This window comes from Gobio gobio, assembly GCF_949357685.1.
Source record: "Gobio gobio genome assembly, chromosome: 12".
In the NCBI taxonomy this organism is placed as follows: Eukaryota; Metazoa; Chordata; class Actinopteri; order Cypriniformes; family Gobionidae; genus Gobio; species Gobio gobio.
Window position 1 is genome coordinate 33769631 of NC_137105.1, and position 72089 is coordinate 33841719.

The 72089-nt window shown below is 41.5% G+C and overlaps 1 protein-coding gene across 1 annotated transcript; it reads right to left on the reverse strand.

Annotated features, from left to right (window-relative positions):
- Positions 1-4340: 4340 nt before the first annotated feature.
- LOC307134907 (uncharacterized protein C14orf132) lies at positions 4341-51452 on the reverse strand. The gene is made up of 2 exons (XM_079830991.1): positions 51221-51452; positions 4341-7603 (listed from the first exon to the last, which is right to left on the reverse strand). The coding sequence occupies exons 1-2, from the start codon at positions 51245-51247 to the stop codon at positions 7373-7375; spliced, it is 258 nt and encodes an 85-aa protein (XP_079687117.1). The 5' UTR covers positions 51248-51452; the 3' UTR covers positions 4341-7372.
- Positions 51453-72089: the final 20637 nt, after the last annotated feature.

The window sequence follows — 72089 nt, forward strand, 5'->3', positions numbered from 1 at the left end:
CGGGACATAACTATAATAATAATACTAATAATAATTTGTTACATTTATAGAGCGTTTTTATAGGCACTCAAAGCGCTTTACATGGAAGGGGGGAATCTCCTCAACCACCACTAATGTGCAGCATCCACCTGGATGATGCGACGGCAGCCATATTTCGCCAGAACTCCCACCATACACCAGCTTATTGGTGGAGAGGAGACAGAGTGATGAAGCCAATCATATATATATATATATATATATGTCCATGATGGACAGGGGCCAATGGGCAAATTTGGCCAGTATGCCGGGGTTACACCCCTACTCGAAGGACATCCTGGGATTTTTAATGACCACAGAGAGTCAGGACCTCGGTTTAATGTCTCATCCAAAGGATAATAATTAACTATCAGCTCTCTAGCGGATATAAACATCCATTTATTAGCACGGTAACAAGATCAGCAGTTTAAGACATTAAAATCATAAGAATATAATCATAGACACTTCTAAATACAAATGAGACTTTGATTATTCCAACACATAAAAGTAATACCTAACACATAAACGCACACACACACATGTACACGAGTTGCAGACAGAAAGAAAATGAGTTTTAAGAATAGAATTATTAAAACCTATGTTTCTATCACTTCATAAAACCTGACCTTAACGAACCATCAATCCTTAATTTAACAATTCTATCATTTCCTAGGCAGGGTTTTTGCATTTTCTATCAATGCACCAGTTCAGCTAGAATCTGGAGGCGCTTACTTGCTTTTGTCGTTCGTGTCTTTGATGGGGATTACCTTCGTTGGCATCTTTGGATGGAAAGGGGGTTTCCCAGGTTCGTCGACTGGCTGGAGGTCTTTTCGTGTCTTGAGTGATGTCTTGGGAAGCCAATCACGTTGGTATATTTTGGCTGATGGATGGGAAGTCTCATGCTGAAGTTTGACATTTTAAGGCAAGCAAAAAGTTGTGGACTGCGGCTTTTGCGACCAAACTTAATTTAGAAACGAGACTCTCAACAGAAAATAAAATAACATAAAAAGTAAATGAGACGAGAGTAGTTAGATGCAGGAATGAAACTGCTCGGTTTTAACCCATTTTCATCTCCCAAATTTGTCTGATGCTTTAAGCTGAGTTTGTCCAACCCCTTTGAGAAATTCTGACCAATTAGACATTATCTTTAGTTAGGGGTGTGACTATAGGTGTGTTCGACATTGGCTGCTGCTGGATGTAACCAATCGGCAAGAGAGTTGCCGCGTGCAGGCGGGGAGGAGCTGCAAAAGGAGACGTGAAGTCAGACACGTTCTGCTTCCCGTAGTGATGCTTGCGCTGTGTTTGCATACTTCATCACAGATTAAGTGAAATAAATGCAATATAATGCACATATATTTCAGAGACATTGTCATGTAATACTTTATGTAGTGCTTAATACAGCGTGTGTTTGTACAAGAATAAAGTTCAACATGAGCGAACTATCAATGAAGTGGGGTCTACTTTTTTTATCAGTTTTATTTTGATTAACATAACACAATATAACATTGTTACTACATGAAAAGATGTTTTACTGTTATAAAATACAGATTTGTGGAACGGATGGGTTTAGAATAAATATGAAACACACATGGTCGCTGTCATGCGGTGAATCCTGCCAATCGTGAAACAGCTGTGCCGTCATCAGAGCTCGTGCAGTCGCTCTGGAGAAGCTGCTCAAAATGCACCAGCCGGCTGGTCTCGATTCGCTCTCGCGGTACTTTGATGGCATGCGTCACTGTCACGTGGCGTTGGAGCTGTCTCCAGTCGGGAAAAAATTCTAACCAGAATGCACTGCTTCAAGTCAACCGCCGATGGGTCTGTGGGCCGCTGTATGAAGTCAAACAAGCCTGATTTCTCCTCCACTCACAACAATGAAATGGTATCTGATTTAATCACATTGTCTCTTAACTTTCCCACTCTAGCAGAGTACAATTCAGCCATTATTTCTATATTAAGAATGTCATTAATTTTACACAGATTTGATTCGCACTACAATTAAAGAAATGCAAAGGATATTCACGCTGATATCAAACCCTCGATGCATAACCCATTCAATAGTTATAACAATTGCATGAATTATGTGTGATCTAAGCATTATAGTCACATATATCTACTCTCAAGCCACATCCACACAAAGCCAGAGCTTTCCCTATTCAATCTTTTTTTTCCTCGTCTCAAGAAATATCTGCGTATACACGAAACCACTGAAACCGCCTCAAAATGATGAAGTATACATGCCAGACCAGTATGTGGCGCTGTAATTTTGCCACAGAAATACACTAAAAACGGAGAAGAAGAGTTGTGGCTAGGGGTACAGCAACGGTCGGAAGTGAAGCAAAATCTCACAATAAAATGACAATAAATAAATAAATGTGCTACTTACCATATAGTATTTTATTAACGCCTACACCTACAACAACTCTAAACCTACCATTACAATAATGCAAATACAGTAATTAAATGATGCAATATTGATATGTGCTTGCCCAGTGGCCGTAGCTGTATCCCTTCTAGTCTTTACCGTGCGGGACGTGGTGTGATGACATCACCGCTTCACAAAATATACGGATTGGCTGTACACACGAAAACTCAAGGGTTGGTTTCAGATTTATCCACTCTGGAACCTGGTTTGAAAAAATATCTGTTTCAAGCTCCTAAAACGGTGGATCCGTCTGGACGAAACACTGATATGATAAAAATGTTTTACGTATATAGCTAAACGCGTCTCCGTGTGGACGGGGTCTTATTAGTCATATCATTCACCTGTGTCTTGTTAATCACATTGTTAATCATCTCATTTGCTCTGTGTATTTAAGCCTTCAGTTCTCCCTCAGTGTTTGTCTGTCTTGGTCTATGATACTATGTGTTTGATGGGAATTCTGTGAGTTTTGTTATTAAATATCCTGTTTCCTGTTCATCCTCGTCTTCGTGAGCTTTTATACCACACGTGACAGTTGTAGACATGATATAGAATTATGCAGTTGAAAGATGTTTGATTATAAGTTCGTCTAGCATTGTTTTGGAATGATCTGATGCATTTATGTAAAGGCAATATCTGTGGGTTTCTCTTGGGGGATTCAAGTCTTGGAAGATTCAAGAATCTCCAAACAAGTCTTGTTAAACTTAATGTATTAAGTATTCATTCTCTAGTTGGGAACCATAACTTACAAGCATTAGGGTCCGGAGAGTTGATTTGCTTTTTGATCAGTTTGAGTCATTGCAGTCTGATTTGCTCTTAGTTCCTACAAGATGGAAGGAGTACTGTGGATTATGTCTGTGAACTCCCCTGAATAGCTCTGCTTTCAGGGACTTTAGGCAGATGCCTGTCCTGTAGCTGGAGGCTATAGCTGACCTAATGCTGGTGTTCCTTCTTTCAGACAAGTATTTCAGTAGCGCATGGAAGCTTTGGTGTGTTCCCTGGCACCTAGGCATTAAGCTCTTCAAGGGAGTAAAGCTATTGTAATATGTCACCGAGGATGCATCCTAATTGGATGTTGATGCTCAATTTAACTATAGGCCTAGGTCTGTTGAGATTGTTCAGTGCTTAGGCTTGCTAAAATTGAGCTTGGTCTTTTTTCACAGCTTGATAGAGCAGGCATTTGTTCAGCATGGTGTACTGCGTATTAATGTTCCCATAGCATCAACACCATGATGCAAAATTAACCTCCCTTGAAAGGGAACGTCTTAGGGTTACATAGATGCTGCGTCACGTGCCTGTGTGACCTCCTTCAGACAATTTAAAATTGATGACGTGTAATGCAAGCACCCTTTTATACGGACAGTGCTTCATGTGACATCATAGGACTGCCGTCAGTCAATAAATTTGACATAATTTCACATGTGCGTCAGGCATTGATTATTGATTGTAAACATGGCCACTCACATGTTAATGCATTCTATTAATGATAACTAGATTTCAAAAGATGAAGACAAATGTCATTTTTTATTAAACAACCCCTTTAACTTCCCTCTGAGCCAAAATATCAAATTATCTATACAATTATTTGTAATTTACTACAAATTGCACTAAGTGGGTTTCACATATTTTTACTTTTATAGATATAATAAATACTGGACATCCACTAAACCAATTAACCTTATTGTCCATGTGATCTTTTTGGGAGATGTTTGCAAAATAAACAACACAATTTTTTGATAGTTAATAAATAAATTCAGTGTTTCAGTGGTGTTTATGCAGGGTTTTCAATCTGAAACAAATTCATGGGGTTTGTGGTACAGTAGTATTTCAAGTGACAACAACATATTGAGGTGAAAGTGTCAAGGTTTTGCTTAGTTCACTGTCAGAAAAGATGAGCAGATTTGTTATCATAAGTATATGACAGTCGCACATCTGGTGTTTATTGACTCGTTTAATTCAACAGTGGTTTTTCAATACAAAAAGAAACACGTTGCAGTGCAGGTGAAGCAGAATTTAGTTGAACACACCAGTGTTCATTTGCTACAATAGATATCAGGCCTCTGTATAAAGACCTCTCAACATCAACAGACAGGAATTTTACTAAGAATCTTAATATCTACATTGTTTTTGCTGAGCAGAAAATTGTTTGTTACTTTGCACCACACTTCTAAATGAAGGTTTACTGTGGTTTGGGGATTGTGAATTGAGCTGGTCTAAATAACAGATGCTACTCTATTAGGAAATGCAATGGTACCAGCAAAATGCAGTTTATTTCCTTAATAGAAAAGAGGCTTTGAAGGACATTTGAATTGTCTCTCAATTAGACATTATTATATACCATAATTAACAATCAGCTCTTCATAAAACTTCATTGTGGCAGTTACAGTTTATTTGCAAAGTATTTTACCTATGGACATGAGAACTTCCAGTCCATAAATCAAAGTCAATGATAAAGTGAAGGCCATTTTCCTGTTCAGCATATTGTATTCAACTCCTTCTCCTAGTGCAATTCATTGAAGAACAGATGATAGATGATCATCTTGGCTTGGTCCCATTACATTTCATCCCAGTGAACCGTAGCTAAAACCTGCTCATTTTGGTTAGCCTAATTAATAAGGTCCGACGTCTGTTGATTAGATCAATACTGTGACCGTCACAGTCTGAAAAGTGTGTGGTCAATAATGACTCAATTAGTAATTGTTCTTCAAGTTTTTAAGTGAAAATGCTGAAGATCTGACTGGTTTGTAAAATTCGACTGGTATGAAATAACTTTCTAAACCTTTATTTGGTCAGAGACCTTTAAGGACAACCTGAAGACTTAGTCTCGTAAAACAATTGGCAGTAGCATGATCAGAATTAAAATAGAACTGATTGATCTTAAAAAAAAAGAAAAGTGTATTTGCTATTCCCAAATGATAAGACTGACACTATCATATGGTGGGATGCTGGTGTCCCTGTCACTCTGCTGAACTAACTAACCTAAAACACAGTAGTCAGTTATCTGCCCTTGAAAGACCATGTTGATCAACTAGCCAGACCAGCACTAACCAGCATAAGCAAACCTAGAGCAGTTCATTAATGTATTTTCAGTAGGGATTGTTGCTCGAATCATATGTTTTATTAAGGCTTTGAAACACTCCAAAAAATACATTTAAAAAATAATAATTATGAGCTGTGGGAAAGTTGTTAACATAATTCTTCAAGAATACAATTTCTTCATTTGCGTGTTTGTTTTAGGGATGCGCTGATCCGATACTCGGTATCGGTATCAGCTCCGATACTGCCATTATTTGCCGGATTGGGTATCGGTCAGACAGGTGTTATTGTTAAGCCCCAGTGTCCCACAAGAGGCACAAAACATTATAAAGCATCATCAACGCTTCGTGCAATATATTAAGTGTTCTGAATCCATTCCATGGTACAGATGAATATTTATTTATTTATTTATTTAAGTCATTAAATTCAAGTTCATGTAAATGCATATATTTAGGCCTAGGCTACTTGTTTTGCATGAATGTATTTTACAAAAATGTGTAACATTTTACCAGATTTAGTGCTACATGTATTCACTTTTATTTGTTCCCCACTAAATGTTTTTTTTTTCCCACTAAATGTTTAGATTTTATACAATTATTTTGCACTCATGATTTTTCTAGAGTAACTTTTGCTGCTGAATTATCCACTAATCTAGTTTATCCACCATCTAGTTTATAGTAGTATTTTTGTCATAGATTGTGATTATATATGTTATTATTTGTTGTTTTTCGTTATAATGAAGTTGTCTGTATTTAGTAGATTATGTTTAACACACAAAAGAGTGATTTTCAGTTCAACACACTGAGGTATAGAAATTCTACATTGAATTATTAAACAAAACTGCACTGGTATCGGATCGGTATCAGCCGATACTCTGAATTTTTGGTATCGGATCGGTTCTGAACAAATGGTGTCGGTGCATCCCTAGTTTGTTTGGACAGTTGCTTTGTGCCAGCAGGCAGTAAAGATGTTTGCAGTTGTATGATGGTGGGATAAGAAGCCGCAGCCACTTTCTCCCAGACAGCATGAAACAGTCGCCATAGCAACCACCACCTTTTTTTATGCTGAGCTCATTAAAAGCAAAGCTTTGACCTCTACCAAATACAAGCTGCACTTGTCTTCCTCAACTAAGGGAATGGAATGATTTATCTGTATGAAATCATTGACTGGAATGCAGGCTTTAATTAAAAAAAAAATTATGAGGTGTGTTTCTAAAATGTCAAATTGAACCTTCCATAAACTACAATTTTTCGATTGTAGTATGTGGAGAATTAAGTGAAGAGATTGTCTCAAAAATGTATGTATCCTGGAGTCAAAAAAAAAAAAGCCCCACGAATGAAGAAAAGGTGCTTATTATCGGTTTCAGACCAAGGTTAAAATATTTTAATATTAAAAAAAGGTTTAGTTTCCTGTTGTGAGCACTTACATACTGCTCTTCCTACTTTTACATCATTTTATGGTTACTTTTCCAAATTAGGCTTGGGATTAATTTCAACTTCCTCAACACTGCTCTAAAATGGTCGCTGGATGACTTCCAGAGAGAAGCGTTTGCCCTCTAGACATTTAAAGCTTAATAAAGCATTTGTTATTACATACTAAAAGCAAAAACACGTACAAATTATTTGGCAAAAGTCTGGCAGTATAAGTCACTCAGAAAAATGAAATCAGCGTTTTTTTCCTCACATTACACTGTTTAGCATTAAACAATCTAGATAAAAAGTTTTCAACATGAAAATTACAAAATCATTTCTGGAGCTTCTAAATACTGTTCTGCATAAAAAATAAACAACTAACACGGTGTACATTTTTTTCTTTCTTAAATGATTGCACACACTGTTCATCTCATGAGGGCCCGGGCGCCCTATATTTATCTCCAAAGTTCCGTTGGTTTCATTCTATAGGTCAGAACGTGAAGGCATAAACAACGCCCACCACTATAATATTCCCGATGGTGGCAGTGATGGCGATCCAAAGCCATATGGCATCTCGGGACATGGACTGTTGCTCCTCCTGTTGGTTGTGAGCTGCCAGAGCAGCGGCGTGGACGCTAGCAGAGGAGTTGAATAGAGAGTGATCCGTGCTGTAGTCATCGTGAGGTGACGAGTCCATGAAGGCTCCTGTCATCACAGGGATCTGAAGATGGAGAACGGAAGAGGTCAGACGGATGACCACACAACCAAATGATTCCATCGTCCACATCAGTAACACTCTGATGTGCATCATGGTCTGGCTTAATATCTGCTAACACTTTATTTTAAAGCTCCCCCAACAAACATTCTACTGACTATAAGTAACTTTGCAACTACATGTCAACTACTAACCTTAGCCCTAACCTAACAGTCAACTAATACTCTAATGAGAGTTAGTTGAGATGTAGTTGCAAAGTTACAATCAAGAAGTGCACTTAGATGAGTTTATATAGCCTGGAGAGAGCAGGAATAATTGTAACACATTTAGCTAAATTGATAAATATTTAGCCTAAACGTTTTACCTTAAACATATTTGACATATTAATAATTAATATCAGAGTAAAACAAATCTATTGAGTCAAGTTTTCAGGATTCTTTGATAAAGTTCAAAAGAACAGCATTTATTTACTTCATCATGTCCCCTTTTTAGCAAATGCTAAATCTATACATTTTGATTTTATTAGATTGATTTTATGCAAATAAAAATGACACTAACACCAACATTTTAAATGTTACTTAACTTTTCAGAAAATGCAGACCTTATATGGCTACAGAAACATATTATTGATGATAAAATATAAACTGTATTACTGAAAATATATACATTGAATCGCTTTGATTAAAATGTTGTTGTTTTTTCATGCAATTTTAAGATTTGGGGCTTTTTGGCTTTTCATAAAGTGTCTTTTTTCAGACAAACATCCAAAATACACTTTAAGTGTATCTTGTAAAGCACTTTATCTATTTGTGTCTGCAAATTTCAATTACAGTACATATCTTTAAGGGCAGTTTTCTCAAAATGAGTTTTTCAGAAATCTCCACTTCAGTAGCACTTACATGAACCATGCTTTACAGTTTTATTCCTATCTATATTCTGATGGGTTTCACAATTTCACAGTTGGAGTAGTTTTATTGAAAGAAAGCAATTTTCTGAGATTTTCCTTGTTTACTATTGACTTATTTATTTATTTGAAATGTAATTGCAAAAGAATGTCTGCTACAGACATTCACATATTCAAGTGTGTAAGTTTACATGTGTCTCTTATTAACTATCAATGCACCCATTAATATCCACTGACAGATATTTGAAATTTTGGATGATTTATATAAATAGAAATAAAAAAAGTTTATTAAAAAAATATATAATAATCATGACTATAATAATAATATTCATAATAATAATTATTTATAAAGTGAGATTTTAAACCTAAAACTTTTTACATCAAAAGCAGAGAAACATACCTCTAGACCAGGGGTGGGGAATGTTGATCCAGAAGGGCCACTCTCTTGCAGAGTTTAGCTCCAACCCTAATCAAACACACCTGAAGCTAATCAAGGTCTTCAGGATTACTGATGTTACAGGCAGGTGAGTGTTTTTTTCCGGGTCGGTGCTAAACTCTGCAAGAGAGTGGCCCTTCTGGATCAACGTTCCCCACCCCTGCTCTAGACCAAGCTATATCTCCCTATGGATGACATATACAATCATCCCAGGGGCTTATTCATTAAGAAACTTTGAGTCACAAACTGTTACAAATGAACAGCATTTTAAATTTGACAAAACTTGACTGTCTACTTGCCCTTGGCCCTGAAAATGCTTCTTTTTAGTAATTCACAAAGCAGAGCTGTCATTTGCACAACCTTCACAACAAAGTGTTGAACAAGTTGCATGTTGACATTTAAAGCGAGAATCGAATAACAATTCTGGCTATTCCCAGAGAGGCATTTGTGCTGTTTTAAGACTGATCAAAAGCTGCATGGGGCAGTAAAGTGTCCGACAGCCTCCACTGAGCTAAGATGAAAAGACGCTCACAAAGAAGTAAACACATCACAAAGAACCCAGAGATGGCCAATTCCTCTCCTCTCTATTCAGCCTGACATGCACACCTGTCTGTGCTGCAGTTTGTGGGTGTGAACCCTTTCAAGCTGCACACTTCACACATACACAGATGGATCCTTGTTCTGCTTCACTATGGCAACTGGTGACAGAAGAGAAAAACGAATGATGGAGGCAGGGATGCGTTGGGGGTTCGTACGTATAATACGCCAATAATAATAATAATAATAATAATAATAATAATAATACGCCATAAAGTGCGTATCATATACACGCGAAAAACGGCATACCATATGCATGCCAATACTCATTTTGGCATATACATTCCACAAGATTGCACACTCGTATTATTTATACGCACTTTCGTGAGATCGGGCTCGGCTATCACCAGACCAAGCTCAATATTTTAAGATTGAACATTGGTCTGGGGAGTCTGCTATGTATTTTCTACAGCGCAAAAGGAACGAGCATAATTCAAATGACTCTGTATGCAATTGGATAGTCCTTCAACCAATCAGACCACAAGAGGCGTGATCAATGGGCATTGATCTATCGCTTCTCTATCTGTCATTGTGCTAAACCCGCCAATAGCGCGCCAGGTGGATAAGCCAGTCTGTGATTAATTCCTGCAAATGTGTAACAGAAGCAGGATAAATTAATGTACAGGTTTCCAGCCTGAGCTGCAGAGCGAAATCAAATCGCTGGCAGATCAGGCTGGTTTTACCCAGTCTAACTTGATGATGGATCTGGTCAAGAAGCTGTCAGCGATGAAAATTTTTATTTTGAAGACGTTGAAAATTAGTTTTGAGAATATGTGTGAGATCGCGAATATGAGCCAGATGCTGAATGTACTGGGAAATGAGCTCTGACGAGGACAGTGATGATGGTATAAAACATATGCTCAAACTGAACCCTTCCAAGCTCCAAAAGGTATACAAAATATGTTTTATTTTATTGTTCTGTAATTGTTACTCTAATATCAGGAGTTCCCTTTCAGTCGGTCACGTTCAACGTACGTCGGAACTGACCGACGAATTGGGATCTGTTTTCAGAGACCGACCTACTTTGAGTAATTAAAAACGAGCCAATAAACATTGGCATGCGATCACGCATTCCACGCACCGCCCCCGCGTTGCGGGTATAAATAAGGAAGTGGAAGTGCCGCATACCGCTTTCAACTTCGGAGCCGAGCATTCAGCATTCTGGTGTTCCTACGGAGAGTTTTTTCATCTTTACGAGCGGAGAGAACAAAAGTCCTACCTGTTCCGGTCCAGTGTCGGTGTGACGGTGCCTTGCAGCGGTGGTCGCGAGACTCCGAAGAAAACAAACAGCTGTTTCCACAGCTCGCTGGGCGTTTTCTCATTGAGTGCTCACAGCGGGCTTGCACCTTTGAACTGCTGTGAGCCGCGGCCATTTCCCCTGTGTGCCTCGGCACTGTCGGAGCGGTTTTTCTTCTCTCACTAAAAGAGCAACACGGTTTGACCCTGCGTCTTTTTCAAGATGTCATTCAAACCGTGTGTTTCTGGATGCCGTCGATTTCTGTCCCCAGTTGACGGACACGATCGCTGTCTCTCGTGTTTGGGCGTTCAGCACGCAGAGGCGGCTTTCGTGGATGACTCATGTTCGCACTGCGCGAACATGACCATCGCAGTGCTACGGTCTAGGCTCCAATACCTGAAAAGGGGTGGAGTCCCATTGCGTATCCCCCGATCTAGTGGTCCTCCCGCTGCAAAGCAGAGGGCTGCTACTTTGGCTGATGCCTTTGGTGGAGATCTGAGGGTGACGGTCAGGGCACCCCCGCCCAGTCAACAGGCTGCTCGGGCCCCTCCCCCCTCCGCTGCGCCGGCGTAGTTCCCGGAAGATCGCGGTGGTCCTTCCCATGGGGGGCCACCCGTTTCTTTCGGGGCTCCAACTGAGGATATGTTGTCGATAGCTGCATCGGGGGACGAGCTAATGGACTCTGGAGATGAGGATTCGGCTGCGTTGCCCCCTTCGGGTGTGGCACCGCTGCCCGAGTCTGATCCAGAGCTCACGGCTATGCTTTCCCGGGCCGCCGCGAGTGTCGGGCTCGAGTGGAACCCTCCACCGTGTCCCGAACCCTCGCGGTTGGACGATTGGTATCTCGGGACGGCCCGTGCTGGTTCTCAGCGCCCCAACCCAGTGCCTTTCTTTCCGGAAGTGCATCAGGAGCTCACGAAGTCGTGGACGGCGCCCTACAGCGCTCGTTCACGATCAGCGAGGTCCTCCGTCCTCACTACCCTCGATGGAGGCGCGGCTAAGGGTTACGTGGAGGTCCCTCCAGTGGAACGGTCGGTTGCGATGCAACTGTGTCCTAAGACCGGCTCCGACTGGCGGGGACATCCGCGTCTCCCCTCCCGGGCGTGTAGGTTCTCGTCCAGCCTAACGGGCAAGACCTACACAGCCTGTGGAGAAGCCGCGTCTTCTCTGCATGCCATGGCGCTCCTGCAGGTCTACCAGGCCAAGGCGCTCAAGGAATTGCACAAGGGTAGTTCCGACCCAGGGGTTATGCAGGAACTGCGTACCGCAACGGACCTAGCCCTCCGGGCGACGAAAGTTGCCGCACGCACCCTGGGTCGGGCGATGTCCACTCTGGTGGTCCAGGAACGCCACCTATGGCTGAACCTGGCAGATATGCGTGAGACCGACAAAGTGCGGTTCCTCAACGCCCCTGTCTGTCAGGCCGGCCTCTTCGGCGACGCCATCGAGAGCTTCGCCCAGCAGTTCTCGGTGGCACAGAAGCAGACGGAGGCCATCAAGAACATCCTACCCCGGCGACCTGCTGCTGCCTCCACCCAGTCGCCGGCTGCACCTCCGCCTGCTCGTCGCCGAGGGCGTCCCCCTGCGGCCGCCTCCGCCCCTGCTAAACCCAAGCAGCAGCCTCCACCATCGGGGAAGCAGGGTGCCGGCCGTCAGGGTGCCGCCCAACCCGTGTCGGGGCCCGCTATGTCGGCAGGCAAGGGCAAGGGCAAGCGGCCCTGACACGGGGAGCCCAGGGAGAAGAGGAGCTGCTCCAGGGGAGGTGGTGTCCGCACCCCTCCTCCCCCCGGAGGAGGACCGGGGGGAGAATGTCAAGACTGGTACCGGAAAAAACATCCTGCCGCTGGCCCTCCGGGGCCCAGCGGTACCCACATTCTCAATAAAAGAGCAGTTTCTTCCCTCCCTGAGCCCCGAGAGGGACAGGTTGGCAGTGCGCGACGCCCCCGGGCCTTGCCACTCCTTTCCTTCCCTCTCACCCCTCGCCAGGGGGCAGCAGAGTGGGCACCGAGGACGCCCCCGGGCCTTCTCACCCACTCTCTGCCCCACCTGGAGTATTTAGACAACACTCCGGGCCGCCTCCGGGCCTCCCGAGTCGGGTCTGAATACTCCACCTCGCTGCCTCACCCCGGGTACGTCTGTGGTGCCGTTGGTCCCGCTAGTTCGGTCTCTGGGGGCCTGGCTAGGTCTCCCCAGGCCGTCTCGCTGGCTCATCCGTACCATCAGACTCGGCTATGCGATTCAATTCGCACGCCGGCCTCCCAAGTACAGGGGCATCCTCTTCACCTCCGTGCGGAGCAGCGATGCCCATGTCTTGCGGTCCGAGATCGATGTCCTGCTGGCGAAGGGCGCGGTCGAGCCGGTTCCTCCTGCCGATATGAGGTCGGGGTTCTACAGCCCCTACTTCATTGTACCCAAGAAAGGGGGTGGGTTAAGACCAATCTTGGACCTGCGCATTCTGAATCGGGCCCTGCACAAGCTTCCGTTCAAAATGTTAACGCAGAAACGCATTTTCCAATGCATCCGTCCCCAAGATTGGTTCGCAGCGATCGACCTGAAGGACGCGTACTTTCATGTCTCTATCCTTCCTCGACACAGACCGTTCCTGCGCTTTGCGTTCGAGGGGAGGGCATATCAGTACAAAGTCTTGCCCTTCGGGCTGTCCCTGTCGCCTCGCGTCTTCATGAAGGTCGTCGAGGCAGCCATTGTTCCGCTCAGAGAACGCGGCGTTCGCTTACTCAACTATCTCGACGACTGGCTCATACTCGCCCAGTCTCGGGAGCAGTTGTGCGAACACAGGGACATGGTGCTCAGTCACCTCAGCCTGTTGGGACTTCGGGTCAACCGAGAGAAGAGCAAACTCTGCCCCGCGCAGAGGATCTCTTATCTCGGTATGGAGCTGGATTTGGTCAGCCGGACAGCGCGCCTCACTCCAGAGCGCGTCCGGTCAGTGTTGAACTGCTTGAATACGTTCAAAGGCAGGACAGCGGTCCCACTGAAATTCTTTCAGAGGCTCCTGGGGCATATGGCATCTGCAGCCGCGGTAACGCCGCTCGGATTGCTTCATATGAGACCGCTTCAACGCTGGTTGCACGACCGAGTCCCGAGATGGGCGTGGCAGAGCGGTCAGTACCGGGTCCTAGTTACTCCTTACTGTCGCCAAACCTTCAGTCCGTGGTCAGACCCCTCGTTTCTCCGGGCCGGAGTGTCCCTAGAACAGGTGTCGAGGCATGCTGTGGTCTTCACGGATGCCTCATCCACGGGCTGGGGGGCCACGTACAACGGGCACGCAGTTTCGGGTCTGTGGACGGGGCCCCAACTGCGTTGGCTTATCAATTGCCTAGAGTTACTGGCGGTACGTCTTGCCCTGGCCCGGTTCAAGAAACCGCTTCGGGGCAAGCACGTACTGGTCCATTCGGACAGCACTGCGGCCGTTGCGTACATCAACCGTCAGGGTGGTCTACGCTCCCGTTGCATGCTCCGGCTCGCCCGCCATCTCCTCCTGTGGAGTCAGAAGTTTGTGAGGTCACTTCGTGCCATTCACATCCCAGGTGCGCTGAACCAGACAGCCGACGAGCTCTCTTGCCAGTCGACACCTCCGGGCGAATGGCGACTCCACCCCCGGAGCGTCCAGCTGATATGGGACCACTTCGGAGTTGCACAGGTAGACCTGTTCGCTTCTCCGGACTCGACCCATTGCCAGTGGTACTACTCCCTGACCGGAGGTACCTTTGGCATAGATGCACTGGCGCACAGCTGGCCCCGGGACCTACGCAAGTATGCGTTCCCCCCAGTGAGCCTTCTCGCACAGACACTGTGCAAGGTCAGGGAGGACGAGGAGCAGGTCTTGTTAGTTGCGCCCTACTGGCCCAACCGGACCTGGTTCCCAGAACTCACACTCCTCGCGACAGCCCCTCCCTGGCCGATCCCCCTGAGGAAGGACCTGCTTTCTCTGGGGCGGGGCACTCTATGGCACCCGCGTCCAGACCTCTGGAATCTCCATGTCTGGTCCCTGGACGAGACGCGGAGGTTCTAGGTGGCCTACCACAAGCACAAGGCGCCTCTACTCTCTGAAGTGGAACCTGTTCGTCGAGTGGTGCTCTTCCCGCCCGGAAGACCCCCGAAAGTGTTCGATTAACGTTGTGCTTTCCTTCCTGCAAGATGGGTTGGATCGAAGGCTGTCTCCCTCCACCCTCAAAGTGTACGTCGCAGCAATAGCGGCGTATCATGATGCAGTAGACGGTAAATCCTTAGGTAAGCACGACTTAATCGTCAGGTTCCTCAGAGGTGCGAGGAGACTAAATCCTCCTCGTTCTACCTCGATCTCCCTCTTGGGACTTAGCCCTGGTGCTCAGAGCACTTCAGGGTCCCCCATTTGAGCCTTTGCAGTCTGTTGAGATAAAAATCCTGTCCATGAAGACAGTTCTCCTGATTGCATTGGCTTCAATCAAGAGGGTAGGGAACCTGCATGCACTCTCGGTCGACGAATCGTGCCTAGAATTCGGGCCGGCCAACTCTCACGTTGTCCTGAGACCCCGGCCTGGATACGTGCCCAAGGTTCCTACCACTCCCTTTCGGGACCAGGTGAACCTGCAAGCGCTGCCTTCGGAGGAGGCAGACCCAGCCCTAGCTTTGTTGTGTCCCGTCCGCGCTCTTCGCGCTTACGTTGACCGGACTCAGAGCTTCAGATCCTCACAGCAGCTCTTCATCTGTTACGGAGGCCAGCAGAAGGGAAAGGCTGTCTCCAAGCAGAGGTTGGCCCACTGGATAGTGGATGCCATTGTCTTGGCCCACCAGTCCCAAGACGTACCTTGCCCGTTCGGGTTGCGAGCACACTCAACAAGGAGTGTTGCTTCTTCCTGGGCGTTGGCTCAAGGCGCCTCGCTGACAGATATATGTAGAGCTGCGGGCTGGGCGACACCTAACACGTTCGCTAGATTTTATAGCCTCCGTGTAGAGCCGGTATCTTCCCGCATTCTCGCCCCCAGTGGCCAGCAGCGCTAAGTGCCCGTTCTAGTGTCGGCTTGCATACGCCACTCCCGCCCTCTGGGCCTGATACGTGCGTCTATTTTTGCTCCAGTCGTGTTCCCCGAAATTCAGCTAACCCTGTGAGTTCCTCCGTCACCCCTTCGGTGTCAGACGTGGCGGCCGTCTGATGCCAGGCCTGCACCCGTATGCTTGTGGAACGTGTGTGTAGGCTGGGTTCCATATGTTGCGCTCCCCTCTAGGCTACCCCATATGTGTATTTTCCACGGTACCAGCTACCCTACTCGGCTAGCCCCGTGTCTTTCCCTCGACAGAGCTTCCTCTGTCGTCTCTAGTTGTGTTCTTCCCCCCCTGGAACCAGGTTGGGTCCACTCTAGAGACTGCCATTTGTTGCACTACCCTGTTAGGTTAGTCCTTATGTGTATTCCACCTCTCCTTCCATTGAAGGATGTGGTCCGCAGCGTACCATCTTCCGAGACGGGCACGCTTTCCCAGCGTTATCCAATAGTCACGCTGAGTGGGTCTTGCAGGAACAGCAGTGACTGTCCTTCCCTGCCCGGAGCCCTGACTCCCACTCTAACATAGGAGTGGTCCAGCGAGCTCAGGCAGGACGCTGGAAGGGCCAGCCTCCTGGCATGTTGGTAGGGATCCCAATTCGTCGGTCAGTTCCGACGTACGTCGAACGTGACCGACTGAAAGGGAACCTCTCGGTTACGTATGTAACCCTCGTTCCCTGAAGGAGGGAACGGAGACGTACGTCCCGTCGCCAGGGGCTGTGCTTCAGCTGAAGGCCCGAGCCACTTATCTCGGCTCCTCAGTTGAAAACGGTATGCGGCACTTCCACTTCCTTATTTATACCCGCAACGCGGGGCGGTGCGTGGAATGCGTGATCGCATGCCAATGTTTATTGGCTCGTTTTTAATTACTCGAAGTAGGTCGGTCTCTGAAAACAGATCCCGTACGTCTCCGTTCCCTCCTTCAGGGAACGAGGGTTACATACGTAGCCGAGACGTTTTTTATATTATCGCAACAGGAAGGGATCTATCCATGTTAGTTATAGATTCGGGTCGCCAAAGACCAGAATATGTAAGCATGTTTGGAGAAACAGTCATGCATTTAAGGGTTAATGGCATCTTTTTATGAATGAAGGCCAGTATCACTGATAGTAATACTGCTACTGATCTCTCTCTCTCTCTCTCTCTCTCAATTTTTTTTTAAACATTACCTAATAATAGACATTCAAAATTACAGTATAATTGAAAGCTATCTATTTCAACATTTATTAGGCTTTAAAAAAAAAACACCAATTATTTTTAGTAAACTTAAAACAATATTCACATAAACTCATTTCAATAAATGTCATATTTATCTGTGGCCTTTTTACCAGTCTAACATGTAGGAAATATACAGAAATTGAATAAAGCTATCAAACAATTTATAGTCTTATTACAGGGTTTCTGCAGGTTTCATCAAATCTAATTTAATGCTTTTTAATGCCAATTTGTTTTATTTTTAATGCCATATATATGTCGCTAAATGTCGATAGATGACGTCATACGGCAATTCGAATATTTGCATTCACATTCTGCCAAGTGTCAGCCCTTTATATTTGTTTGCTTCTCTGCTGCTACCCTTTATGCTCCCATTATATATTTTAATACAGCCAAATCCACAATAAAATTGTTTCATCTATATATTTTTCAGTTTTTGTTGTCAGACAATATAAAATGGTGACTGAAACGCGGCCCATTAAGACTACATACAGGGCTCGACATTAAGCCTTGTCATTCACTTGTACGAGTAAAACAGTTGCTTGTCCGAAAAAAAGAGATTTTTTGTAGTGTAAAATTTCTGAAGCAATATCCTTTTAGAATATTGGAGCTTTAACATACTTGAATCTACATGTGTGATAGATTTGTGTCTGTTACCAATCAAACTAAATCATTTACAAATTTACAATAAAAAAATTACAACTGCATTAAATAATTTTATGGGATTGTAAGAAATGTTAAGAAATTAAAAGTAAACCACCAGTAGATGGCGTCAAGTAACTGTCTTAAGTGAGTCATTCATTCAAACGATTCATTCCAATGGCTGATTCATTCAAGAATGAGGCAGGTGTTTATAAATGGGTCATTGAATCTTTGACTCAACCGATTGGTCAAAACGCTGAATCATTCAGTAACGAAATCAAGACTGAGCCTGCGTCTCAATGTGCATTCTATCCATCCTAAAGACATTAGTAATATTCAATACTATACAGGGCGGATAGTATGCACATTGGGATTCAGGGTTGCTACACTATGGTTCTGCTGTGATCTTTGACTGTTTTTGTTCTATTTTAGCAGTGAAAATAATTTCAAACAATGTTCCTTCTAAAATGTAATTGACTTAATATTAACTATTTGTTAACTGGACTGTTGTATGAAATCAGTGTCACGTTTTTAACCGTGATGCTAGCCTGCTTAGGAAAACAGCATTCTAGGTCGTGTGATTTTGTATCTGATAACTGTATCAAGTTAAAAAAAACTCCACATTTTGATTTTTTACCGCAGTATGTTTAACTGAGTCTCCTTATGTGTGTGCGTCACTCATGTGTCCATTTCCCCTCGAGATGGTGCACAAGCCTAAACAGCTATTTTTTTAGGAGAGCCACACTGATAGGGCAAAATCAATAGCCACTTTTACTGCAAAGTTATCAAAAGTTACATCCAGTCATAAATAGCATGTCTGCTTATCAGTCATCCCTGAACATACAATATGCAAAGCAATAAATACAAAAGGTAGATAGATAGTGGGTATGCATAATATATTTTAATGTAAACTTTGTCAATTGAAATTTTTTTCTAGATTATTCACACATTTTTCTGTCTAAAACATGTTTTTAATATCTTTTATGATGTAATAATTCCACAGTAAATCACCAATGTAGAAAAAATAAAGACAGTATATATTAAATATTTGTTCAAAGTTAATTTAAGACGTTATTTAACTCATTTAAAACTCATTGTTCTGATGAGGATACTTCATAAAACGTACATTTAGGCATAATTCTGTGTGTTATTGTTTGTTAAAGAGCGAAAGAGAACTTGATTCTGGCACAACCCACACCACTAGGCTGCGTCAGAAATCACGTACTGGGTGAGTAGGTACTACATTTGAATTTGAACGAACTTCGTGACCGTTAAAAAAATATGTTCTATATAGTATGAATTAATGTAGTATAAATGTAATCCGGACGTACTACATCCGCCATGTTGTCATGATCATGTGACCTACCAGCGTCAGTTGCGTCCCTTCACCTCCATTCATAAATCGTCTTCCGTGGCCTCATGGAATAGTAAAGTGTCCATCGCATGCGCACTTCAGAATCTCGTAAGAATCTTACTATGAATTCGGACGTACTACTCTGTTGGCGTACTGTTTTTCGCACACTATATAGTAGAGAACTATTCGATTTCGGACGCAGCTCTAGTTTTTTTGTTCTCTGGCAGAGCGCACAGCCTCAACTGAATGCGCTGCTCCTCTCAGCCACTCAGCAGACGCAGAGAGAGGTGCGCCTGCGCAGTGGCAGGAAAGCAAGATCTCGCGCTCGTGCGGCAGTAGCGGGGGTTTCGGAAGCTAGATCAGGTTAATAAGTATATTCATCACATTGCGCTTTCTTATGAAGGCTATATTCAATATAAACTGGCTATCTAAAAAAATAATGCCTGTAAGAATACAATTTAATGCTTTTTAATGCCATTTAAGGCCTTAATTTTCGCAAAATCCATTTAATGACTTTTAATGCTTTTTAATGCCCCGCGGATACCCTGTATTAAAGCTATAATTTTCTCTGTTACCTTTGTTCTTCAATTAACTTTAAGATCTGCTGCTGCTGCTGAACATGACGCGGATCTGACGTACATCTAATTTTCCAAAAACTCTTTTAAGTTAATTTAAGACGTTATATAACTCATTTAAGACTGCTCTTATGAGAATACTCGACAAAGTGTGCATTTTGGCATAAGTCTGTGTGTTATTGTTCATTCATTCTGTGCGCGTGATACTGGCGCGCATTTTTCTGTGCCTTGTGTGTGTGTCAGGACATTCACATACAGTGTGTTCTCTTATGTCTTGTCACGCTTGAATGGTTTAAAAGCATTTGCATGAATAAGAGCATAGTTTTTTAATGTAACGCTAATTGCATAAAATATTTTTACCGCATGAAACTGGAAAAATTAATTGCATGCGTTAATGAGCTCATTTTGACAGCACGTTTTTAGTTGAAAATGTTTTCATGTCAACGGCCCCTTAAAATTAGGCCTACTTTGAGATTTTATGTTGATGTATGACTCAGAGGTCAGTGATTGGCTGATTACTGAAAACAGAGGCAACTGGGCAGTAATCAATACTGCACTGCGCCTGCTGCACCTCACTGACAGAACAACTACATCACTCTTTTAGGAGAGAAACCTTCTCCCAGCTTTTTGAAACATAAAATCCGACATACACATAAATAACAATACTAATAAATCAGGATGAGCAGAACGTTTTCCACTTCTGTCATCACGATAAAGATTGTACACTCATAGAAAAAAAGGTTTACTGGGGTTCTAAATAAAACATTTGAGTGCAAAGATTTGCCTTACACAATTCTCCTTTTTAAGTAATAATAATTTGTACACAAGGTAGCATATGAATCAATGCATGTGATTAAGAGTGGATGTTTAAATTCACATTCTGTACTAATAAGCACTGATTATAAAGGTACATTTCATCCAAACATAAAAAATGCTGCCATTATTTACTTTAATTATTTACTATTTCATATTCTGCATTATTTTTAATACAATGAAAGTGAAGAATCGCTGGAGCATTTGTATTTATTTATTTTTAAATCTATTAGTTAGATTTGTCTATTAGTTAGACTTCTGTAAAATACATTTAGTACTTTTCCTACACTCACATACACATACATATAGAGAGCCCAAATGATTAGCCATATAACAAGCCAAACTCCACAAGGATGTGACAAATGTAAACCTCTACTATCTTGTGTCTTTTGCTTGTTCAGTGTGCAGTGAAGCACACAGTAGTTTGTCGTAGCACTCATACACACATATATGCATGTGCACAAATGCACTGTATACAGTATGTATGCTCAAATATTGCACAATTGATGAACTGTACAGTTATTGAACTAAACTGAATCAACACTAGCTCTGAGGAGTTAGATATTGTTGCATTGATGCAAGAATCCTGAAAATGAGGAGCTGGCTGAGGTTGTGACTGGCGCTGTTGCCAGGTTAAACATGGACTGGCCAGCTGAGAAGCAGGATGTTTGTCCAAAAGTAAATTAGACAAACACTTCCTGCCTTTGCGGTCACAGCCTCCTCGTTGTGGCCTGCGTTTATTTTCCCAGTTTCCACCCCGAGATGACGAGATCGTGGAAGAAACCAGTCTCTTATGTGTGTATAGTTAACAGACTTCAAACTATTCATCCATAGTAGGCTACAAAGAGCATGGTTATGGGGCAATGCCTAAGGTGGAAGAGACACTAGCCAGCTATCTCTCCTCTGCATCAACCCTAAAGGCCCTGATGTTACCCACCAAGCTGTTCAGAAGAACGTCTGCATTGGTGGGTAAGGCTTATTTATCATCTGGTCAGGCTGCAGCGTGTTTTCACACAATGACTCTGCTGCAAGCCTACCAGGCTGTTTTGTTAGGAGACCTAGATGAGGGCAGGGGTATTGGCACGAATGCAGTGAGTGAACAGATCTTTCTCTCAGGGCCACCAAGGAGATAGCCAAATCCATCGGATTTGAGAAGGGTCCCAGAGGGACCAGTTCGGTTGTTCCCTGCCGGTTTGCAAGAGGAACAACTGGAAAAAACATTGCTGGAGAAGAGGTCCATAGAACGTATACCTCCCCCCGGTATTGTATCTTAACAAAGAAGAATGGGGGTTTGCGTTGCATTTTGGATCTGCATCATCTGAACCAGTCAGTCATGCAGCTAAAGTTCAAAATGTTAACCTACAGACAAATCGTGCAACAGATCCGAGGACTGGTTTGTCACAATAAATCTCAAGGACGTATATTTACATATCTCCATCCTTTCACAACACAGGAAGTTTCTGAGGTTCGCTTTTGGGGCGAAGTGTATCAATTTCGTGTCCTAGCTTTCAGTCTTACCAAATGTGTGGATGCAGCACTGGCGCCGTTACGACTTTAGAGCAACCACATTTTGAACTATATTGACAATTGGTTGATTTTAGCTCAGTCCCTTCAGTTGGTGGTTCAGCATTGAGATGTCATTCTCACCCAAATTAAAATGTGGGGTTAAGTTTAAACGCCAAGAAGAGTGTCCTTTCTCCAGCACAAAGGACCACTTAGGTGTGGTATGGGAATCGGTTACGATGCAAGAAAACCAGGAGGTTTTCCCTGAGGGTCAAAACATTTTGCATGATCAAGGTCACGCAGTGATGCCTACGTGCCTTAGCTATGTGGATGAAACCTTAGTTCCTATCCCAAGGTCCCATGTTGGAAGCTCCTTGTTGTCGCAAGATGCTAACGATGGATGCTTCAACTCACTTCGCTCAACTTAAGGTCTGTGGAGGGCTCATCAACTCTCTTGGCACATCAACTGCCTGGAGATGATGACAGTCTTTCTTGCTCTCAAGAATTACTTCCCAGACCCAGTGCTTGTCCTTACAGACAATTTATCAGTGGTTGCCTACACAAATTACCAGGGGGGTTTGCACTTGCGTCCACTTTGCAAACTGGCGGACCAAAATCATTATGTGGTCTCAAGGAGAGCTGCTTTCACTCAGGGCAGCTTACATCCCTGGGTGCCAAAACCAAGGAGCAGACATCCGGTTGAGGCAGTGGCTAAGGCCTGTGGAATGGAGGGTCCATCCCATGGTGGTGGAGCAGATATGGAGGGTGTTCGGCCAGGCAGAAGTGGATCTGTTTGCATCTCGAGAGACATCTCACTCTCCACTCTGGTGCTCCCTCACGCATACAGCTCCTCTGTAACTGGATGCCATGGTGCAGATGTGGCAGAGGCTATGTCTGTACGCTTTTCCCCTGAACGTTCTGGAGAGAGTTAGCTGGGACAAGGTCCATCTTTTCTTAATAGCCACACTGTGGCCGGGCAGGGTATGGTTGTCGGATCTCGTGTCTCTGCTCAACAACTCTGCTTAGGAGATTCTGGACAGGAGGTTCATAGATTCCAGTCTCTCAACTGAGGTTGTTGAGACCATTCTTCACTCCAGAGATCCTTCCACGAGGAAACTGTATGCCTTGAAGTGGAGAGATTTCACTTCTTGGTGCAGCAGTTGTCCGCTTGACCCAGTAACTGCCCTGTTGGTACAGTGCTTGAGTTCCTGCAAGAGCGATCCACTGCAGGGTTATCCCCATCCAGTTTAAAGGTCTATGTGGCGGCAATAGCTGCTTATCATATTCCTTTGGGTGGAATGTATTTAGGGAGAGACCAATTAATAACATGTTTCCTCCATCATACTTTGAGGCTGAGGCTTGCAGTGTGCACTAGGGTGCTGGCTTGGGATCTGTCCGTGGTTCTCCAAGGCCTGTCTCTGGTTCTCTTTGAGCATATTGAGGAGGTTTCAGTCAACTTTCTGACTCTTAAAGTTGTTCCTCCATGCTAACACGTCTCTTAAAAGAATAGGAGATTTGCAAGCCCTTTAGCCTGCCCCTTCATACTTGGAGTTTGTACCTGGTCTGGTGAAGGCATTTCTTTACCCGAGGCCGGCTTATATTCCAAGGGTCCCCACTAATGTGGCTAGATCAATTGTGCTACAGGCTTTCTGTCCTCCCCAATTTCAGGGTCCAGTCCAGGAAAAAAAAAACAATTGGCTTTGTCAAGTTTAGGCTTTAGATGCTTACGTCAACAGAACTGCCCTGCGGCATGAATCAGAACAACTGTTCATCTGTTTTGGATCACCCAGCAAGGAGTCCCCGGCATTTAAGCAGAGGATGAGCAAGTGGATAATTGAGGGATAATTGATCTCTTGCATATGAGTCGGCCAGACAACCTTCACCTATGTCAGTCCGAGCCCACTCTACCAGGAGTATGGATGACTCTAAAGCTCTTCTATCAGGAGTCTCACTTCAAGATGTTTGTGATGCGGGCGGGCTGGTAGCCTGGGAAAACCCAGACAACTTCCGGCAAATTTAGATTTGCTCTGCAAGTAGTCTGGCAAAGAGCCCATTCAAACCCATTTCTAATCCCTCGAAATCGAGGCACCAATCAGAAACGTTGGGGCGGGCTTTACATGATGACGATAGCGAAGCGACGGTGAATCAGATTCTGTACACTACAAAGATGGATGCAGCCGTAGAACATCACTCGTTCAAAATCAGCTATCGTGGCTGTTTTAAGCGATTTAAACTTTTCCTTTCCGTTAAAACCCGAGCAAAGAACAACACTCGAAGCCTTCATATCTAAAAAAGATGTTATCGCTGTCTTACCGACTGGATTCTGCAAAATTCTGATATACCAGCTTGCTTGTATTAGCGAGAGCCCTCTAGTAGTGTTAATGTTTCACAAAATATAGTTTTAAGTCCTTTTCAGGCGAGAATGTAGTTGTTTAAAGCTCAAATCTGTGGTTTATTTATAAAGAGAGTGCCTTTTTGAAAATTTGATCTGCCGTTTTCGGAGTTGTGAGCTCCAGTGGATCAGCGGCGCTCAATCGCTCAACCCCACCGAGAGGAGCCTTTCCTCGGCCAGTCCTTCTGCCGCCTGCCGTTGGCTCTGATGTGAAGATATGATTCGTCTTGTGTATATCTAACGGCTGATCTTTGCTCTCATTAATCTATAATTTGTTCCCTGACAGATCGTTTTATCTGAGGGCAAAGTGAAGTTTAATAACTTTATATTTGTAAGCTATTAAACTTTACCGTTGTAGTCTCCTAGCGATGACTTTCTTTGACTGAATTGCTTTATGTATTGTATAGCTTCTCATACCTTTTAAGTATACTTTTATAATGGATATTGATCACGCATTAAACCAACATTTAACAAAAAGAGACTGGGTTTTGTTTTATGTCATATCTCATTTTATTACAGTGATAATCATAGCCTATATTATGCACACATTTTACATGTTTTTATTTTTTAATGTAAACGAAAAGAGGCCGGGGTTTTTTTTTATATTTCGTTTTGTTATATACATGCATTGAAGATAATATGCATTGCCTGCACTACATTTGTGTGGCTATAATATGTTTAATATTTAAAATATCATTATTTTGTTTTATTGTAGCCTAAAATATACAAATATATACTGAGTGATACTGTCAAGAACGCTGCTTGTCCATTAGCAGAGTACCGGACTAGTGTCCTCCCGTCCTCGGGAGTTCGTTCTCCGGAGTCAAACTTGGTAAGTCACGGACGCAAGTCAGAAGTTCGCGTATGAAATATGTCATAAAACACCACTGCCTCATTTCATAAAAAAAAAAACTTAAACATATTAGTCACACAAATGTGGTTCAGGCAACGCGTAGTTAGGCCTACATTGATTATCTTACATATTTATAATAAAACGAAGTATAAAACACCCTGCCTCTTTTCGTTTACATTTAAAAAATAATTAAACATTAATATGTGGTTTAGGTAAGTTGACCAAATTTCTGAAATGGAAACCGGGGACATTTCCTATTTGAGAACACAAGTACAGGCAAGAACGCATATTGAGAGACGGCCAGAGTCTCAGATGTTTCTCATTCGCTCTGCATATACGTCAGCTCCTTCATCGCTCTGATTGGTTTTAGGTCAATCCAATTGCGCCCAGAGGCATTTGAGCGACGCCCGTTGGTGAAATGATTGGTCTATGAAGCTTTGCCAGACCATAACTCAGTTATTACTGAGAATGGTCTGGTTTTAACCAGGCTAGCGGGCTGGTCCACTCCACACACATTTATGAGGTTTTACAACCTGGACATAAACTCTACACCAGCTTCCCAGGTGCTCTTGTCTTAGTGCTTCTCTTCAACGTAATTTCAACACAGCGCAAATTCTCTTGAAAGGAAACGCCTCGGTTACGACTGTAACCTTGGTTCCCTGAAGAGGGAACGAGACTCTCCGTTACCCTGCCATACTTCCTTACTTCAGCCTATTAGAAGCTAGCGCTGCACTGATTGGGCATGCTTAATAGTTTCCTGATCATGACGTCATCTGCCTCTGATGTCCTGTCACACCATTGGACTGATTTCACACGTTTCATGATCCAATAAACGCTAGAGACGTTTTGAGCAGTCATGAATTATAGGTTTCAAATAAAGTAAATGAAGTAATAGCATTGTAAAAACATGGTAACATTCAAAATGTTAAAACTTTTGGGCATTTATTCATTAATGAGACGTTACTGATTAAATACAATATAGATTTGTTTAAAAATATTAAGATATGACTGTTTTATAAGCTTATGTCACACGGGTCCACTGGGAATGCAAAAGGTGTATACAGTTGTTTTAATGCATTAGGAGGGTTAATTTTCAATGAGAGTCACTGATGGATTTTATAAAAAATATGCAGAGAAAGAAATGCTACATGAACATTTGATATGAAGGCTTTCATACAATGCAACTGTCACATGAGCTCAGTATCTTGTCATTGCAATGGCAGTAGTTAAAATGAGTTGCCTGGGGCTTAATACTATCCAGAGAGCTGCATTAAGTCTTAATGATTCCCATGCTTCCTGTAGCCTCTGCTCTGAGCTCAAAAATGAAGGATTCAATGGACAACTGCTAAGAGCCCAGAGGCTCACAATAGTGAATAGGCACTCTGGACTGGAGCACCTAATAAAAATAAGATAACGAAGGCACACAAATGCACACACACTTAAACAGCATATGTATAGCAGTCTTACTCACAAACTCACATGCGGAAACAACAAACCATTCCTGTTCCCTGATATTCTGAATCTCAACTTTCTCAATTTTTTTTTTCTACTCTAACCTTCTAATCATTTCCCCCTTTTTTTGTGATGTGACCATATTTAGAAATTGAAAGATGCACCAGAAAGAAGTGCTAAGCTAAAGGTACAATTAATTCCATTAATAATTTTCAAAGAAATTCCAACTAATTATCTAAAACAATGTACCATGCATATTGGTGAATGTATAAATGACTTTGCTAAAGAATTTACCAAACATTTGAGCTCTTAGTCAGATGGTTCAGGGTAAGATGTAACTTATAGTGATAGTAAGTTATGCCTCCAAATGTAAACGAACAAACAAACAAATAAATAAATAAATAAACATCCTTCTAAAATTACAAATACTATTACAAAATGTTGATATCCAAATATTACTAATATACATAATTTAGAGCAAAATAACACTTTGTAATGGAATTGTGTTTATTATTTTTTATATATATATATTTTTTAATGTTCATATTATTTAAAATGTAAATCATTAACATATCCCTGAATGAGTTAAGTTAACCCTTGACAGTTTATCCTTACACTCAAACAATCATGACATAGCTAATTATTATCTATTTGCAAAATAATGAATTTATTCTAACAGCTTGATCAGAATAAATCTGTTTATTGAAAAAACAATTACATTTATTCAGTTAAAAAGTATAAGCAGTGTTAAAATGTGGCTAGCTTTGGAACAAGCAACATTCAGTATAAAACAAACTGTATTTATTTATTAATTGATCTTGTAATCTTAAATGTAGGCCTAAATATTGTTTGGCACCATTTGTTTCTGGACCAAATTTTCATGGATAAATCATATTTCTATTCGTATATCTGTGTGTATTTTCTTTCTTTTCTATCTCATTATCATCAGTGCCTGAAGGACAACTTAGTAGTAAAATGTGGCACAGCTTACCCCACTCTCTCTTAATTTATTATAGTGGTATTAAAATGTCAATGGATTGTTGTCAGTATGATGAAGCCTCATTTCTTCAGACAGGTGTTATCGCCTTGCCAAAGACAGTGCGCTCCCTGTACAGCAGGGCTCAAAGCTATTTTTTGCCCTCGTTCCATTCAAATGTCACAAATTTGAGACAAAATACTCTTTTCTGTTCACAGCCGCAACTCTTTGTTCTTGTTTCCTATCTTAGAAAACCCCTTTCAGCACCTTCTTTATGAACCTCTGGTTTATTATTGGTTGAGGTGCAGTCTGGGCTCCACTGGCACTTTGGCCTTCAAGGCACCCACAAATTAAAGAAAGAAAATAGTGTATCATCGGCTATAGCAGGAGACTATAGGGTCCAGGAAAAGATTTGACTTTATAAATCTCCAGAGCCAATGGCAGATTGTTTGTCATAGTTTTGGATTCACTGGTGATATATCTTCTGCAGTGCTTTTGCCTGCCAGTCACCATCAAGTTCAATTCCAAATTCCACCTCCAAATTCCACCTCTTCAATTTCTGGCAGTGTGAGATTTGATTAAGAGCGGCAATCCATCACTACAATGACTGTTTATTCTTGCAAATATGCATTCAAACTTTGAATGAAAGTTCAGAATGATGAAGCATCTGAAGGACGTTTTCCTTCAGCTTATGATAGAGTACATACATGGCAGGTGGTGTTTTAAAATGAGGAGTTACACACTGGTACTCCTTCTGTCTGCAGCTGAGCATTTTGTATTATGAAAGTATATAGCTTATTGGAATCTGTTCTCATCGTCTTCTTCAATCAGTGACAAAGGCAGTAACAATGTATTATTTGTGAACTAAAGTTCACCTTTTCTTTTAAATAGTCAACTTATTTTCGTCAGTCATCAAGCTTGTACTGGTCACAGACACGAATACGTACCTTTAAAGTAAGTACAGGCCTTCTAAATTACTACAACATTTTTGTCACAGGCGGTTGCAAATGAAGTTGAAACTGGATCTACACGCAGTAGTTTTCTAAATGTATTTTAACAAACCAATGTCCAACAGAGGAGTGCTGGGCCAGGGCGGAGGCAGAGGCGTAAGGGACCAGGGAGTAGATGAGGGCAGGAGCAGCCAAAAAGAAACCCCCAGCAGGACCACCAGGACATAAGCCCAAGGCAGAGTCGAGGGAGGGAGGAGCCAAGGGATAATCTTTAGGCAAAAACTAAGATCCTGGAGGGCAGGGTAGAGCCACAGTTACAAGCCAGGGCACCGGAGAATCGAGGCGGAGCGACCGAGGAGCCTGGTGGAGCTGAAGTGAAGGCAGAGCCAGATGAAGTCGAAGGGGTGTAAGAGGCTCAGAAGTCCGTAATGCAGGCAGTGCGACGTCTGACCAAGGTGGAGCCAGTGGATAGGAGGAAGCCCGGTGGAGTCGAAGTGATGAAGGTCTTGGGTAGAGCCGAGGGAGGGAGGAGCCAAGGTGAAGCCGATTGCTTGTCAGGTCGAGGGGGAGCTCAGGAGTCGACACCCCCTGGATGGACGGGCAAACTCGAAGCCCAAGACAAGACATCACAAGGAGAATCGAAGGGCTGAGAGGAGGCAGTGCAGGCAGTGCTGGAGGACTGGGCAGAGCAGACAGGCTTTACAGGAACACACAAGACAGGCATACAATACATGAGTGACCCTTTTGGAACAGGCAGGGAACTCTCATTAGAATTAGACAACATAGGCAGGGTGAGTGGGAGGCAGGCCAGGATGCACTCATTCTCAAAGTCAATAAGCAATACTTCCTTGGCCGCTGTTGGGGGGGTTGGGCTCCTGTTAATTCTGTAACAGGCGGTTGAACTGGATATAAACACAGCACTTTTTAAAATGTATTTAAATAAAGTTTTTTGGCTTTTAGTATGAATATGTTAGCCTTACTGTTATCTATAAGCTAGTGTGCTCCAAAACAATGACAACATTTACATTTAGAAGATAGGCATTCAAAACTTACAGTCTTTCACTTTTGCCAATATGGATCAATGGTTTTGATGACACCACTCTGCACTTCAGCATCTCATCAGATTTGTCGAGTCAAATGCTCTCTACAATTTTATAAAGTTTTAAATATGGATATTTTTCTTACACAAAAGCATCACTTAGTCATATATACCTAGGATGGCTTGAGGATGAGTAAATCATGCCGTAATTTTCATTTTTGGGTGAACTATCCCTTTATAAATAGACGCTGAAGCTGCGGCAAAAATTCACAAATGTACTATTTTCTACATGGTGAATCTAGAAGTTTAGTAAGTAGTTGTATGCTAATTTTGCAACCCCAATTTTGTCGATGAACTTTATGTTTATTAACAGAAAATAAACGCAAAGTATTCAGATGTGCTGCTGTCCCATGGGTGCAGCGGCGCAATGATATTACGCAGCGCATGAAAATAGTCCCCAGCACGCTCTCTGTGCAAGCAGGTTGTCACGTTGGTTATTTTGACGAAAGATAGTCTATTTTCAGGCGCTGCGTAATATCATTGCGCCTGCTGCATCCATGGTATGGCACAAAGTTCTTTGATCATTACGCAGGAATGAGAGAATAGTTCCTAGCCATATCGGTCTAGAAAATCGAAACTTTTCATTTTCCGTCGGTCTTAGTACACTATGTAACTATACACATCACAACATGTAAATAGGAAAATGTTGGCATTATTTTGTCACATTTTGTCTGGAGCAGTAGGCTAGATGGAGCCATTTACCTCCAGTCTTTGTGCTAAGCTAGGCTAACGGTGGGTGCATCAGACAGAGTTATGGCACGCACGGATATGAGAATGGAATGTATGGACTTATCTAACTCTGGGGGATACGGTGAATAAGCTAAAGTCCCAAAAAGTCGGCGTGTTCCTTTAACATTTGAGTTCAGTTTCTGTCTGAGCCAATATATCATACAGAAGGACAGAGTGTAATTCAGCCTTACGCTACTGTAGTGGCATATGCTAAAAGCTGTTTTACATTATGTGGTAAGACACAACACAGTCCTCGTCTATCCAAGCCAAGGCTTGTGCTCTCAAACCAAAGCTCTTCTTTCACAGAATAACAATTACTCTTCATCCTCCAGAGAGAGAGGGCTGCAGAAATGGAAAAGAGTTGGAGAAATTTGCAGAAGGTTTGGACCGATCTGACATTCAGCAAAATCTGGAAGGAAAAGGAAGCTTTTAAATTATGTAAATGAATGCTCTGAAACTTGAGGGAACATGGGCTAGAAATGACAGCTGAAGAGAACAGCCCAGCAATATAAAGAGAAATATGTAATATGAATATATTCCAATGAGCAATATTCATATCCACTGTTATAATCCACTAACTCTAAAAATGGAAAACAATAATCTAGTTGTTGAAGACAAAATGAAGTGTGACCACTTGACTTTCTGTCAATTTAAGCAGTTCAATTAGGAAGTTAAAGGAGATCAAAAACAGAAAGTCCTTCAGCTCTGCCAAGATAACGTGCATTGATGTTGACTTATAAGTGTCTGCATTCTAGAAATTAAATCTTTTCAGAGTCTGATAGCCCTCATGCTATGAAGAGATAAAGGCCTTTGCCACAAGTGGCTGTAACAAATTGCATGAATATATAAAATGAGAAAAGCAGAGATTAGAAAGTCTACTTTGCTAAAATGGAATTTGAACACAAATTATGATTCCTAATTCCTATTGTGGGATAATGTATTTAAGCCAGTGACTTCACCAGACTGAGTTATGCAACATAACTCAGTTTGTCTCTCGGAACTTGGTAGGAATTGAATAGCAGTGGGACGCATTCTCTCTCTCTCTCTCTCTCTCTCTCTCTCTCTCTCTCTCTCTCTCTCTCTCTCTCTCTCTCTCTCTCTCTCTCTCAAAAAAAAATAAAAAAATAAAAATATAACCAACGTGATCTCATGAGTATTTGTGTGTATTTTTACGTAAAGTGTGGTTCTACCACACAGATATTTACTTACGTTTTCATTCACACTGAAACTTACAATCTTAAATTATTGACAGCACTAAAACGTAAATGATTTACGTATTGCGTATACACAGATGTACAAATGTGTACAAATTCTTATTTATGAATATTAAAATTATGGGATTGATGTTTTGATTCTATTTGATTTAATTGTCATATAAATGACATAACGTTTTCAGTGGCATTTATTATGCAGTTTATAATATTAAATGATAACATTTCATTCTGTACTATTACTTCTGCTACAAACTCATTTTGAAGGATTCCATAATGTTAAACAAGACTACACAGTAAAACCTTAAAATGAATAACATTTCTGTAATACCCCTTTTTTCAAGATGTAATATAAGTCTCAGGTGTCCGCAGAATGTGTTCCATTTCTGATCCATTTTTGAGAATCAACTTTTTTTGCAAATCATGAGTTTTACTGACCCTCATTTGCAAAGCACTCCGGTGTGAAATGATTCACACAAACATATCCGAATTTAGCTATCCTGAGTGGTTCAGATGCCAGGAGTCTATGGAGACTCGTATGTTCATAATTACAGCCAACAACAGAGCAGTTACAACCTTTACGTAGCTGAGACATTGTATCACTAGTTGCTCTACCGAGGATATAAACATGGCAGACTGTATACAGCTCACTCAGGACAGGGTCTATGCTAATAGGACAGAGTCCATCAGCAGTCGTGGACAGAGCCTAGGCATTTTGTAAAGTCACTAAAGGTAGAATCTACATAATTCTGTGTAGATAATAATCGTCTACATAATCTACATAATTCTGCAAACAGATTGTGTTCAAACACCATGAAAAAGTGAATTTTGCATAATAGGTACCCTTTAATGTCTACGTATTACCAATGAGAACAGGCTGAAATAACAGACTTATTTTGCTTTAGAATGTCTAAATATCAACCCTTTTTAAATATGTCTATCAGATGTTTGTAGACAACAGATGCTTTCCAGATGAAGCTCTCTTTCTTGAGTACTGTGACAAAAATGCTAAAAAAGTTAGGGTTAGGGTTAGGGTTAGGCATATATCAGGGAAATATTAATTTGAGGGCTGGTGGTTTTAGAAGTACTGAGTGATGTTATAATTCTGATATGATAAAGATTAAATAAAATGAAATGATACATTTGTTCAGAATGTAGAGAATTAGCAAACAACAGTCTGATTTGCTAAGATTGATTTTTAATTTTGTAGATGAAAAAAGGATCAAATCCTTTGAGCGCCACTGCTGATGAATTTCAGAGTCGAAATGGTGCTATTTTTAAACTTGATGACAGGCCAACATGTTTTGTCCCATTTGCCAAGAAACAGTGAACAGCAAGTATTTGCCTCATAACAAATCCTTTTCACCTAACCATAATTTGCATGCCACTGTTTGAATATGAATTGGTAAAAAACGTGGTAGTAAACTAATTTCAGTGGGGCTCTACATTAAAAGGGACCTTTTATTACAAGGTGTAATATACGTCTCAGGTATCCCAAGAATGTGTCTGTGATGTTTCAGCTTAAAATACCACACAGATCATTTATTTTACCATGTTGTAAATGCCTTTGTTGTAAACATGCTTTGTTTGTGCATGTATCTTTAAATGCAAATGAGCTGCTGCTCCACAGCCTGCTTTCCAGAAGAGTGCTCTACCTCTACAGCTTGTGCCTCGAATAATCTGTCAAAAAGTAAAAAATCTGTTTATTTTTGATTATCATCTCTATTGCGGTCACACTTGCGTGACATTGCAGTTTCATGAAAGTTTATTACCTGCATGCAGCATAAAAGTTTCTGATATATAGTTTTCTGAGTGCACACATACGAAGCACGCAGTGGCGCACAAAAACTGGATGACAGACAGAGCGTCTCGTGAGTATTAAAGTTCTCTTTCACGTCTTATTGCGCTTAAACTGTGAAATACACACATGTAAAAGTTACACAAAGTTCACAAACACAGTTGGTTATGTATGTGAACGTAACCAGAAGGGAAATAAATTGCATATGTATATTAGATTGTGTATTAAAGGGATAGTTCACCCAAAAAAGGAAATTTGATGTTTATCTACTTACCCCCAGGGCATCCAAGATATAGGTGATTTTTTTACTTCAGTAGAACACAAATTAAGATTTTTAACTCCAACCGTTGCAGTCTGTCAGTCGTATAATGCATGTGAATGGTAACAAAATCTGTGAGTAAAAAAACCTTCCGGTGCGTGAGGTCTGTACACGATCTGGCGTAGTTTCGTGATCAGATCGTGTACAGACCTCACTCACCATGTGATCGCGCACTCAAGGCTGTTGGGATATAGTGGTGTATTAGAGGTAAAAAATTATCTAGATACAGTTTCTCGCACAAACCGATCGTTTCGTGTCATAAGACATCAGTGTGTCGTCACGAGCCGCAGGGTTTAATTTGGGTTTGTCTGTGCATGTTTTTTTTTACTCTCATAGATTTTGTAAAAGAGAATTGTGCATAATAGGTCCCTTTTAACGTAACCTTTAATGTTTAATGAATGTCCAATAGTCCAACACACGTTCTGTAAAGATATTTCCTCTCATTTCCAACAAAAGGAAATATATCAGTGGACAATTAAACACAGATTAATTCACTAAACATTAAAATAATTTACTAAACATTACAATTTACTTAATTTTAATGAATACGTTATTTTTATTAATAACCAAAGCAATCATTCCTTTGAATAAAGGAAAATTCCATTTTAGAAGACATGGAGTGTCTTTCCATTTTTACAACGATGATACCCAGATCTATTTACTGATCAAGAGAAATTATCCTTCAGCATTTACATCTCTATTAAAGGGTTAGTTCACCCAAAAATGAAAATTCTGTCAGTAATTACTCACCCTCATGTTGTTCCAACCATGTAAGACCTTCGTTCATCTTCGGAACATAATTTTGTATATTTTTGATGAAATCTGAGAGCTGTCTCACTCCTCCATAGGCTTTCAGAGGGAATGAAACTTGATGGCCCAGAATAGTAAGTAAAAACGTAATTTAAGGAGTCCAAATGACTACAGTGGCTCTGTATTAAGTCTATCATGCGACGAAAATACTTTTTGAGCGGAAAAACAACAAAAATAACGACTTTATCACACTATTATTGTTGTTCAATTTGAGCCTCTGACGAGAGTTTGCGGGAGTGCCACGACGCATGCCCGAGAACTGAGATTAACCCTACTCCGAAAGAGTGAGCAGCCAGTAACAAGTAGTAGTAGAAGAAGAACGCCGTAATCTCAGTTCTCGCGCATGCGTCGTGGCACTCCCGCGAACTCTCGTCAGAGGCTCAAAGAGGCTTAGATATCAAGCACCTCAGTCCTAATTTAAGTGGAGTGTAGTACTAAATATTAAGTGTCAGTCTTAGAGAGGATCCACAAACGGGATTTTGGATGACGACATAGATCACTGAATAGATTTCCTTATTTAAGAATATTCTCAGATAAATTCATATTGAATGGTGAAATTTCTAAGAGGAGTTTACATTCAACACATACTTGACAATAAATAATTTTCAAGATAATACATTATGATATGCACAATGGGAATTAAAGATAAACACATTTTCCACCTCGTCTTAATTGAAAATGTTAAACGGGTGTGCTGTTAACTGACATGCCTATCCATAGCCTAGATAACTAGCGCTGACAAAGATGAAGCCTGCTCTGTATAAATTATATACACTCTAAAAAAAAAAGGTTCTATATGGCACCAAAAATGGTTCTTCGTCGTAATCATAGAGGAACCATTTTTGGTGCTATATAGCACCATATCTTAACATGTTCTGTCTATAGTAGCGGTGCTCTGAAGAGCCACTGGAGAACCACTGAAGCACCAAAATTGGCACTATATAGCACTTAAAAAGGTTCCTCTATGATTACGAGCCAAGAACCATTTTTGGTGCCATATAGAACCTTTTCTTTTTAGAGTGTATAATGAAATGATCAAACATAATAAAAAAAAAATCTTCCTTTGCGCACGTCTCTGTCTCCTCAGTGCCATCACAAGCCCCAACTGGCAACTCCTAACCACTTAAGAAACCTCTCTGTCTTAAATAACTGGGAGAGTAAGAGTGACTCTTAGCTTTAAGCAATTTGATAACTTGCTGCTATACTTAAGTTTGAAAGTAGTACATTTCATGAATTCTCAGCACTTAAGACTAAAATGGCACTTTGAGAAGCTTGATAAATACGGGCCCTGAACCTTCTTCTAGTCCCTCACTCCAGACTGAAACGTAGAGGGGATCAAGCATTTTCTGTGGTTGGGCCATGGTTATGGAATAACCTGCCTTTAGAGATTATGGGCCAGATTTACTAAAGAGGGCAAATTAGCATGAAAGCGCAATTCTAAAAAAGCGCAGATGGTAGTGGAAAGTTCTGCATGTGATCTACTGACAACGTGCAAATTAAAGAAAACAGACGCAGCTGGATCATTTCCATAATGACCAACTCAATCTACCAAGAGCAGTGCAAATTAGCATCTCCTCCCATAAGTTTTGTGTTTGAAAGGGAAACTCCTATGCATATGCAATAAGGTCAGCCGCAAAAATTACCCTGTCCATGCCTTTTCAGCACAAATTTTTCACTGCGTCTTTATTAAATTCTGACAGTAGTTTTTTTTTTACGCCAAAAGAGGGTTTTCGCTGACGCAAGCTGTTAGTAAATCTGGCCCTAGATTGGCACCAATTCCCTGACTATCTTTAAGTTTCTTTTCACGAGTTTGTGTGCCCATATAATCTTAGTGAAAGTGGTAAACAGATTTGGCTTGCTGTCTGCTATAGAGGGGCTCGGAGAGGATATTATACCCGAGCTCTGATTGCCCCCCTATAACAGGCAAAATTGTACAAAAAGGAGGAGCAGGGGAGGAGGAGGGATGCTGCAAGAACTAGCAACGGGAAGAGGTAAGTTGCTGTTTTTATACCTTGGTATTAATTGGAAGATTAGATGGGTGTACTCCTCCAGAAATTACGTTTAATAACTTCTCTTAAAAAAAACGTATCTATTCTCCTTGGCTTATTAACATCTCTTTTTATTATTTTATTGTGGTTTTCTGTCAGTACTCTGTCTTTAAGTGTTTATATTTTGATTTTATGTGATCTTTTTGTACAGCACTTTGGTCAGTCGTGTGACTATTTTTAAATGAGTTGGAATTAGAAAATTGTAATTTATGCATGAAAACATATCTCCATAGCATCAAAGAGTACGAGACAATGCCAATTAAAAAAAATAAAACCTCTCTTATCTTATGGCATAACCAATGTGTGTTTGGAATATTTTAACCTTTTGGCCTCACATAAACTGTCATGCATCCAGCACACCTCCAGTTAAATACATTAGATTTCTCCATCTGGCCTTGAATCAAATACATTCATAAATGTGAGGGCTTACATAAGAGTATCACCACATGCCGGAGAACAGCTCTCAAAACACAAGAGATGCAGATGGGAGAAAAACACCTTATGTGAGCCATTAGCTTGTGCCTTTGAGAGAAGGAATCCTCTGGCTAGAGCAAATGAATCAGTGTGCAATGAACTCCAAAGCATTATCTACAGTGAAGTGCCATTTCAATTCACAGCAGTGCTGAACAAGCTTCCGGCCCCCCTCCTGCTGCCTTCATCGACCTTAAGGGCCCACATTTACCCATCCAGGCATCACTGTCCTCAGCTATCAGGGAGACACAGGGAATGACACTCGGGTCTCAGATGAGGAGGTTTGAGATTGGTGATGTGGCATTTGTTCAGCTGGCTAAACCGGCCGAGAACTCCCTCATCAGCAGTTTGCAAATTTGTCTTGGCTCACAATTTTAGTGTCACAGACTGAATATGTTAAATAACCTGAATTAACCTTAATTAAAAGATTATCACTTCCAGCATTGTGCAGTAGCTTTGCATCAGACAACAAATTTACATTTCTCAGTGGTGCGGTGGCAGTTTCTTTGTTTATAAAACTATGTAGTAGGGCTGTGCGATTAATCGTAATTGATTTTTTGACTTCGATTTTGGCTTCCAACGATTATGAGAACAAGATAATCAAGGTAAATTGTGCAGCTGCCACATTCAGCAGTGTGCTTTTGTTCCCCCCAAAGCCAAACCTATCATCTAAATAAGCCGAATAAGTGAGTGTTGTAAAATGCAGTCTACTGTTGCTAAACTGCCAGATATTAAACAGTGTCATTAAAAGAGGATCAAGCTTAGGGGGCTTTTTTGATCTTTTACTTAACTATATTAGTTGACCTAGTATTAATTTTTTCGAAACCCATCGATAATTGTGAATTTTACTGATATCTAAAATTACTCATATCATGAAATAAGACTTTGATCCTATCAACACAATAACTGTGTTACATAATCGTGATTTCAATATTGACCAGAATAATCGTGATTATGATTTCTGCCATGATCGAGCAGCCCTACCATGTAGCTTTTCAGTAGATAACTGTTTTATTGATTAAGTAGCAGGGTATAGCATTGACACAAGTTTGTTTTGTTTTCGCTAACAATATATGATATACCATATGAATATATATTCTGTCAGCTTCTTAGAATCACAACTATAGCGAAACCCAATTCATGAATGAATCAATGTTTTGTATCAACTCTATTCAAAAGAATAGATTAACAAATCTGCCTGAATCGTTCTGATAGATCAGTCACACAATGAATCATTTGGAGTGCTTTCTAACTTTGTAAATGTCAGAAAACACAGACTCATAGATATACTGTGAAACACAAATGTGGTTTATTGATGAACAAACATGCACACGGTGAGTAAAGGCTTTTGCAGACAACACCGCAGAGGATGATATAGCAAACAGTCCAGGTAAGTTGCACACACACACTTTGAGATGATTGTCACTGAATAGTTTGAATGACAGTCTTATACTTTCCTTTACAGGTCTCTGGAGATTAACACTGGAGGAATTAGAGAAAGGAGATAATACCTGGACATAGTGGAGATGAAGAAACAACACACAGGTAGGAAACTACAGGTAAGTAGTCTAAACAATGTTTGATGGAGTCCTATTCGTAGGCCAGACTGTGTGTGTGTGGAGCAGACTTAAATGGAGTGGAGCTGATGAAGGTGAATGATGGCAGTTATGAATGATTGTGTGCCGGAGTGTGTGCAGGTGGGAGCCTGGAGGGATCATGGGAAATGTAGTGTGAAGGTGACAGATGATGGTGAGGTGACTGGACATAGTGACAGCACTCCCCTCTCCTGTAACACGCTTCTTTGCGCCAAACTGAGTCCTCCCCAGGGAGGGAGGCTGGGCACTCTTGAGTTGGAAGAGTGACAGGTAGAGGGCAGGTGACCAGGGCAATGCCGGCAGGATTTGGCGACACTGGTGATACTGGAGACCAGGGTGGCAAAGCTGAGAATTTTGGAGGCCTCCAGGGAGGCGCCGCCAGTACAGGAAGCCATGGAGGAGATAAATATATTTTGGAGGCCACCAGGGAGGCGCCAGCAGCACAGATGGAATCGAGAACAACTGAGAGACGGACATCTGTAATGTCACTAAACGTGATGACCTCTGGTGGACCAGCAGACTTGATTACCTCTGGCACACTGGCAGACTCGATAACCCTTCGGCGGGTCGGCTGAGGTCATCTGAAGGACTCGTAACTGAGCTCTGGGACTTGAGCGGACTCGTGGGCTGAAGTTGATTCTAGAGCGGGCTCTGAAACAGCTTCCTCTGAAGCAGGCACTGAAACAGCTTCCTCCGATTAGGGCTCTAAAACAGCTTCCTCTGAAACAGGCTGAACAGCTTACTTTGAATTTGAATTTCAGTCTTTAGAATGGACTGGGGAATTTCTGTTTCTGGAATGGACTCTGGAACTTCAGTCTCTGGAACAGACTCAGGAATTTCAGCATCTAGAATCCATCCTGGAACCCACACTGAACTGTGCTCAGGGGCTGGAAACACCACACTGGGCTCTGCTTAGGGGCAGGACATGCAGAGGACCATTTATTCTTCCTCAGCCTCCTCCTTTGGGCTGGGGTTAATACAGATATTTATCTGAGCTCAGTGGCTTAAACACTAAGTCTTACACTTTCCTTTACATGTCTTTGGAGATTACCACTGGAGAAATTGGAGACAGGAGATAATACCCAGTGGTAGCGGAGATGAAGAAACAACGCACAGGTATATAACTAGTAGTAGGTAGTCCATGTTTGACGGGGTCCTAGTTGTAGACCAGACCCCGATGAGTGTGTGGAGCAGGTTTAAATGGAGTGGAGCTGATGAAGGTGAATGATGGCAGGTGTGAATAATTGAGGAGTGTGTGCAGGTGGGAGCCAGGATGGATCATGGCAAATGTAGAACAAAGGTGATGGTGAGGTGACTGAAGATCATGACAGAAAAACACTGACATGATATTGTATTACTTTCAACACCAGCAGCTTGTGAACAGCTCTCTAATGCAGGTGAAGACATTTCCTGCTCTGTAATGCAGGTGAAGACATTTTCTGACTAAAACAGTTTGCAAAAACAGTAGTAGTACCAAAAAAGTGTCATGGAATCTTCATGGCTTCTACATGTACTATTGTAATACCTTGGTATTCTTTAAAGTACCCTGGAGTACCATGTAAATATCATGGTACATGAATAAGGTAATAATTTAGTAACAAGAAATAGCAAAATACTACGGTATATCATCACTGTATCATAACTACTGCCACAGAATGATACTAAAGGGAATTTGGAAGATGTCCAACACAACTATTTTATGTTTTTGCGAATTGGTCGTGAATTTGTGTGATCTCATTTTTGCATTTTTGGTACAATCTGCCTATGCTGCTGGGTCCACTGAAGGGTAGGTTTAAAGGTGGATCGTCATGCTTACTTTTTTCTATTTTACATTCAAAATGTAAAATAGTCCCCCCTCCATTGGATTACATTGGGATGACACACAAAACAACAATAATGGCTACTAAAATATGAAAATGTATTAAATCGAATTGCAGCTAGCTGTTTTAAATAGGCTATTCCATCATTATAACATTATGACGTAGGCTATCTTTAATTTAGCAAGCCGCTAAATTAAGCAAGTTGCATGTAACTTGTAGAGTAATTACTTTCTCTAAAGGATTTAGCTTTCATCTTTGCCTAGCTAATTTTCTTGTTGACTAGTTACTTAGCTACTCAGCTTAGCTAGGGGGGTAGCCCATTCAAACTCTTGGGTAAACTATTACTTTAATGTGAAACTACGATAGAAAGTAAAGTTTGTTCGGACAAACTTTTTATGTTGGCGTGACAAAGCTGAAAGTTTTATAAGCTTTGTCGCATGTTGCTAACATGTCTTAGCATGTATCTAGCATGAATTTACATTTTATTAGAATGTTTGTAGCAGATTTTAATACATTGCTCTCATGAATTAGCATGTTTCTAGCATATAGAGGGTATGTGCGTGACGTCACCATTGGCTGGGCGTGACTGCGTTTACTACACTACAAATGGCTGTCCCCTCAAATAGTGCCCTATTTAAGGGTATAGGGGGCAATTCCGGATTGCCCAGGGGAGGTGCAAAAAAATTAAAAATACTGAAGTAACTGCTCGCTTAAATGATCTTGCTCGCCTCAATCTGCTCAATCCTGGTGATGTCAGTGCCCTGTTAACAATGTTATAATGTATTATTTCACATCCAGAGATGAAGTATCGGATGATGAAGAAGTTTCTGAAGAGGAGAAGTCAGTTTAATTATGCTATAAGGTGCACTGTGTTTGCTATTCTAAATGTAAGCTACAAAGTACACTTCACTAGTTGTGCTATTTAAACATACAAGGGATTAGAGCTGCACGATTAATCGTTAAAAGATCGCAATCTCAATTCAAACACCCATGCTATATTATTCCTAAATGACCACGATTCTGCTGTGTCTTTTATGTCTGTTTCACATCGCAAGCATCAGCGGAGTGTGAACAGCACGTGTTTTGCTGCCCATGTTAATGAATGAAGGGTGTCCACTGGCGCCAAGCAAGCGGAGCAGAGCGATTAGGCCTATTTCCAATTTATTCCTATGAACTTCCATAGGAATGAATTAAAAACACTCTGTTCCGCGCCAAAGGCACAGCACTGTGAGAGGGTCGGACGCCACACTTCCAATGTCAACGCTCTCATTTATTGATATGGGCAGTGACAAAACATGTACTGCTCGCACTCCTCTGACGCTTGTGATGTGGAACTGTTTAAAACTAAGACTTTGGTTTACCTTTGAAAGTAGGATCATCACACTGAAACATTCAAATCTGCGTTTGTGCTGCCTGTGATCCAGAGAGAGCAGATGCCATGTATGAAGCAGCTTCACAAAAAAACTGTCTTTTCAATTCATTATTCATGTTTTACAAACATTTAAATAACAGGGGATACAGGTTTATAGTTTGGGTATAAACACGTTATTGATTAAAATTTGAGTAAATCATCTTTTTAAAAAGTATTTTGACACTTCTATGTATTGTATTGCTTATTGTTATGCCAGAGGGTGGCTGGCAACAAGTGAGTGTTTAAAAAGTGTTTGTCATTGAATCATTGAAATCAAACGCTGATTCATCCAATAACGAAACAAGTCATGATGAATGAGACATTGAGTTGTGAGTCTCACTTAATTATTTTTGAAAAGGGACACATAAACCATCTTAAACCCATATAGCCTATATATAACCACTTGAGAAATACATAAACATATATATATATATATATATATATATATATATCATAACCCATGTACTGTATGTGTGTGCTTGTGCATGTATTTTTTGTTAGATTAGTTATGTGTTTGTGATTTAGTTAATAAAACTTGTGCACAATATATATTTGGTTCTGACTCCCTGCCTGCAGATAAATTGTCACTTAAATTATTGATTTTTTCATACAAGCTCTAAGCGCTGTAAATGCTAAAGGATAATTATTTGTCTGTGGTCATGAAAAATACCCTTCTCTTAGAATTAATTAATAATCAATAATGAGTGTACACAGGATCAACTGATTGATTGTAATTTTAATGTAGCTACATCAAGTTAATCTCATTAACTGATTCAAATATTCATAATTAATCATAATGAATAATCATTATGAGTTATGAATAATTATTCATATTTCCCCTTTGAGCTAACTCGCTACATAGGGATGAACACACACACACACACTCACAAAAGAAAAATTGGTAGAAGAAACCTATTTGAGTTCAAAATATTACACCCAGTCAATGCTTTGAAAAAAAAAAGGTCTGGAAATGTTTTAAATATAAAGGAAAAAATTATAGATTCGCCATTTGTGATGCAGCAGTGAGCTATAATGCACGTTATTTTTGTGTTTATTAGAGGTTGAATTCAAACTCAAATACTGCCAAACTGTAGCCTAGAAATCTAGACGCACCCTAGCGGCAGAAAATTAATTTTGCCGCGAGTGTAGTCTAGCAACCTGAGAGCTGGAAAAACCAAACTCTGGTCAGGCCAATCACAGCGTGTGTAGAGTCGGTGGGCGGGCTTAATATAATGACGGCATGTCACGGCAGAGATGCGGAGGTTCCGCGTGCTACTCGTAAACAAAGCTGACAAACAGCGCTCTTTTGAATCGGCTTTGGCCGCGACTCTGGAAGACTTGGAGATCAGGAGGCCATCAGACTCCTGAACTCAGTCACGTGACTCACTTCACCCCCGCACACGCATAAACATACGGTCTTTCAACATTAACATCCACATACTGCAATTGCACTGCACTTTACTCTACGTCCCTATTGTTACTGCGTAACAACCTGTAATAAACCTTGCACATTATACTTCTTTATATATACATATTATATATTTTATGTTAACCACTTATTTTTAAGTCTACAGTTTATCTCACTTATCATCCACATATTTTTTATATTTTTATTTTTATCTTATTTCCTATTTTTATCTTTTACTTGATTTATTTATAATTCTACTTATGTTAATACTTTTTATTCTAACTTTATTCTATTTCTATTTAATTTCTTGTAACTGTTATTTGCACTGTCCATGGAGCGGACCTGTTTACATTTCACTGCCAGTTGTATATTGTGTATATAACTGTGTATGTGACAAATAAAACTCTTGAATCTTGAATCTTGAATCTTGAAAGACTTGGAGTTAAGCTTTTCTTTGAGAAAAGAACAAAGAACGGCACTGAAGTCATTCTTAAGAAAACAAGATATGTTCGAAGTTTTGCCTACCGGATACGGCGAAAGTCTATCAACTAACGTTAGCTCGGCTTCACCTTCTTCTTCGCTCTGGTTGGTTGTGGTGCTCATGGCGCAATCCAATTGCGTGCAGAGGGAATTTGAAAGACAACCGTTTATCCCGCCCCTCGGATTGAGCCCTGTCAATGGTGAGTTTCCAGACCCAACATCTTGATGTGGGTCTGGCTTGTCAGGCTAGCCAAACTGCCCATACTATGTCTGATATACTGATGTCAACTTCATAAAATGTATGAAACGTATGGAAATATATCGTTCAGATCTCTCAAACGATATGGAAATGGAGGTGCCCTTATATGGTCAGTAACGGAGCTTGGATGTCATCTAGTGAAAAAGTTTGGTACTGCACCCAAAACCAAATCTTACTGAAAGCTAATTTTTTGATACATCACCCTAGATTTTGAAACACAACTTTGATTTTCCAGTAGTTTTAGAGTAAAACATGTTTTATAAAATACATATTATTATAAAATATGAACAATTATATTTTTACACTTTATATTCTCATAATCTTAAACTTTTATAACTTTTTTCTATTTTACTTTCATCTTACGTTTACCTTCTACAATAATCTGCCACAGGTCTTCTTTAAAACGAGACCAACCTTAGGTCTGTATTCCAAAGCATTCTTGAATTACAACCATTTCAGTTTGGATAGTGCATTTTCATGTCTATGCGGAAAAAAAGGGGGCGATGGGTGGTTATTTAAACCTGTTTTTATCAAAATTCCGTTCCTGAAAATCATAGCGACCAGCCGACATCAGATAACCATAACTTTTTTTTCCAGACAAACTATGAAAGCCAGCTTACATATGGTGCCAAAACCTTTAAGAGGTAAAATTTCACCATGTGGTGGGTTTTTCGTAGATCACATCACATTGTTGTTAACATGATTTAGCATGTTGCTAACATGAATAATTGAATAATGATAATTATAGCATGTGTACTAGGCCTGATAGATTTAACATGTGTAATAGGTCTGTGAAGACAACAGTTAATGTTAAGTTTGGCTACCTAGCAAATGCAACAACAAAAATGGTCACTGTTTTAATTAATAATTATTATATATATGTATGTATATACATTTTGTCATCTTTTTTTAAATGGATGTCTGCATAACAGTAAGATCGTAATCACTGTTTATTAAATGGCTGCTAGATCATTTTATATTTTTGGAATTATATATATGAAGAGTTCAGCTGCAAAAGCCTCTAAAAGCCACTTCGGTCAAAAATGTAATAACAATACTGAGTAAATGCTCTCCGCATGTAGTATACTTTCATAAAATACGTTCACTTCAAACCCACTAAATCCCAGCCTCAGTCCATTTAGAAGTACCAGTACTTAGGTAGAAACCTATACATAGAAGCCTGACAAAAATGCTTATTTTAAAGAAGAGGTTTTTGCATCTGAAGTCTTCATATATATATATATATGAAGTTCAAGGTTCAAGGGCCAGGTGAAAAAGCCAAAGCATTTATTATTACTGTGGAGTTTTACTAGTACAGAGTAAAAAGTTGTCCCAAAGAAGAACTGCCCACAAACGTGTAGCATGCATTAGGGATTCAATGACTGTCAGAGACTCTACAGATAGACCCAAGGCTAAATCTCTGCAAAGCCATCACACAAATAAGACAGAGTAAAGAATAAAAAAGCATCCATGAGCCTATAGGGAAATAAAATGAAGCTGATATGCACGTGGTGAGGTTCAAAGGCTGATGAAAATGTGCACAGGCAAAATGAGGATATTCTTTTCTTTTGCTGGACACAAAGCATGCATCAGGGAAAGCATTCAATGTGGACTGTTGAAAATAACAAACAAGCACAGGTTTCCAAAGTCTGTAAAGAAACAACAAATGGATGTTGCACATTAAAGGGACTTGAAGTGTGTTGAGACCAATAATGTTTTTTTGCAGGCAGATGGTGGGTTTATGGCATTTCCAAAAGGGACTAACTGGACTGTGATGAGACAGCCAAACTTAAGTCATGAAGTCATAAAGACTAAGAATTCTGGTCATGACATCTACTCTGGTAGTATGAAGAAATTGTGTGCACCAACACAAAAAAGTAATCTGAGGTCACATTACTTGAGTAAAATAATTACCAATCTAAAGGGCTCAACGGCTATATGCCAAAGACTCATAACTATAACCAAAAGTGATCAGACAATATAGAGCTAAAAGAATCAGCCACTTTCGCTATAATATCTGACCTTTATATGAGGTGGCGAAAGAGGTGCTGGAAAGCATAGAGGACAGCTCAAGAACAGTGCGTAGAGAGCTTCATGGAATGGCTGAGCAGCTGCATCCAAGCCTTACATCACCAAGTGCAATGCAAAGTGTCAGATGCAGGGGTGTAAAGCACGCCGGCACTGGGCTCTAGAGCAGTGGAGATGTGTTCTGTGGAGGGACGAATCACGTTTCTGGCAATCCGATGGACGAGTCTGGGTTTGGCGGTTGCCAGAAAACGGTACTTGCCTGACTGCATTGTGCCAAGTGTAACGTTTGGTGGAGGGGGGGTTATGGTATGGGGTTGTTTCTCAGGGGTTGGGGTTGGCCCTTTAGTTCCAGTGAATGGGACTCTTGATGCTTCAGCATACCAAGACATTTTGGACAATTGTATGCTGCCAACTTTGTGAGAAAAGTTTGGGGATGGCCCCTTCCTGTTCCAACATGACTGCACACCAGTGCACAAAGCAATGTCCATAAAGACATGGATGAGAGAGTTTGGTGTGGAGGAACTTGACTGGTCTGGCCTGACCTCAACCCGAAAGAACACCTTTGGGATGAATTAGAGCTGAGACTGCGAGTCAGGCCTTCTAGTCCAACATCAGTACCTGACCTCAAAACTGCACGTCTAGAAGAATGGTCTGAAAATTCCCATAAACACACTCCTAAACCTCGTGGAAAACCTTCCCAGAAGAGTTGAAGCTGTTATAGTTGCAAAGGGTGGGCCAACTCCATTACTCCATTAAACACTATGGACAACCCGTTCTCACTCCCAAGGCGTCAAATTCCGACGCATGGTCAAGTGCTTTCCGCGTCACAATAAAGACGCTAAAGGCACCCCTAGGCGTCACTATATTGACGCGCCGAGTGCTCCATTAATTTCAATGAGAAATCTTTGGCGTCAGAAACAGACGCGTTGGGCATGGGAAAGTTATCGTCATGATGATCATATATTGGGTTATGATTTTGCCATTATGACATGTTGGACTGTGATTCTCAATTTAATCAGCCAGCATCATTTTATTTACGCTATCTAGACACGTTTTAACATGTAACCCAACCCCATTCCATCCCTAAACCTACCCATTTGTGTGGTATAAAACGCAGATATAACAGGCAGAGTCAACTGCATGCACAATTTATTCAAAAAATACAAATATTCCGAGGCCAAGCGATTGATTTGTGTGAAGGAAATCCCCAAAAGCGATCAGCGTCTCCATCCGCAGAAGATCACGAACACATAAAATTTCAAATATTGCCGCCCGTTACGTCAGTTTTCATAGTGAAATTGCATTGGCTCTAGTATGTCTCGTGACCAATTGCGTCATTACGTCAGCTTTGATTGTAAAATGTAATTGGTTCTCGTGTGTCTTGTGACCGAATGCGTCATACTAAAGAGGCGTGTGTATTATTTGAATGAGATATGAATGAGTGCGTTCACGGAGCGGCGGGATCATCATCTCAGCAATTAAAACATTAAGATCAACTCTGTTATTTACATGAAGACATCGTGTGACTTCAGAAGACTTGGAATGCAACATGAGTTAATACTTTTATACTGTTTTTAGTCAGTTTTTGCAATAAATAGATGTGACTGTACTTCTATTTGCCTGTTATGTGTTTCTATATTGTTTAGGAGTGGGTAGGTTTAGGGTAGGAGTTGGGTTAGCTGCTCCAAAATATAAAAGTAACCTTTAAATATGAATAAACTATTAATAAAATCATGTATACTTTTACAAATTTAAAGAATAAAATGCGTCTTGATCTGACGCATTGGGTAAACAACTGAAATCAATGGAGCACTCAGCGCGTCAATATAGTGACGCCTAGGGGTGACTTTGGCGTCTTTATTGTGACGCTGAAAGCACTTGACCATGCTTCGGATTTTGATGCCTTGGGAGTGAGAATGGGTTGCTATGGATTAAGAATGGGATGTCATTACATTTCATGTGCATGTAAAGGCAGGCATCCTAAAACTTTTGCCAACATAGTGTAGTTTAGATTGTTTCTACCAACAAAAAAAAAACCTCATTGTTCCACACCATCTGAGCAAAATTAAGCAATTCAATTAAAGGCAGAGATCCAACACTATCAGAGATAAATGAGGGAAGTTGGACAATTAGTAGAAATCTCGCTAGCAATCAGGTCCATTGTAAGAAACCACAGCCATCTTTTATCACTTGTCAAAACACATAAAGCCAAAGATTAATTTGCATCAAGGGCACAAATGAGGGATGAAACCAAACTGAAAAATCATTTAGCCTTGAAATGCTGCATATTATGATTTGGCCCAACTCTAAAACTCTCCACTGAGAGTCATATAGTATATAGAAACTATAGAAACTAAAGACTTCAATCCATTTTGTACAGTTACATGGACTGTTCTGAAATAAACCAGACTTGGCATCAGAAATCAGTCAGAACCAAAACGTACCTATTAGATGTGACTTTATAAGGGTAATGTATATTCTTGGTGCATAGTACTGTTCTGGCAGGCTAATTTGGACCTTAGCATGGCTCTAAGTTAGTCTCAGACATTAATATTAAAGCTTCTGCCTCTTGGCTGTCAAGAGCAATGACACTGAGAGAAGACACAACACGAATGGAGGGATCACTCTTTGATGCCCTGCAACCCATCTCTGTCTGGCCTTGGATCAAATCCATATACAGCACAATCTAGTCTGTGATACACACCAAGTTATTCCCATAGTCCATCCAGTAAGAGGGAAAGGGTAGTTTAGTTGCTCCCCTTGGCTGATGTTGCAATGATGTTCACTTCGCTTAGATACATCCTTTTAAATGACCCTGTCAGTGCAATTTTCTGATGTGGCTCCAAGCAGAACTCATCTCGCTTGTTTGCCTACAAGAAAGTCTTCATCCAAAATAAGCACTGTGAAATAACAGAGTATTGACTGATAAAACTCTATTGGTAACACTTTACAACAAGGTTTCATTAGTTAATAACAGAGTATTGGCTTATAAAACACTGTTGGTAACACTTTACAATAAGGTTTCATTAGTTAATGTATTAACTAACATGAACTAACCATGAGCCGTTCATTTGTTACTGTATTTGTTCATCTTTGTTAACGTTAGTTAATAAAAAAATACAGCTGTTCATGGTTTGTTCGTGTTAGTTAACAGTGCATTAACTAATGTTAACAAGATTTTAATAATGAATTAGTAAAGGTTGAAATTAACTCTTTCCCTGCCAAACAAAGAATTTTCTGTTATTTGTGAGAAAACGCTTCCCTGACAAACAGAATTTTCCGGGTTTCCCAAGTTTTCACAGTTATACGCTATTACGCATCTTCTGAATGAGTACAGAATCTCCTGATCAGAACACAGGCGAGGAGGAAGATGCAAAGCTATCGATCGTATGTAAGCAGACGCATATGTAAAATAACGTGATCATCAACATTAAACATCAAATAAATCAAACTGCCTAATGTTAATGAATGAAATGTCGACCCAGGACGAGCTATAGGACTATGCAAGCATTAGGGGTGTTGATGGACTCAATCTACTCCATCTGTCTGTGGATGTAGTCTTCGACAAAAACGTGATTTTCTCAGCTTTTTGTTCAAAATGTTGCTTTTTTATGAAACTTATCCATATTTAAGGGTTGATAAAAAAGGAATGCATGAAGCTAGAATAAAACGTTTTTGTTGTTGTTGTTTAAAAGCAGAGGGTCTGCTTTTTCTTTTGATATATTGCATGCTCAGACATTAATACAACAAAATATTCTATCGGCCATTACATTTTTGTGAAAATGATCAAAAACCCTGGCGGTGGCTGGCAACTTTTTTTTAAAACGCTGGCAGGGAATTAACAAAGATAAATAAATGCTTTATAAGTGCAATTCATTATTAGTTCATTTTTACTAATGTAGTTAATTAATGTTAACTAATGAACCTTATTGTAAAGTGTTACCACACATTTCATTAGGAGTTTTCTTTTCGAAAACTTTCCTCTGCTGCAGTATTTTAAAAGACAATACTTTGCCTTAAGATTTTTTTTCTGCCAAGTTAATGAAACACAAGGAAATAAACATGACTATAAAGCTTGAGCATTGCTGTTCTCTCCCATTACCCTTTCACCAATAATTGCTTTACAGCTCATTACAAAAGCTGCAGTTGTTCCTATCATTTCTTAATTTTATTGCTCTCTGAATCATGCACACTGCACTCACAATCTCATGGTCTAATAAATGCAATAATTATTGATCAAATCTATTAAAATTGCATATATGCATGTTTAGGACTGATTTAATTGCAATAAATTAAAATGAGTGGATGAAGCAATAAACAAAGGGTAATTTTATAAATGCATGTATGCTTTTTGCTTATGCCTTTATCTGTCTGTCATTTTGTCATCTTTTTTATGAATTTCTGCATAACAGTAAGATCGTAATCACTGTTTATTAAATGGCTGCTAGATCGTTTGATATTTTTGGAATTGTATATATATATATATATATATATATATATATATATATATATATATATATATATATATATATATATATATATATATATATATATATATATATATATATATATATATATACAATCAGTCAGTAACTATATATATATATATATATATATATATATATATATATATATATATATATATATATATATATATATATATATATATATATATATATATAGTTACTGACTGCCACAGTGACAATAAGTGCACCTGCCTTTTAAAATATTGATGAAGTAGGCTAATCACATGGATACAGGTTGAATTTTTAAAGTGCGTCAATATGAAGAATGAGTATTTGGCTTGTCATGAACTCCACAAGTTGCAGAAATTGATGATCCATGTTACCCAGCATTATTTGAGAATGTTACAAAGGTCTTGTGCTTCATGGGGGGAAAAAAACGTGACATTTTGAGAAAAGCAGTTCACATACTTAGTATCACAAAATGTAGCCTATATTAAATAACGTTTATTCCTGAAAATCCTGAAACTCTATGTTTATTGTGTACAAAACGTATTTTAAATCTCAAATAATGTTGTCTTGGAGTTTTGGACCCCACAGTATAGACAATACAAATCGAAGAAATTAGTTTTGCTGATATGATAAGCTGAAGTTTGTAATGAGTTCCACATGAAGTTCAAGTTGACTTTACGACTGTGTCTTTCTGATGGCTCGAAGAAAGAGTGAAAGGTCTTACCTGCGCGGCCATAAATGACAGATCCATGATGTTTTGCTTTTCAGAACACAATAACTAAAGCTTCAGGAAGGTTAGGTAATCTAGCTTTCTGTGTCGTCTCTGTCCACGGGGTAACCTATTTACATCCAAATGACATCGTCGAGGTATAACATCCAGGTACATGAATCCTGAACATCTGATGTGCGTCTGCGATCATTTTAGAGACGGATCAACAGCGAGACGAGGTTGAGACAGAGCATAGGAGAAGAAACAACAGAGAGAGAGAGAGAGAGAGAGAGAGAGAGAGAGAGAGAGAGAGAGAGAGAGAGAGAGAGAGAGAGAGAGAGAGAGAGAGAGAGAGAGAGAGAGAGAGAGAGAGAGAGCTCTTATTCGTATTCATGTTTTTGTGACGCTAAACACAGCACGTCTCGAAAAGATTTAGACAACGCTTTTGACAATGCGCCACATGTATGAGCTCAACACACGTATGAGCCAATTATATTCGATTTATCAACACCAAAAATATGACTATGATATATTTCTACAGCCTTAAATGATAGTCCCCCAAAAAACGTTATTTAACTTATGGATTTCCTATCTGTAAATAAATTAGTTAGTCAAATCTATGTCGGAAAACATATTTTGATAAAGGTAAACGTTGGCTTTTGGCTTGCTGTGTGGAGTTCTCAGGAACGAGACAAGATTTGAATAATATGAAGCCAAATGCAGTAAAACCTTTTATAATTAATAAGGCAGTCAGAACGTGTGAAATATTTAATGTATCCGGATCCATATTGTTATGAACTATACCATAAAAATAGAATGTGCTAAAAATGGGTGGCAAATCAGCAAGAAGTGAGATTATGGAGAACTGTTGCTATTAATGATGTTGGAACCTTAATGGTAGCCTAAATAAAAGCAATATGGGTTCAAAATAAGGTTGTTTTAAAAATGGATCCTGGCTCAACATATTGGAATAATCATCATCATTATCTAAGATTATGTCACAAACACGTTTGAGAAGCTGATGATGTTGAGGTGAAACAGAGTAGCCTATACTTGTTGACAAACGTATCCACAATCTGTTAATGGAAGATTATTGAAATGCCACACTCTCTCTTTTGTGCATGACAAAAATCTGAATTGCAAATGCGAGTCTAGTCTGTGAGCACGAATATGCCACCCTCTTGGCAGCTTAATGGGGTTTGGAGGACAGAATCGCTGTACTCTTGGTGAACTCTTGCACATTTGACCACAGCATTCAGAATACACTTAGCATGCCTTATGACAATGCATTGATGTGTGATGAAGAAACAAACATTAGATGTGCTGCCTAGTGAAAAAGAAGTGCACTTCATTGTACTGAATAAGCACATGAAGTCTACTTCAAACTATTTTTTTTAAAGGGGTGGTAAAACACATTCTTTTGAAGGCTTGACTGTGTTTGTGGGGTGCACTGTAACATGTGTTCATGCTTCGTTTTTTCATATATTTGACCTTTATTCTACACTGCTCTGTCCCTCCTTGTAAAACGGTTTGATGCTTTCCGGGTTGTATGAAGCCAGTCCCTCAAAAATACGCGATGGGCTCAGATTGGTTAGCTGGCCCAGTGTGTTGTGATTCGCTAACCACAGTGCACGTTTGTCGGAAACGTCACGCCCCTTACCTTTACCGGAGGCTGTGCTTTGGTCAGTATTAGAAACAACGGCGTCAATAAAACCATATGAGCCCGAATCAGACCCAGAACATTTGAGTGAAGATGATCGAGCAGAACCTGTTCAGTCCTCAAGAGTAAAGACTGCGGATCTATAGTGATCGCTACTGAATGGCACTTTAACTTTTGTATTTTTAGAACGATTATAGCCAAATATCTGTCGCAAGAACTAACCCAAAACGAACACTAAGCACTGGCTTTAACTAGTAAGTTAGCCAAATCAAACACAGAACCATGTTTAGCATGCCTGTAGATAAACAATACATAAAAGCTCTAATCAAAGAATCATTTACACTAATGCCAGGTTCGCTGTTGAGATTTTAACGTTTGTGTTTGTAAGTATTAATGAGCATTTAACAGACTGGTTTGCAGAACAGCGCTGTCATCTGTTTACTTCCTTGCTACAACCTATTACAGGAAAACACATCGATGAAATATAAATCAGACTTACAGGTTGTGGCCCGTAAACAGCTTCTGTTTGTAAATCCAGCTTTCAGGACAAGCCGTTGCACATATCCTGCATTGAACTCTTAAAGTTTGTGGAAGTTGTCCTCCGTGAAATGTCCAGCGCGCGCGTCGTGCATCCACGCACCGGCAGTGTTTTTTTCACGCCTGTTCCCCGTCTCAAACACACGTGCGTATAACATGCTGTATGTTAAACGCTCTGCAACGCACCCCCGTCCCAAGGAAGGCTGAACAGAGCAAGTACCCCAGACCTGCAATCCGGATGAAAATAACAGCGTTTCCTTGGCATCGCGGCAACAACACTCCAGCCTAACTATACCACAACAGCGCCGCGATACAAAATGGCCTCACCCCCCCTTATTTAATATTCTCGGAGGAGGGGTTTATGTAAATATTGAGCCTGTTGATGTCACCAACCCTTGAGGAATGTGTGTAGTCGCCTACTGGCCGTTTGCTGTAGTTCTTAGAAACTGATTTCTTTAAAAGCAAATATCTCCCTTTGCTTTAAACTTTGAACGTTGTAACTTTGCAGATGTTGTTTATGCTCAAGCAGCAACATTACACGCTAGCTAAAGTTAGAATAGTGAAATCGTGGTTTACCACCGCTTTAACTGTTCATGCAGATAATGTAATATTATTTAAATAAATGGCCACTTAAGAGTACTTTTGATTTTTTGATTTGATATCTTTATTTCGAACATGAGAGAAGAAAAAAAATAAAATTCAATAATGTTCAAACATTTTAAAAGAAAAAAAAGTAAAGAACAAATATAAATTTTAAAAGAAAACAGCAAAGTATCTTACTTTCCTGTATAAACATGCTTCTAGTAGGAAGAAGTAAAACTTATGTACTCCTACCCCTTTAATTCTTGCTTTCCTTTAAATAACACATATGCCTACACCTACGTATATACATATACACATCTACATATATATACACATACACATATATACATCTATAAATATATACTTAAAGGGGTACTTCACTGCTGGCAAAATGGGCTTTAAATAAAACTTGGCTGCCTAAATCTGCAAAATAAGAAGGAAAGCACTCATAATGCACTGGGCATGTTGCCGTCCAAGGCCACTGCCTTCCACAGTCTGCTATGGATACGCTTACCAGGGTCAAATATCGCTTCATTGCTTCAGTAGGAAATACTTCTTAGCAAACGTTTAGTCATAATGTGACTCTGATTGAGAATATTCACACATTGACAGACAAACTCACACACGCATTGACGGTGCTTTTGGTTAGACCTACATTTTATTTACACAGGCATGGTGGATGTTGAGTGTTTATTAAGCCAATTTTTTTTCAATAAACGTTTTTTATTTATTTATCGTATTTCATTGTATTTCAATTATTTTGTGTAATTGTTACAACTTACCCCATCATGTGTTTCAACCTAACTCGGCAGTGGGGTAGATTGTAACAAAGGCATTTGCATGCATTTGACTTCAACTTATAAAAGCTGGTTTGGTGCTAATTGTAGTAAACAAATGTGGGTACTTTTTATGCAGGTTTGAGCACTAGCTCAAAAATTCAATGAGTTAGAGATGCTGAAAAAAGTACAAAAGATGAAAAATTGTATTAATATATTTTTATTTAAATGTACATGAAGAGATCTGTGGCAGACTACTCTATAGGACTCTGGCGGCTACTAGTGAGTGGAACGACCCTGCTCTAATCGTTCGCTTTCTGGAGGGGTTGAACCTGGACCTTAAGAGGGAGATTTACGCACGGGGGCTGCCCACTCAGTTGGATCAGCTCATCGATCTAGCCATTCGCCTGGATAAGTGTTTCGAGCAGAGGCGACGAGTTCGTTCTTCTTTTTCCAAGTCATGTTTTGTCTCTCCCTCCGTCACGGTTCCCGTTAGTGACCAGCCCGAAACAGTTCCCATGCAGGTCGGGAGCATGTGCATCTCTAGAGGAACGTCAACAACGGACACTCAATCGTCTCTGCCTTTACTGTGGAACGGCTGGGCACTTCGCTTCATCTTGCACGTTAAAAGCCAGAGCTCACCAGTAGGAAGAGGAGTACTGGTGAGCGCTTCTGCTATTTCATCCTCTCCCAGATCTCGCACTACGATCTCAGCTGTACTCCGTTGGGCGGGCTCTTCAACTACTGGTTCTGCCCTTATCGACTCGGGAGCTGAGGGATGCTTCATCAACGAGGGATGGGCTCGTGAACACAAGATTCCCTTGGTCGACTTATCTGACTCCACTACCGTCTTTGCTCTGGACTGCAGAGAACTCTCTTCAGTTCGCCGCATCACCTGTCCGGTGAGTTTCACCGTCTCCGGCAACCACCAAGAGACTATTTCTTTTTTTGTTTTTCAGTCTCCCTTTACCCCGATTGTTTTAGGGCATCCCTGGCTTATCCAGCATAATCCGCAGATTGATTGGGTTAAGGGGTCTATTCATTCTTGGAACTTGTCTTGTCATGTAAATTGTTTGGTTTCTGTGTTCCAGGAGGAGCCTGATGATTTGTCTGGAGTCCCGGAGGAGTACCATGATCTGCGGGCGGTTTTCAGTCGTTCCCGGGCGATCTCCTTACCGCCTCACCGTCCTTATGACTGCGGGATTGAGCTTCTCCCTGGCACTACGCCCCCTCGTGGCAGATTGTACTCCCTTTCAGCACCTGAGCGAGAGGCTCTGGTTAAATACCTCTCAGAATCCCTCGATGCGGGAATCATTGTTCCTCCGTCATCGCTCGCCGGTGCTGGGTTTTTCTTTGTTAAGAAGAAGGATGGTTCTTTGCGTCCCTGTATCGATTATTGAGGGCTGAAGGACATAACAGTCAAGAACCGGTATCCCTTGCCTCTTATGTCATCAGCCTTTGAGATCCTACAGGGTGCAAAGATATTCACCAAGTTAGATTTGTGCAACACCTACCATTTGGTGCGTATCAAGGAGGGGGGCGTGTGGAAGACCGCGGTTAACACTCACGTGGGGCACTTTGAATATCGGGTCCTTCCTTTCGGGCTGGTCACTGCTCCCGCGGTTTTTCAAGCCTTGGTAAACGATGACTTGCGAGACATGCTAAGCGTGTTTGTATTAATTTATTTGGATAATATTTTGATTTTCTCGCCATCCCCCCAGGTTCACATTCAACACGTCCGTCGTGTCTTGCAGCGTTTGTTAGAGAACCGCCTATTTGTCAAGGCTGAGAAATGCATCTTTCACGCCCAGTCGGTTACATTTCTCGGCTCCGTTATCTCAACGGAGGGGATCAGCATGGACCCTAACAAGGTTTGTGCGGTTCTTGATTGGCCAGTCCCAGATTCTCGAGTCGCCCTTCAACGGTTTCTGGGATTTGCCAATTTTTATCGGCGCTTTATTCTCGGCACTATTCTCGGTTTATATCGGCACTCCCACTACATTGGGGTGGGAGCTATCTTGTCATAACGGTCTTCCGATGATGACAAGGTGCATCCGTGTGCGTTCTACTCCCATCGCCTCTCACCTGCGGAGCGTAACTACAACGTTGGTAACCGAGAGCTCTTGGCGATCCGTCTGGCGCTGGGTGAGTGGCAACACTAGCTTGAAGGACCCAGTGTCCCATTCATAGTCTGGACAGATCATCGCAATCTTGAGTACATCCGCTCTGCGAAGCGTCTTAACGCCCGTCAGGCCCGTTGGGCTTTGTTTTTCGATCGTTTTGATTTTTCCATTTCGTTTAGACCTGGTTCTAAGAACCTCAAGCCTGACGCTCTTTCTCGACAGTTCGACTCGTCAGAGGTACATTATTCGTTCCCGAAGCCGCTCGCCCTACGGTTCTTCGCTGGGGGCCATTTTGTTGCTGCTTGTTCTATCTGTGCTCAGACTAAGTCGAGTAATAATCATCCTGCGGGTCTTCTAAGACCTCTTCTCGCCCCTGGTCTCACGTCGCGTTGGATTTTGTTACCGGGCTGCCTTCTTCGGCTGGTAATACTGTCATTCTCTCTGTCGTGGACCGTTTTTCTAAAGCTGCGCATTTTATTCCGCTCCCTAAGTTGCCGTTTGCAGAAGAGACCGCTCAGATTATGGTGGATCACGTGTTCAAGATCCATGGTCTCCCTTCAGACATTGTGTCTGACAGGGGTCCTCAATTCACCTCTGCATTCTGGAAGGAATTCTGTCTTCTTATAGGGGCTTCCCCCAGTCTGTCATCAGGATTCCATCCTCAGACTAATGGGCAAGCCGAGAGGACCAATCAGAGCCTTGGTCGGATGTTGCATAGTCTTTCTTCACAGAATCCTGCATCATGGTACGATCAGCTGCCGTGGGCCGAATATGCTCACAATTCTCTTCTGTCCTCCGCTATTGGTTTGTCTCCATTTGAGGGTTGTCTCGGTTACCAACCTCCTGTGTTTTCAACGCAGGAGTCTCAGGCCTCAGTTCCGTCCGTCGAAGCTTTTATTAAGAGGTGTAAGCGAACCTGGAGGAGAGTGAGATCTGCGCTATGTCGGACCAGGGCACATACTCGCCAAGCCGCTAATCGCCACCGAGTTAGGTCTCCCAGGTATATCTGCGGTCAGAAGGTGTGGCTATCCACCCGCAATTTGCCCATTCAAGAAGCGTCTCTCAAGCTCATGCCTCGATTTATCGGGCCCTTCACGGTGGTAAAGGTTATCAGCCCTGTCGCTGTTAAACTCAGGCTGTCCCGTCAGTTGTGTCGGGTTCATCCGGTTTTTCATGTTTCTTGCATTTAAACACGTTATTCGTGCGCCCACCCGTCCCTCCCTTCCTCCTCCTCCTGTTGGCGAGGGGGCTTCTATTTTCAGAGTCCGCAGGCTCCTTGATGTCCGTCCTTGGGGGCGTGGCCACCAGTTTTTGGTGGACTGGGAGGGGTACGGTCCTGAGGAGAGGCGGTGGATTCCGGCCCAGGACGTCCTGGATCCCTCGTTGATTGATGACTTCTACCGGCCTCGTCAGGCTCCTCCCTCGGGAGTGCCTGGGGGCGCTCGTTGAGTGAGGGGTACTGTCAGGTTATTCCTTTCCTGCTTCCCTATCTTTTTGCCTCTACTGATTGTTTCAGGTTTATATACACACACACACACACACTCCTGTTTGTCTGCTCTCTCTCTCTCCACCTGCACCTGTTAGTCATCACAATCAGCACTCTCACTGCCTTGCGATTACACCTGTTCCTACTTTGCTATTAGTGCTCACCCTTTAACTAGTATTTGCTCTTAGTGCTTCTTGTCGGATTATTGTTTCATGTCATGCTTCATGTCTGCAGCTTCCTTCATGCCAGATCTGTTTGGGAGATACTCACCTTGTCTTGTTTGTCTGGTACAGCCTTGCACCTGAGTTTTGTCTGTGTCTCGCCACTGCTGCAATTGGACTTTCGTGGTCCTTCTCTGTCTAAGACACCCACAAGTGAACTACCTTCTTTTTGGATTACTTTTTCATTTACCTCTTCAAGACAGGATCATCTCTGCTTATTCTGTGTTTGTTTCACCCAGTTCTGTGTGCCGTAACGACAGACTGCCTTGTTTAGACTTTTTATTAAAGACTATTGTTTCTTGTAATCTCTGCTCTTGGATCCTTTCATTATATGCATGACAGTAACTCCAGAGATCTATATCTATATCAAAGATCTATAATAAAGAATTATTCTAGTATTTTCCTGTTTATGCGTGTTACTTACCACACCAGTCGTGACACTGTCCAGTTGTTAAATGCCTGATAGACCAGCTGGGGCAATTGCTAATGAGAGACAAGCGCGGCACACGGCTCGAGAGCAGTGGAGCTGTTATTATGCTGCAGACGACAACTTCGGGGTAACGCAGCACTGTTTTATCATATTAGATACATTATTTGATTGTGTTGAAAGTTATTTTATAATGATACTCTGTGTGCTACTATATAGCTATATATACTAATAGCTACTGCTATGAGACATTTGTTGCACACTGCAGTAAGCTGGATCGATATTAGGCATGGTAAACATGGTACTCATGGTAAATCAAGAAAACGAGATTTAAACAATAAGACTTTGTTGAGCTATATAACAATGATTTGGGTTCTGTCGATGAATGTATACAAAAAGTTGCTGACCTGTCTAATAAACCACATAATATATTAAAGCGTCTTTGGTGTTTCCATGATTTCTACAAAATTGAGGGTAACGCAAGTATGATGTCATTGATAGGCGACGCACGGACACGGTCCATGTCCTGGTTAACATTGCTTATGTCTCTGGATTTAAATATTGTTGGAAACATTTGGGACAGTGTAAGTACACAAGTCAGCAAAATATAAAAGATTGCTTGTTGTTTTTAGATATTTTAATCCAAAAATCTTACTTATTGTGCTTTTATCTCCTCAAGAGGAACTGTTTATCACTAAAGTATAAATGAACAAGTGCTCTGATACAGGGAGATGGAGAAAGTGTATCAAAGCAGACAGTTGTTGAACTCCTAGACAAACACAGACGGAACAGAATGGCATGACAATGATGGATCCAGTTGCAAAACAGTTACATAATGTGCCCTGAAGTGCAACTGCAGAAAAGAAGAGGTAAATTTATCTTTTAGGAGGAATATATTCCTGAGCTGATACAGCTGATACAGCTGAGAGTTGGAGGCAGAGTGACACCCACAGCAACTGTCCTCAGAATGACAGGTCACAGCATATCAATTATTAGTGTATAAACCGGATATCCCTTTAGCCATCGATAAAGGTTAGGGCATATTTTCCAGTTAAATGTTTGTTTCATGGCAACCGACCTCTCTGAATGAAGTCTTTAGATACTTTTTTGTTCATAATGTTATTTGAGTGGATGGATCTAATGCCATAGCAGGCCTAGAAAAAGTGAACAAGTTATTTGTATTAATTACATTATATTATATATATAGAGAGAGAGATAGATGATTCACCCTCCAGGCATGTGTTGGTGTGATTGGGTGTAAGTCATATACAGTTCTTGATATTCATGATGACTATTAAGTGTGTAAACAAAGCACAATGAAATGAGTGCTTAGACAAATACAAAAATATGTTAAACAGATGCCCGAGGATATGGGAATAGCTAGAACCTTTTTTGTGCTGTATTTATAATACACTTTGATGCATATAAAATGTAATAGTTCATGAGATAGTTGGTTCATTATGATTTATTTATCATTTTATACAATTCCAAAATTATTTTAAATGACCCACAGCCCTATTTTGTAAATTGTCATCCACAGTTGATGAAACCTATTCACAGCCCATATAACAAGAGTCATTATGATGCTGAGCAGATGATCCATAATTAGGATGGTGTAGATGAGCTCTTGAAAATATATCATACCACTGGTGTTTCTAAATGCTGTGTCTCCATTACCTACTTTGAAACTGTCTGCAACTTGTTTTTCAGTTACTTTACTATATTTATGGAAAATATAAAATTGCATAGTTTTTTTTCCGTAATGTAAATCTTTCAAATACAACTTTGTTTCTCATAATGTGAATCTCGTAAATTCGGCTTTGTTTCTCGTAATTTGATAGCCTGTTTGCCAGCCGAATTTAGCCCCGTTCACAACATTTGAGTACGGGAAATTCGGTCTGGACATGATCCGTTGTGGAGCAACTATGCCCGAACTGGACCTGTTAGGGACCAATGAAATTGTCAGGGCGGGCTTTATACGATAATGGACAGATGATAAACAGTATCGTAAGCATTCACGTCACCAAAGAGCAATTGGGTTAAATTCGTTCTTATCCTAAACTGAGAACTTGTTCGTGTATGCATTCACCTTTACTATTTCTCTCAAAAATGATGATCATGTAAGTACTCCATGTATCCTTAAATTATTTTTAAAACACAGGCAAAGATCGTTTACACTCAACTTCTTCTTCTGCTTCTTCCAGCGTGCGTGCAGTTGAGTTCTGTTGACAACTATGCGTCGCTCCGTTGCTCTGATTGGTTGTAGGTCTATCCAATTGAGGTCTTTCCTGGTTCGCTTGAAACACGCCCCATAATCACAGCTCAATGGAGCAGTATCAGACTCATATTCTGACGAGAGTTGAGTTTGACGACATCAGGCTAGTAATTTGACTTTATATCTCAGAAATGTAAGAAATATAAGCATTACGTGTGTGGCGAGGTGGACGAGCGAGAGACATGGGAGGAGCGAGCGAGATCGGTGTGCGTGATTGAGAATGAACGTCACCTGCGAGGCACACCGGTCTCGAGTCCTCTCATGAGGGAGCACGGAGACATAAAAGGACGAGCGACTCAAATAAAGGACGAGAGAGGACCAGGCCTGGATTTTAATTTGTGTTTTATTTATGTTTTGTTATGTGTGTGCGGCAGTCGTCTGTGAGGGGCTGCCGCTTTTACTTTCACTTTGTTTGAATTCTTTTTGATTAAAGTTTGTTGTTTATTGTTCGCCGGTTCCCGCCTCCTTCTTCCCACACGAACAAACATCGTTACATTGGTGCCGAAACCCGGGAGGAAGGAGAGACATGCTGTCGAAGAGCCCTCGCTGCTGAGGGGGATCGCGGTGCTGAGGAGGTCGGGCAGCGCGGATGGGTGAAGACCGCGAGGAGCTGCCCAAGGCGGTGGTGCTGGAGCGAATGAAGATCCGGTGGGACGGAGAGCTCGCTGCCGTGCCCCTGGGTCGAGGTGGGGTGGCTGCCGTCCTAGAGGGAAAGGAGGAGTTGCCGGCGCTCGCCATGGGCCGGAGCCTGCGTCCATCCGCCATGTTGGGGAGGAGCAGGGAGCGCGCGGGACTCGCTGCCGGCTGCCCTCGACAGGAGGAGCCACCGCCGGCCGCCAGGGGGCGGAGGAGGATCGAGCCGTCCACCGAGCGTCCAGTGCCATCGCATGGCACCGCGAGGAAGAGCCTCTCGGCGGGCTGAAGACCGAGCGGCAGTGTGTCAGGGAACCGGACTAATTTTTTTTTTTTTTTTTTCTCTCTTCACTCTCTCGTCCGGTCGCTCTGGAGGTCTCCGTCTCCCGTTCTCTCGGCTCGCCGGCCCATATCCCCGGACGCCGAGATTGGGCTCCCCGGGGGGGGGAGTAGGCGTAGACGCGGGGTAGTCCCCGGCCTACGAGGGGTGTTGGGGGTATGTGGCGAGGTGGACGAGCGAGAGACATGGGAGGAGCGAGCGAGATCGGTGTGCGTGATTGAGAATGAACGTCACCTGCGAGGCACACCGGTCTCGAGTCCTCTCATGAGGGAGCACGGAGACATAAAAGGACGAGCGACTCAAATAAAGGACGAGAGAGGACCAGGCCTGGATTTTAATTTGTGTTTTATTTATGTTTTGTTATGTGTGTGCGGCAGTCGTCCGTGAGGGGCTGCCGCTTTTACTTTCACTTTTTCACTTTCACTTTCAAAAAAAAGTTTGTATTCTTTTTGATTAAAGTTTGTTGTTTATTGTTCGCCGGTTCCCGCCTCCTTCTTCCCACACGAACAAACATCGTTACAACGTGCTTATCATAAATGTGGCTTTAAATCTTGCAAATGCGACTTTGTTTCTGAAATGTAACTGTGAATCTCACAAATGAGTTTTCTCACAAAAAACTTTAGGTTTCACAATGACACTTTATATTGCACTATGGGAGGATAATGATCCCCACAGAGTGATCTGAAAAGACCTTCAATTCATACATATTACAGCACTTTTGTACACTTTGCTATATGGTTAAATTTTTCAGACTCTAATGCAAAGTTGTAAAACGGTGCACTCTAAATTACGAGTTAGAGACCAAAAATAGAAGCGGAAGCAATGTGTTATTGTTTCAAAATGAATGGAATTTCATGGGAGAGACTAGCTTTTCCTTTCCACCAACAAACAAACACAGTAAATGCAGATAAAGGTCACGAGTCTGTTAGTCCTCCATGGGCCAGATTTTCTGCTCCGGTTGGCTCTTCGTCAAATAACAGAATTCACTCTTTTTTCACTCTATACTGTCTGATAACAGCTGCTCCCAGTAAAGTATAGTAACCTATCTCTGTGCGTTTGCATCAACAAAGACGTATGCATTATTCTGTCGACCTAATTCAGGAGTGTTTCTGTAACTAATGCATGCTGGGAGAAGCCCAGCCTTAATGGAAATAGAGAAGGAAATGTTGATCGGGGCTGTGTGGTTATCCCAAGCACGCTTAGCTGTTGCTGTTTCAAGATTTATTACTGGAAACATTTTATATAAAGCAATTTATATAAAGGGGCCAAGAGTCCTCCCTCTGCCATCCTCTCCTTCAATGATTTACTTACAGCCTAGACAAAAACAAAACAGTACCAACATAGTAAAACAGGAAGAGGCCTCAAGCAAAAATAAATAAATAATGGATGAAATAAACCATTAAAAAGTTTGGGGTAAGTGCATTTTTTTTTAAAGAAAAATTAAATGAATACTTTAATTCAGCATGGACGGATTCAATTCATTAAAAGTGACAGTAAAGACATTTATGGTGTTAAAAAAAACATTTATATTTCAAATAAATGCTGTTATTTTTAACTTTCTTTTCATCAGATAATGTATCACAGTTTCCACAAAAATATTTGCAACATTGATAATAATAAGAACCATTATTAATATTTGAGCATCTATCATAATTGGTGATAATTGAGCTCTAAATCAGCATATTAAAATGATTTCAGAAGGATCATGTGACTGAAGATGACGCTGAAAATTCAGCTTTGCCATCACATGACTAAATTGCATTTTAAAATATATAAAAATAGAAAAAACATTTTTTTTTAAATATTCTAAACTTTTGACCGAATTCTTTTTTTAATCTTGCTTATTTTACATTAAATTAAATTAAGCCGTATATTACATTGCAGATATTTCAGTGACGTAATATTGATATGTATATTCTGTTATTTGTTTGTGTGTATACAGTCATGTGAAAGAAAGGACTCCCTTTTGAAATATCATTATCAGGACATAATAAAAAATCATATGGTCTTTAGCAGGTCTTAAAACTATGTATATACAACCTCAGAAGAACAACAGCACATGACATATTATTTATTTAACAAAAATAAAGCCAAAATGGAGAAGCCATGTGTGACCAACTATGTACACCCTATGCTTGTAGAACCACAATAAGCAGCAATAACTTGAAATAATACTTTTTCTGTATGACTTTATCAGTCTCTCACATCACCCTTTCAAGGGAACTCGCACTGCGTCGGAACGACGAATTTGGGGAACGAGTACCCAGTAGGCCACACCGAGGGTAGCGCCTGCCCTAGTGTGAAGCCGGAGACCGGGCACAACTAGGATTGGAGCATCCTAGCGCCAGGCGTCGCAGGGAGGTGCAAGCTGTAGAACCTTATAAATGTGTGTGGGGTAGCCCACCCAGCCGCCTCGCAGATATCCTGCATAGGGACTCCCAAAAGGAGGGCCACCGAAGAGGCCATGCCTCTGGTGGAGTGAGCCCTCACGGCCATAGGTGAAGGCAAAATGCGCACCTGATAGGCCGTGGCGATTGCCTGGACAATCCAGTTACTGATTGTCTGCGTAGATGCAGGCAGCCCTTTCTTGGGTGAACCAAAGCACACTAATAACTGTTGAGCCAAATCTCAGGGATGGGTCACAAAAAACTACATTTCCCAGAATGCACCAGCAGCAGCAAACTGACTGCTTACCACTGGATCAGTAATTGTTACTGATTGAGAGCACCTGTTAAGACATGGAGTTCTCAGTCATTCAGACAAAAGAAACTTGAGAAAGAAGACTCTCCAAGTTCACTCAAAGGTTCAGTCCAAAGACGCCAATGGTTGGTGAAATGTTTATTTAATTTCATGGTGTTTGAAATTGCTTCATTGATTTAGTTAAATTAGTTTGTGCTAAAATATTTCATTTTGAGTTTGGAAAAAATTAAATGTATAGGATACAAAAGGATAGTACAAGTTTAAAATTGTAAAATTATGTTAAATGTTAAAACTTTACTAAAACATTTGAAAATGTTTAACTAAAATGTTTAATTAAAATGGTAACTTTTGTTTCTCTGTCTTTAAAGGTTTACAACCTAATTTACTGAATCAACTGCCAAAACAAAAAGAAAATTAAAAGTGATTGAGTCAGAAATTTGAGTTGTCCTTGTGTCCTTTGGAAGTTGAACGAGAGGAGGACTTGACAGTTGTAAACCACGCGGAGCAGCCTGGCCCTGAGGATAAACGGCTTCAGATCCAGAAATAAGCTGTTGACAAAGAGGAAGTCAAGATGGCGGAAGATGTCCTGGGGAAGTCGGTCCAGCAGCTCAAGAAGGAGAGGACCACTGCAAAAAGCAACTTCACCAGACAAGCCAACTTCATTTCAAGAGGAGCAAGCAGCATGCTTCAGGTGGAGTTAAGGGAGGAATTCACTAAGCTTTCAAACTGTTTCAGAAAGATGCTTGATGCCAATGATGACTACAGGATTGGACTGGAGGCTGACATCAAGACTGAAGAGAAGGAAGCAGGTCTTGACGAACAGCAAGAAGCCGACATTGATAGATCTGTAAAAGAAGGTGAAACAAAGATGGCAGAGTTAAGGGACATTGTTCAAAAAAACCTGTGGTCGAGGTATGGAAGAAGTGAACTTCTTGTGGCAATCCTGGAAGCAGAGAAAGCCAATGATAAAGCGGCTGATGTACCTGTGGAAAGTGCCAATTTGGAGGGCTATGAAGTGCACCTCGCTCTCTTGGAAAAGAGAATAAAAGAGGCCATCTCAGCAATGTCAACATGGGAGAGATGGATCCCTGTGGAAGTAAAGGATGAATTAGATGGAAGGGTCAAGGACGTAAGAGCATCCTACTACAGGCTTGAATTAAGGAGAGCTGAATTTGCCACTGCACGGACGATTAATGAGCAAGGCACAGGAGTGAAACTACTACCCCAACCGGCAGCATCCACACCAATAGTGAGAATCAAACCAACCACTCTACCCATCTTCAATGGAAGCAAAAGAGAATATCACAGGTGGAGGAAAGACTGGGAAAGCCTGCAAAAGCAGGGAGAGCCATCCGGATCAACTGAAGTTAAGAAAATTCAACTCTTGGAGAGTTGACAAAATCTCAAAAGAGATAAGACTCTCAACATACACCACTGCCAATGACATGTTCAGAGTCCTGGAGAACAGATATGGCAACAAGTCAACCATCACTGTGGAAATCCTTGAAGAGCTGGAGAAGATGCCACATGTGAAGGGAAACCAGCCAAGAAAGGTCATTGACCTCATACAGTCAGTGGAAAAAGCCCTAGCAGATCTCACAGAATTAGGAAACTCTGGAGCCATCAAGAACCCACTGGTAATTAAATCCATTGAAAGCAAGTTGCCTGACTTTATTAAAAGAGACTGGGTGATGTTTATGGTTGAACCCAGAAACAATGTCACATCAGATAACCACTTTGACATGCTCTTGAAGTTCCTTAAAAGTCAAGAAGAAATACTAGAGAGACTCGAACAGCTCAGAACTGTAACTGTGGAAAAGATGGTGAAACCAGATTGTTTAGACAATAAGTATGACAGAAAGATTGCCTCAACAAAAACTACAAAGAAAGAAGAGCTTGATGAGGTATGTGGTGTCTGTGGTGATAGTGGGCACAACAACAAAATCTTCTTCTGTAGAAAGTTCAAAAGACTTAAGCTACCTGAAAAGAAAGCTGTATTGAGAAAGCTGGGAGCATGCAGAAAATGTCTCGTATGCCATGATGGAGATGGATACTGCAGAGACACTTTCCTATGCAGAAATAAAGACTGTAAACGGGAAGGTGGTGCCCCAGACCACCATTTTTTCCTCTGCCCAAAAGGAGAAGTCAAAAGAGGGGAAGAGAGAAAGAGTGGAAAGGACGGCAAACGTGAAGGTAAACTAACAGAGGAACAAGAGGAGATTTTGTCTGAACTTTCCCCAGAAATGGCAGAAAGGCTTTCACTAACACCAACAAAACTGCAGTGACACCCAATGCTTCAGGCCAGTCTGAGCTACTGCAGAGAAATGGGCTCGCTGAACTTCCTGTCATCATGATGTTGATGCAAGTCACTGCAAACGCAGGGCAAAAGATTGGGACTTTAATTGACCTTGCTTCAGACACAAACTACATTACCCATAAGGCTGCTAAAAGACTGAGGTTAAGAAATGAGAAGATAACTTTAGTTGTGCATGGGGTTGGTGGAATGACCATGGAGGTGAACACTCATAGGTATCTCCTCAAGGTCAGAGTCAAGACTCCTAAAGGAACAGAGAGGGCTCATGAAATGGTCTGCTATGGCTTGGATGAAATAGCCAGAGTGCATCAAGTAATTGAACCTGAGAAGTTGAGAAAATTCTTCCCAGAAGTCAAACTTAAAGAATTGGAAAGACCAGAAGAGGTTGAACTTCTCATTAGCCACCGAGAGGGAAGACTCGCTCCCCAGAGGGTAAAAATCATTGGAGACCTCGTCTTGTGGGAGGGTCCATTGGGGAAGACAGTGGGTGGAGCACATCCCGACTTGTTTGAAGAAGTGGAAGTTGCAGCATATGAGTCCAAAACACACTTTGCTCGCTCCATGAGGACAGCAGCTGTAAAATATCAAGAAATCACAAGTCCAACAACTGACAAAGCCCAGCTACAGCAGGAGGATGTGGCTCAGGCCAAATTTACAGCTGCTAGTAACCGTGAGTTCCTTGAATGGTGGCACTGGGACAGCATCGGAGCTGCATGTGAGCCAAGATGTGGAGGATGCCGATGTGGAAACTGTCCACCAGGAGGAAAAGAAATGACCCTGGCAGAGGAGAGGGAGCTTGAGATCATTAAAGGAGGCCTCACCTACAAGAAGGGGGATGATCACACACCAGCTCCACATTGGGATGCAAAGTATCCTTGGACGGTAGATCCAGCCTCTCTCCCAAACAACAAAGGTGCAGTCCAGGCTTGTTTCTTAAGGATGGAAAAGCAACTAAGCAGAGAGCCAGATTGGAAAGTCGCATATGCTACCCAGATCCATGAAATGATCGAACGAGGTGCAGCAATAAAACTCACCAAAAAAATCATGGACAAGTGGAACGGACCAGTGTGGTACGTAAGCCACCTGGTGGCGCCAAACCCTCATTCAGTGACGACACCAGTTCGTATTGTATGGAATAGTAGCCAGAAATACAACGGCGTGAGTTTGAATGATCTTCTTCTGAAGGGACCAGATGTTCTCAACCCTATCAGAGCTGTCCTGCTGAGGTTCAGAGAAGGGATGTATGCATCTCTAGGAGACATCAAAAAGATGTACAACTCTGTGTGGCTGGAGGAGCGTGAGATGCATCTTCACAGGTTCCTCTGGAGGGACAGCCCAGATGAAGAGATAAGCGAATATGCAATTACCAGAGTCAACATTGGGGACAGACCTGCTGGTTGCATTGCTCAGTTGGCTATGAGGGAAACGGCACGGCTGCCCAACTTTATTCATTTGGAGGAAGAGCGCAAAGTCATTGAAGAGGACAGTTATGTGGATGATCTCTTAACCTCCCAAAATGACCTAGATAGACTTGAAAAAATCACAGCAAATGTTGAAGAGATCTTGAATGCTGGAGGTTTCTTTCTCAAGCCATGGATCCGGTCAGGGCAAAGTGGGAGGCAAGGAATGGAGACAGAGGTTCTAACAAAGAAGCAAGGTAAAACTACCTTAATTCTTCCAAATCAAATGAGGGACGAAGAAAACAAAGCCTTGGGCATCGGCTACCAAATGGATGAAGACAAGCTCTACATGTTAACCTCAGTTAACTTTTCCAAAAGAAAGAAGAAGATGAGAGTTGGAAAAGATCTTCTCAAGGAGGAGGTGAGAACTGAGGCACCTAATCCACTGACTAGGAGGGCTCTCTTAAGCCAAGTAGCTGGACTGTACGACCCAATTGGTTTAGTTACACCTGCCAAACAGAAGGGAGCTATTCTTGTTAGAAAAGCATTCCAAGAGGGAGGTGGTGGGAAACTAACCCAAGAAACCTGGGACCAACCTCTCTCAGAAAGGCTCAGAGAAGAAGCCATACAGCTTTTTGAAGAATATGTGCAGCTTGGACAGGTAAAATTCCACAGAAGTCTCACACCAGCTGGCTGGGTAGGGAAACCTTGGGGCATCACATTCTCTGATGGAAGTGACAAAACCTTTGGAGCTGTGATGTACTTAAGATGGGAGACATGTCAAGGCACTGCAGTTCGATTTGTTGAATCAAAAGCCAAGCTGACACCCCTGGATCAGAAAGGAGAAGCTGTAAAAGCTGAGATCTGCGGTGCTGTCTTTGCAGCCAGGATCAGGAAGTATGTGGAAAAGCATGCTCGAATGAAGATTGAGAGATGGTTCCATCTACTTGACAGTCAAACGGTCTTGGGAGCCATTCAAAGAGTCAGTTATGGGTACAAAACCTTCTTTGCAAATAGAGTGGGTGAAATCCAGAAGGCTGGACCAGTGCAAGACTGGTGGTGGATTCGTGGAGATCTGAATATAGCTGACATCATTACAAGAGGGGGCGCTCCTGAAGATTTGAAGGAAAATTCCACATGGCAAAATGGACCAGAGTTCCTGAAGTGGCCAGTGGAGGAGTGGCCTGTAAAATCAGCTGGAGAGGTTGTTGCTCATGCCAGGGAGAGTGTAAACAAGCTCCAGAGGAAGGCATTCTCAGGTGCATTAACAAGAGCTCGAGCAAGAAGGGGTCAGCAGAAAGAAGACCTACAATCCACTAAGGAAAGTCAGAAGAGTGAAACTCAAGAGGGAAAACCTGTGGTAGACCCAACTCTTTCTCTAAGAAGGAAGCCCACTGGCTGGGTTAAAGATCTTGTGGAAGTAAGAAGATTCAGTAGCCTGTCCAAACTGGTGAGAGTCATTGCCTGGGTTTGTCTAGCTGCCAAGCAGTGGTTGAAGAAGAAGTGCCGGGCCCCTAAACTGTCAAAGTGGGAGGTAACATCACCCAAGCAAGCTGTGCTGACTGTCAAAGAACATGAAGATGCTCTCAAAGACCTCTTCCTCGCAGCTCAAGAAGGTACAGTTTTTTCAGACACAACTCTAAGCAGACTGGTAGTATACAAAGATGTGAACTCTGGACTGCTAGTTTGTGGAGGCAGAATTCAGACGTTCAACGAAGATAAAACAGCAGTGCCAGTTTTACCATTTGGAGCATGGGTGTCTACATTGCTGGCACAAGAATCCCACAAAGCAAACCACGAGGGAGTGGCAGGAACTCTTCTCCGGATGAGGAAGAAAGCCTGGGTAATAAAAGGCCGTAGACTTGCCAAAAAAGTGGTTGATAGCTGTGTGATTTGCAGGAAAAACAAGGCAAAACAGTGTCAACAAATCATGGCTGACCTGCCTCTAGAGCGAACAGCCCCAGCTGCACCTTTTGAATTCACCACAATGGACCTGTTTGGCCCTTATGAAGTGAAAGATGAGGTCAAGAAGAGAACTAGACTCAGAGGATGGGGAATAGTCTTCTGCTGCATGGCTTCCCGAGCCATACACACTGAAGTGGTGAGTGACATATCATCTGAAGGATTCCTGCTAGCCTATCAAAGGTTCACTTCACTGAGAGGACACCCCAGGAAACTCTGGTCAGACCCTGGCACTAACTTTGTGGGAGCCAAACCTGCTCTAGAGAAGCTTCACAAATTTCTTGACCGACTAAACAAGTCTGAACTTGAAGACACAGCTGCCAAGCATGGTACAGAATGGTCGTGGAAGATCCACCCTGCAGACTCTCCCCATAGAAATGGAGCAGCAGAGGCAGCTGTCAAAGTGGTAAAGCGGGCGTTGAGCAACCTTGGTGGAGATGGTGTTTTCACATGGGGAGAATTTCAATTTTTTCTCTTCATGGTAGCCAACCTTGCAAATGAGAGACCCATCGATGCAAGAACTCAAAGCAGAGAAGACTGTGTAGAGTACATCACCCCAAATTCTCTGCTTTTAGGACGTGCTAATCCAAAGGGAGACCCTGGAGATTTCCAGTTCGATGGCTACCCTTACAAAAGACTTAAACATATTCAAGCAGAGGTAAACAAGTTCTGGAAGAAGTGGAGCCAATTGGCTGGCCCTAATCTGTTCATAAGAAACAAATGGCACACCAAAGAGCGAAATGTTGCGGTTGGAGATGTGGTCTGGTTGGCTGACCAAAACGCCCTGAGAGGACAGTACAAGCTGGCTAGAGTGGTCAGTGTTAATGCTGACAGCAAAGGCATTGTAAGAGATGTGCTTGTGAAGACTTTTCCCAGCTATCCTGTTCATATCACAAAGGCAAACTGCAAAGAAGGGCCCACAAGAGCAAATAGTGAAAGAACCAAGAGGCCTCAAACCAAGATCCCAGCCACAATTCTTCATAGAGATGTCCGACGCCTTGTCATTCTACTTCCCACTGAAGAACAAGCAAAGGACCAAGGGCTTGAGTGACCTCTCTGGATTTGGAAAAACCAGGAGCTCAAGTGGGAGGTGTTGAGCCAAATCTCAGGGATGGGTCACAAAAAACTACATTTCCCAGAATGCACCAGCAGCAGCAAACTGACTGCTTACCACTGGATCAGTAATTGTTACTGATTGAGAGCACCTGTTAAGACATGGAGTTCTCAGTCATTCAGACAAAAGAAACTTGAGAAAGAAGACTCTCCAAGTTCACTCAAAGGTTCAGTCCAAAGACGCCAATGGTTGGTGAAATGTTTATTTAATTTCATGGTGTTTGAAATTGCTTCATTGATTTAGTTAAATTAGTTTGTGCTAAAATATTTCATTTTGAGTTTGGAAAAAATTTAATGTATAGGATACAAAAGGATAGTACAAGTTTAAAATTGTA

Bases quoted from the DNA above. Each gene is read 5' to 3' on its own strand.
- LOC307134907 (XM_079830991.1), bottom strand. From the start codon at position 51,247: ATGGATCTGTCATTTATGGCCGCGCAG. The intron at 7,604-51,220 runs GTAAGACCTTTC...CTCCATCTTCAG, and splicing joins TGTCATTTATGGCCGCGCAG to ATCCCTGTGATGACAGGAGC.